Below are 72,089 nucleotides of genomic sequence, written 5' to 3' on the forward strand. Positions count from 1 at the left end.
AGTTCCATGTGAAAGTTTGTGAACACCTTGGAATTATTTGGTTTTCTGCAAAAATGAGTCACTAAATCTGATCTCATCTTCTAACTCACCAGTATGACCAAACACAATGTGCTGAACCTAATTGTGCAAAAGGAATTCTTGTCTGTCATGTCTTTGTTCAAAACATTCATTAAACATCCAAAGTGCCAGTGGCAAAAATAAGTGAACCCTTGGAATGAATTACTGTTTAAGCCTCATTTAACAGTAATAGTCTCAACCAAGTGCCTGTTAACTGTGAATCAGATAATGAACAATGCCCAAGTGGTATTTCTTTCTTTAATTCAGCCATATATTTAGGATGTCTGGTGTGAGTAGTCTTAAGGTTCATTCCATTCCATTCTCTATTGCTATTGAGGTCTGGGCTAGGACTGGGCCTCTCCAAAACGTTGATGTTCTTTATTTAAAGCAATTATGGATCCTCCCTGTCATTATTGTGTTGTCATATAAATAAACTTGGTGCAAAAAGTATCCTACCCTAAAAAAAGAGTCCTTTGAATAAATAAAATGAAAACGAATAAAACAAATTATTCAATGTGTTTCACAGGTCTTGCTGTTAGACCAGTGTTTGCCACATGCTGCAGGAGCATTATTGGGTGCCAGAGGTGTGTCCGTGTGTGGACACAAGAAAGACCTTCATGTCCAAAGTGCCGGGCAGATGCAGTGGAGAGCTGCAGCCATGAGGTAGCAGGGCTGTCAGAGGCGTTGGCCCCGTTTGAAAAACTGTTTCAATAAATTCAGTTAAATTAAAGTTATTGTCTAATTTGCTTTTTTTGTCTAATTTGCATTACATGTAATGTTTTCACAAAAGCATTCTGTTTCCCTTTGATTCAGTGAAAAATTAAGTGTAAGATAACAATCGGTGCTGGGACAGTTTCTCTTGAACGTAAAGAGACAAGAACAATTCCCTTCCGTGGTCCACTCTGATTTGGTCCCACATACCATTGCTGGCAACAGCTGCTCTGTAATATAATAAAAAGAACTTGTATTATACCAGTGTTGGGCAGTAGCTTCACTACGTGTAGCTTGGTGGTAGCTTCACTATTTCCAGAATCAAGTAACTTTTTAGTAGCTTAACTCCTTTATTGATCAAGTAGCTTGACCACACAAGCTACAATTTTCTGGAGTACTTCTGTGGCTAAACACAGCGCAGCCATTCATAGTATAGAAAATATCCCTGATATACTTTAATTAGTTGGCCTATATTTGGAATGGAAACTTCTTATTAATCACAGATTCAATCCAGAATTTAACACACACACAAACATGTGCATGACATTTGGTTCAACTTAAACGTGTGTCATGTAAAATTAGCGCAACTTAAAGTAGCTTCCTACAGTATGTACAGAACTACTTTTGCTGTGTTTGTGTAACTTGGCTTGCTACATTTGACTGGGTGGTAGCTTTTGTGTAGAGAAGCTTTATTTATGGCAGAGTAACTGATAGCATAGCTCACTACAATTTCCAAGTAGCTTGCCCAACACTGCATTTACCTGTACACTTCATTGTAAATGACCAGGTTGTTCTTCACTGGCATTGTAACATTGGCTACAATTTTGCTGCTGAAGCCATCAACAACCAAAACATGTGTGACACCAAACATCCCCAGCTTCTCGTTTTGGTCCATGTGAAGCTTATGTCCCATGTATTCCGCATGATATGGAATAGGGTTTAGATTGCGTGCTCCCTAAAACAAAGAACATACAAATTTAACTAAAATAGGCCTAATCATGAAAATACTTTGCAAGCACATGGCATGTCTGGTTCTGTGTAACTGGCATATACTTAGTATTGATCAAATATAGCACAGGATATACGACACAGCCGATGATGACCTTTTGTTAAAACTGTTTCGTCACTGACTTTTTGTCTATATCAATCTTACCTGACGACGCAAGATATTATATGGCTGATGCACCTCCCTTAGTATCCTCCCGACACGTCCTTCGCCTGCCTTGATGCCCAGAGTTGACAGGTATCCAGTCATAAATTTACGTCCATAAGACGGGCCCATCTGTGAGGGGTGGGGTAGGAGAGTGAGGTTATGTTAAGGATTCACAATGATAGTGTGTGATGATGCTGAAAAGGCTGATTTAAGTTTACATTGGGGCCAATGTGTGTAAGTTCAGATGGACTACTGTATGTACAGTAGGCTACCTATTTTCTCTATTTTTCTCTATTTCCTATTTTTTACCCCAGTACTGAAATCCCTGGTTCCTATTAAATTACAGGATTGACTTCAAAGCTAAATCACTTCATGGGATGAGGCCAAAGAAACATTTTACATGTTTTAGCAATTTTACTCAGATTTCTCAGATCACAGCAGAAACATCTGCACAACAACCTAGAGTTGGGAGTAGGCCTACTGATCTACTTGAGTCATGTCGCTTTGCATTGAGCGAACCAGCTGTGTCAACTAACATCGTAGAGTTTTGAGTAAAAAGACAAAGCCAACGTGTTTACAACATGACCAGAAGCCTTGGAGTTTGTCAAAGATCAGATGGGAGGGATCTAAGCTACAGCGATTGTAGATGACTAGTTGCTAGGTAACGTTAAACAAATCTGACAGGTAGATAGCTAGGTTATCGCTATCCTTGCTAGCCCCCACTGTCACTACTGTAGCTTGCAGCTTGCTCGCTTTACTCAGGGTTGATAGCGAAATAAATACATGTAGATAGATCCAAAGTCGCTGTATAACTTTGGACTTTAGCTACACAAAATAGTTAAAATACAAACATGGTTAATGGCAGACAACACCTCGCATCCCAAGCTCTCGTCTGAGACGAAGTTTCTCCTTCGGAGATTGTGCTCTGAACAAAACCTTCTCACTGTCATTAATGAGCAGCTTTGTGCACCGACTCGCTGTAGCTCAGTGGCAATTTCAGAATGGGTTTTCCCACTCTCAAACAGTTCTGTGATAAACTCTGTGTATTCCTGAAGAGCCATTTTACCGTTCTTTCAGTTTGTTGTCAGTCAGCACAGCTGGTGGTCTTCCTCACCTTGGCAACCAAGTTCCAAAAGAGACGTGCCCCCATGGCAAAACGAAAAAGAATGGGCAGATACCATAATCCAAAATTTAGAATTTTCATTTAGGTGGAGAATCGAAAAATGAAAAAACGACCTGTTATCCGTTTTTTCCATTTTGGTTTTTAAAACGGGAAACGAAAAAATAAGTGGTTTCCCGTTTTTTTGTCTTTGGTTTCACTACTAAAAACGAATGAACGGAAAGTACACGGATTGAGGCCGTTTTTTAAACGTTCTACTTTTGATCTGATCATGAAATCAAAAGTCTGAAAAACAAAGCATTATTTGTTGGTTTGTATCACATTCATAAACAAATAATGAAAAAACAAGTCCTTTTTTCGTTTTTTCATTTTGGATTCTCAATTGAATATCAAATGAACGAATGATACACGGACCCAGTTTAAATGTTCGCTCTGTTTTATTATTTTTCTGTTTATTTCATCTATTTATCTATTTGTTCTTGTATGATGACTGCTTTTTCCTGTTTTTTAACCTTTGATACATTTTAAAAAAATTTAAGATTGAGGATTCAAGATTCTCTTCATTACATCTTATTATATTAGTAGAGAGTAAATGTGTAATGTTTTGGCTCCTGGAAAGAAACATGTAAAAATTAGTAGCCTAGTGATAGATGTACTACGTGAGTAATGATGATTAAGTACTAAGTGAGTAATTTGTTCAAAATGGTCAGTATTATATTCTTTGAACTTGTTTGCTTCTTTAATTGGCTTGTATGTTTATAACCCACAAGCTAAAAAAAAGAGCATAACATAATTCAACAAAATTGATAGGTCAAATGAACCCAACTAAAGAGGTTAATGTAAACAATTATTGGGTCAAAAGGACATGCCCATTTTCTAGGTCACTGTAACCCAACATCCCTGTCAGAATAACCCAATATCTGGGTTGATTAAGCTACCCACAAGTTGGGTTAAATTACCAACCCATCTTGCTGGGTCATTCTAACCCAACATGTTTGCTGTCCCATAGAGACTCAGCACTTGGGTTAGAAACAACCCAATTTGGGTCGTTTCCAACCCAGTAGTTTTTAGAGTGTAAGCTACTGAAAATCCTACTCTTCCAAAAGCACCTTCTCTTAACACATCTAACACACCTAAAATGTACTTACCATCCTTCAACTTCTACCACTATTTCATTCAACATCACTTTGATTTTGTTGTTACATAAGGTCTCATTAGCAATGTAGCTTCAATTTTAATCCCCATTTTGTAAGTTGCTTTAGTTAAAAGTTCCAGCTAAATAAGTAAATGGAAATGTAAAGTAAATAATGCAGGCTCAAATATAACATGTCTGAACAAATGTAAACAGATGTTTATAAAATACACATATACTTTACTTCTCTACATCAAATGAGAGTAGCCTTTAAAAGGGTCATAGAATGCAAAACTGAGTTTACCTTGTCATAGATGAATAGCGATAGTTCAGTGGGTGAAATAGAGTGTCCCGGTGACGCCACTTCCATTTGCCTCCATGGGACCTATCTTTCAAAAAATTTTGAACGCCAGTCTATGGCGAAAAAGAAATTATTTTCTGGTCCCGGTTGACTTGTGCCTTGAATTACCCGTATGATGTTTGTCAATTTTAAAGACAAATTTTCATGTAAAGACATTTGCAGTTTGTTTCGTAACTATTGAATTACAACATTTTGAAAGATCGTAATTCCCACGACTACAAAACCATCAGTCGCGCTAGTGACGTTAGCTCATACACAGCCACACTAGATTGTACAAGCATATGTCGTGGAAAAACCGGTCCACTTCCGAATCCACTGAACAATTTATCACTTAACTACTTACTAATTAGCACTCTGGAACAAAGCGTCCGAAGGAGACAATGCAGACAGGAGATCTCTGAAGACTGTTGATCTTTATTCACCGTATTGCAGTGATAGTCCAGCCTAAACGATGTCCAGACCAGGTGTCAAGCAATAGGGTGATGTGAGATGTCATCAGCTGGCGCCCCCGATGAGATCTAAAATAAAAATGGCTGCGGCCTATCTTTTATACTCCTTAACCTTGAAGTTGGGCCTTCTCGCCACCCTCGAAAGACACCTGTTGGCCTATCAGCATCCACCAAGGTTACTGATATTGGTGGGACCCCTTGTCATATCATGCATAAAAATTATATGCAAAACTGTCTGATTCTGTTTTTTTCCAGTTACCATTACCTCATCCTCTCGCTCTTGACCGTCTAGGCCCAGTGTCACTGTGCACTCATTCACCCCACTCTTTGACACCTGGTCTGGTCTGCTTAAAATGTGTACAGGCCTTGAAGTCTCATAATAATTGCAGTAATATCAAAGTTTATAAAAAACATACATGCATCCTTTAAGTCATAGAAATCCACCACACATACCAGCAACAGGTCTTAATTGGGCTTTCCTTGCCGATGAAAATACCATGAGTCAGGGGATTAAACACATCAGGTAAGTTGTATTCGTCCATAGACTGTACATTAGATACTGTTAAGTGATATTGCAGGCAGCAAGATGCAACCGTTAACTAGCATAACAGGTAATCATATCGTTTTACGTTGGTGACGTACATCGTTCGAGACGAGAGATGTAGTCCACTGAGCGGATTCGCACTAAACCAACATAACTTTTGAAGTCTATCGAACAACAGTATTTTCTTGCCGTGAAAAATTATCTTTTAAATTCACACACATCATATGTGAAATTCGTGGCACAATTCAAACTGGACCAAAAAATAATTGTTATCTCTCCATTAACTCCCGTTCATATTTTTTTGAAAGATAGGTCCCTTGTAGCGGAAGTAAAACGGAAGTCACTGGGACACTCTATGGAGATACAGAGAACTTCAAAACCCCATCGACACCTCCTTCCTATGCAAATCTCACAATTCGAAACTCCCGCCATAAAACGGGCGAATCTCAACGAAGCTACAGTACGAGTTTACGCAAACTCGCAGGTGGTACCTTATTTGGCTCTGGCCTGTACATTTGTCACGCCTCAAAATTTACATACAGACCAGCCCACTGGTGCTCTGAGCCCAGGAACGTGAATGGTGAGCGAAGATGAGACAAACACTAGTTTAGCCAGAGAATGTCTAGCTGCCTGCTCGTTTACTTCCACAGGAATTATAAAGCAGACAGTTCTTCAAGGATATCGAAAATGAGCCACGGTCGTAAATGCAGTGTTCCAGGCTGAAACTTAGGCTACAAAGAAAGCTGAGACTTCCTATAGTCTTCCCAAGGATTCAAAAGTTCGAGGGGCATGGATAAAGTTTTTCTACCACAAGATCACTGCAAAGTTCGACACTCCGTTATTAATTTGCAAAACATTTCACCGAAGGCAGTTTTCAAAACCTTGTACAGTTAAAGGAGAATTCCGGTGTGATATTGACCTAAAGTGTATTGAAACATGATACTGAGTGTGAACGTATGTCTCATAGCCCATCTCGGCTTGTCCCCTGCACTCCAAAATCTGGCGCTAGTTAGCCGATGCTACCAACAGCTTTTTCAATAGTGGTGCTTCGGCATCGGGCTAGCCATGCAAATAAATCACTGTTTTACACCCATTTATGAGGCTCAATGTATCTCCACACTTCATTGGTAGACTTCCGAGGGCCCTGACATTTAAAACGAGACATTGAGAACTGTGTAATAGCAGTTGTGCATGGATTCCAGTTGCTGCTACTGGAAGAAACTGGAATCCATGCATTTCCACTGAATTATTTTTGGAATCTGATCCCTTATCATACCAGTTCATTCTTACTCGTTGCTCGACTTATCGTGACTAAATTCAAGATGGCTGCAAACACTAAACTTCGTGAAGATACTGTCTGTAAATCGTCTTGTAAGTAAACTACCAGTGCTTTTTCAAAGTTCTCAATGTCTCGTTTTAAATGTCAGGGCCCTCGGAAGTCTACCAATGAAGTGTGGAGATACATTGAGCCTCGTAAATGGGTGTAAAACAGTGATTTATTTGCATGGCTAGCCCGATGCCGAAGCACCACTATTGAAAAAGCTGTTGGTAGCATCGGCTAACTAGCGCCAGATTTTGGAGTGCAGGGGACAAGCCGAGATGGGCTATGAGACATACGTTCACACTCGGTATCATGTTTCAATACACTTTAGGTCAATATCACACCGGAATTCTCCTTTAAGCAGGATTTGCTAAGCTGCTGTTACTGAAACGAGGGGCTGTTCCGACCGTAAGGTCATCAAAACTGCATGCTGTAAGTATTATTTTGTCGCTAAGCAGTATGCTAACGTGTATCTAGCAAGTAGAATGACTGATTTAGTTCATTGGCAAGGCTATTTAATTTTCCTGTGTGTCATTCGGATAAAACCTTTGTTGTCATGTTAACCTACATTTTACTATGCATGTTTGTCGAGATCTCTGACAGGTTATGTTCTCAGCAAGATAGCTAACTGAAGCTGAGTAACAGATAGTTTGGTTGCTAAACTGTAATATAACCCACCCATAATATACGTTTTTGACGTCAAGTGGAAACAACTTCACGTTATCAATTCAAATGATATCTAGTCGATATGTTGAAAACTGTGTTGTCTAAATACAATGGATTTATTTGCACGTTCTTATTTTAGAACATTACAAGAACGACAACATGACAAACGCAGCATGCCAAACAGATGCTCCAAGTGTGGCATCTTGCGGGGCTTAGAATATTAGCAAATGCTTTTGCTGTGAGTTAACAGCTTGGTGTGTGCATGCAAAAGTGATTTTCAACATTTCTGTTGTTTGGTTTAGGTTTTATCTTGCAGCCATGCACTGCAATGAGAATGCTGAGTCCCCACAACAGAAGACAGCCAAGGAGAAACTATGTACAGACTTGCCAAACAATTTGTAAGTTTAATAAAATATACTTTTTTATTACAAACAACAAATCAAAATGTGTAACAGTATAGGCACTAAAATGAACTTATCGATTCACACACAACAGGCTGTCTTAGACCTGATGCTACTGGTGTCGAAATCATCATCAGTACTGTAAACAAAGCACAATGTTCTGGGCCATACAATATGTTTATTGTACAGTATACAGCCTACAATGCATGGTATTACAGTATCCAATATAAGTCCTCTTTCTTGTCCCCTTCGAGATCATCAAAGACCCTCTTCCTGATTGGGATGCCGTCCAGCGGATTCCTGTGTATGGAAGCATACGAGTAGCTTTATTCATATGAGAATGCAATCTGCAATATGCAATTCAAAAAGACATTACATTATGCAATTGACAATTCATTATGCAATTTAATATTGCAATTTGCAATAATATCCAACAAATTGTATTTTAATCTGCAAAGTGACAATGAAATCCTAAAATCAATTCCAATAATTTTGGTTAAAAAATAGAATAAACATGGATTGAATTGCATTCCATTTTGCCATGGTACTTCAGTCTCAAAATTCAAATGGCAATTTATTTTGCATTTCAATTTTCAATATTCAGTTTCATCATTGACAACTGTCAATTCGTTTTTCAATTTAATATTTAAAGTGCAATGTAGGATTGCATTTTAAAAACATATTTGACAAAACTGTCAATGCCAGCCTGAAAAGATTTTGGATTATTTTGGGCAAAACATTTTGCCATCGTTTTGAGGCATTTTATTCAAATGTAAAAGAAATAACGCCCCCCGTGATTGCATTGCACTTTGGTCACGCTTTTTGTGTTGCAAAATTCAAATGGCCATTCAATCTGCCAAACGCACTGCAATCTGTCAAGTCACTCGTCAAGGCGGGAACTAGGCTACGTCACTTCCGTGTTTCCGTCTTACCCAGTTACTACAGTGGATGTGGAATATTTATAAGTTTAAATGTTGTTTGTTCATGTTTTATCAATAATAAAAGGCATTCCTATACATTGTGATGAATTTCTCTTCAATTTTTAATAAAACAATTAAATTAATACAGTAGCCTAATCTTAAAATAAAAACAGTAGGCCTATCCAGAGCCATATAAAGGTACCTTTCTACAAAACTTAGTTCATATTTTAATTCGTTTTTTAACATGCATTTTAACCTAGTTATTTTATACAACTTCTGAAACAATAAGTTAAGTGAACTAAAGATTTTTAGTAAAGACTACTAATGTAAGCTACAGCATCAACATAAGGTTGTTAGTTGACACAACTAAACCTGTTTAGTTTTATGTTTTGTAAAAACTAGAATGGTTTTATGGCAATCGGTTTCCACGCAATTTTCTAGTAATGACAACTAGTTTGGGTTTAGAGTGTAGAAGAGTTCACTCCAAACAGTAGCGTGAGAGAGATAGAAGCAGACATTAGAGAGGGTGATGTTAGTGCCCCACCGGAGGTAAGTTACAGCGACTTAGGGACTGAGGAAGAGGGGCGACAGGAGTCAGGTCCATGGGACTCAGTAAGAGCTCCAACTCCCTACCTAAAATCGTACTGCATCCTACCTGCCATTTCTTGGCCCATCGCCACCCTCTACAAGTTACAGCCCAACAAGGCCCCAGTATAGCCCAAGCTATAGTTCAACTGTGCCTCAGCCAGAACAGGAGCCGGAGCAAGAGAGAGAGCAGGAAGAGGTTCACGGCCCGATTGAGCCCCAGCCAGTGCAGGACATAGAACAGGAGCTAAGAGAGGTAGTCAGCCGAGACAGAGGTAGGCTGGCCAGTTTTATGAGAGAGTCTTTGTCAGTGTCAGTGTTCTGGAATAAGGAAGGGAACAGTAGGGATAAATATTCAGTTCACATTGAGCATTTGGACAAGTACGGAGGAACCCACTCGAGACTAGGCACCCGCATAGCCCTTTGGCCCTGCAGGCAGTGATAGAGCAGGTTGGAAAGTGTGTAGGAGTGAACACAAGGCCAGTAGTTGACCAACTTTTCGCCCCACCTGAAGGCAGGAAGCGCAAGTTTGAGAGAGGTTCCCCAGCTGCAAGAAGGATAGATAGAGGAGCTGAGAGAGATTAGGGAAATTCAAAGGGGAGGTACTGCTGCAAAGCCTCTATAATAACTGCTTAGCTAAATAAAATACTGGTAATCTGCTAACTTTGCTTAAATGAAAGTTTTGTACTTGCTTCAATAACATAAAAGAGAAAATAAAGCCAATAAATGTACTTTGTTAAAACAAAATAAAAGGTTAAAAGGTAATTTCGAGTGAAGAGATATTATTGAAAAGGAAAGTAAGGACTCAAAGTCCCCACTGATAAAATAACGTTGATAAAATAAGGATAATCATAATAATAAAATAAAGTAAGAATCTAGAGAGAACAAACAAGACAACGCCCACCAGTAGTGAATTAACTTAGAAAATAAGTGGCATATATCTTTCACTAGACTGCAAGATAATAAGTGGTATATATTTACAAGGAACCGAGAGGGCCTTGTGAGTGGAGCATATACAGTGGGTCCCCGTTAAGTTTGGACGGGTTCCTTCATGAATCACGCACCCCATTTTCTCAGCAGAAATGGCACAAACTGCAGTTGACACAAACAACCACAAGGTGTCACTTGGGTGCCACTACTGTTTTTAATGCGACTGACTTACTGCTTCCATGACACAGCGGGGGCACGGGAACTTAAATTGATCACGGCAGTTTAAGCTTACACTTGACAAAACATTCTAATATGAAAATGTAGATGCAATTGTAAAATGGTGCAGCTCCTTTAAGAAAGCACCGTGTGCAGGGATGGAGAGAGAGAAAGCGAGAGGGGATAGGCCTACAGTATGTGTGTTAGAACTTAGCGTGTGGAAAAAGTACGTGCTGTTGAGACTGGAGCGAGTCATATTCAAAATAATGCAAAAAAAAGCAATTATCCTCATTCATTGCAACCAAAGCATGCCTGCTTGCCGACGTTCAAACGAAAAATATATTAAAACACCTTTTGCGTTTGAATGTAGCACGAAAAAATGTTTAAACAGCTGGACAAATGATTTAGCTAATTGATTATATAACCTGTACACCAGCAATTGTTGAACATTTACCTGTACAAGTACATTGACAGTAGCCCAGCCTAACAGCATGTTGTAGGCCTACTGTAGAAATTTCACTTAAATTGCAACCGCAACATGCCTGCTTGCCAACGTTCAAACGACAACGAAAAAGATAATAAAACAACAAGAGGGTTGAGTCTGAATGACACTGAGTTTTTAGACACTGAGTTTTTGTAGTTAAGAAATATTTTCGTATAAAAAAATGGTCATTCTTCAATCTCCTTCACTGACGCCTATGGAAAAGGCTTAACGTCCCAAAACAACGATCAATGATCATCAAATTTCTCTCTCACATTGCTCCTCATAACCATCTATAAAAAAGTGTTTTTTCTTTTCTTTTTGAGCACATCCGAATCCCAGGACATAACGCACTGGACCTTATAATAGGCTCGAGATATAATTCCAAAGGGGGCAGATAGGGGCCACTGCACTTAAAACTTAAAAAGATGAAGCTTTCCGAACTTTGAAATTGCGATCAGTGACTGGCATCGGGTGAACGAAGCTTTTCGAAGTTGAACAGGCTATTAAAAACTATTTGCGCACCTCCATGTCACAGGAGAGACTGGGCTCTCCCTTCTATGAAAAATACGTTAGGCTACCTGCAAACTGGCCTATGATTTCATTGCTGAGTTTTGCGGCAAAGCAAGAAAATGTTTTTTTTCCTGAGTCAGGATATGGCGAGTCAGTGTCATTTATTTGTCCAATGTTAGCTTATAGATACAGACCAGTACATCTTATCAATAGTTTGAATGTGTGTGTTTCTGCTCATTGACAAATACCGTTCAGCACAATGATTCATGCCCAATTAATTCCCCGTTAAAGTGTTCGCCTTTGTTACACTATTTGGTTTCGTGATGTAGCCTATGATAAACACCATATGGCCAAATGTGTGACTCAGCTAATGTTATAGGCTATACAATTGAATTTCCCCTCTTAAAGGCAAGCTGGTGTAGCTTATTAGACTAGGCTACTATTAAAATACACCGACGGTAGCCTTGGCTATGTGTAAAGTAAGCTATCGCATGATTTCATGCACGTAAGTGAAAAGGGCCTTGCATCTGTCAAGTTCGCACAGGGCCTCGCATCCCCTTGCGACGTCCCGCAGCTCCTCCTAAGACAGCGAGGAAAAAGTTAAAATACGCGATAAACCCGGGAAAAGTTGACAGGTTTGTTTCGGTCCCGGTGATTATTTGTGAAATTGTGCAAACGACAGCCTTTTCAAGGCATTTCAAGGAAGGAGTCGTAGAATGCAAGCTCTCAAATTGACCCAGTAGCCTAAGGCATCAATAAATTCTTGGGACTGGGGAGGGTCATGCGTTTTTTTCTCAATCACTTTGGAGGGTCATAGAAAAAATTCTTGCTGGAGAGGGAGGGTCACGTCTTTTTTGACTAACGCTCCCAAAACTCCTCGGTAGCCCCTTAATTAAATAATTAACGAACAGTCCCTAATTGATTAATAGCCTAGGCCTACACCAGCAATTGTTGAACATTGACCTGTACAGGACATTGAAGCCCAGCCTAACAAGCAAATGTTGCAAAATACATCAAAATACGCAATTAATCAGAAATAAATAATGTAATCTGCATCGCTTTATTTAACAAACTGCAAGCAACAAGAGCATTGAGTCCGCTGTAAGGCCAAACCCAAGAGCAAAGCCTATCTGTTAAGGCAGTCGATAGGCTATAACGAGCTGTGTGCCTGGAAAGACGATAGATGACGGCTCTGGTCATACCCTCCCCCCACTTCCTGTAGCCTACCATTATGAAGGCCTGTAGCCTAAAACGACTCGTTGCCGTTTTGTGACATTAAGCTTTTTCACGTTAAGCCCCCATCCCCTTCTTTCACAAGCAGTGGGGGAGCGCGGGGCACAAAGTAACACTTTTTGGTAGACAAAGGAGGGTTCTCCGCGCTTCTGTCGTTTGGCCACTATCCGTTGCAACCAGGCCAGGACAGATATTTTAGAGAGGAGAGACGCCGGTGCAGCTCAGATGTCTTCTTAATTTTCTTTATTCTTCAGTAAAAGGTGCAGAACATTATTAAACTTTGACTAACATTTCGATGTGTCGATGTTTTTGACTAACGAACATCGAAACGTTAGTCAAAGTTTAATAATGTTCTGCACCTTTTACTAAAGAATAAAGAAAATTTGAGTTTCACTAGTCACATGTTTTAACAAGCAACACTTGTTATTGAACTAATAACAGACGTGTGTCGAAAATTGACTTTATTTTCCATACGGAGAAATAACATATGCAGAGTCTAACCAAGGTCAATCTTGCCAAAAAAGCCCTCAAACCTGAAAACACATGAGGCAAAAGTGCAAAACATCACAAAACTAACTAAACTAACACACGCATATTTTTGTATTGCAATCATTGTAGCCTACAGTTGTAACAGCGCGTAACAGTCGTTTTACTCCCCGGATGCGGTCATTATAAAGAACTTTTAACGTGTCCCAAAAACAGCTATCAATTAATCACCAAACGTCTTATAAACAAGTATTGCCAGGAGCAACACCTTGCAAAAAATGATAACAATAGGCCTAGGCCTTTATATGGCTCTGCTCCTGCCTAGATTCGAACTCAGAACTACCTGAAAGTTGCAGACCTGTTCTGGAAATACGTGCATTAACCCACTCGACTGTCAGACAACGCTATCTGCTTCGAGTAGGCCTATTGGGTAGGACTGTAGCCTACACTGGTTGCTGTGGCACAGTCTTGAGTGACCGAATTCGTTTTTCTTTGTCATATGTATGCTGTCATTTTGTTAACATTACTGTTAAGGAGATGCTGTAGGCAAAGTCTATATTTCAACCTCGTTAGTGTAGTAAAAAATATCAGAACTATTCACAAGGTTTCTGGGCAGCATATTTATGTTCTGTTAGCAAGCGAACTTCTCATGACTACCGACAAAGTAGCCTACTGCCAGCTGACGAAGCTCTCATTTTAAAACATTACTGAGAGACAGACACTGTACAATCAAGAAATCTTGCCACTGAATCCAAAACTATGTTTAACATTATGTACAAGGCTTAGGCTACAGTGGACTAGCATGTTGCAGGGGCTGCTAAAAACACAGAGAAACGCACTGAAAACTCGGCCAATCACAGCCCTTGCTGTCGAATGCGCCGTCTGGTTCGACCGTGGAACTCCACAGCGGACTATGCTGCCCCAAGCGGCTGCAGTTGTACTTACATTTCACCATTCACCATGATCGTGAATGAAGTGTCAATTTTTAACTGGGACCCACTGTAGGTGCCACAGTTACACGGAACTGTTAGAGAGAGTAGAATACCTGATAGGGAAAGCTTACCCGTTAGAGTTAGGAACGCCTATGGACACAAGGAGTGACGATAGCGACGCATCAGATTAAGCAAAAGGCTCAGGAACCCATTAGGTAGGTCCAGAAAGGGCTTTGAGAGTATATGGAACATCAACAACAAAACGTGATCTGGACCATAGATATCCACGAACACGACTGGGAAATAAGCGTAAGGGACCGAGAAAATCAGGAGTACACAGGGTACTTGGGTAGACACAGGTTCCCCTACAGGTGCCAGAACCGAAGTGATATAGACCTCGCAGCAGTCCACTTGGTAGCCGAGTGGAATCCCCACACCTTACAGGAAGAGGCGTAGGAGGAACCACAGCCCCAAGCTGCGGGAAGCGGCGACACCAAACAATCCGGAAATAAAGGAGACGTAGACAATAAAGGTCGCTGAACACGAAAATAGTGGGTGGAGAGTAAGTGCTGCAAACGACAAACGGGAGGTATTTGAAGAAGGAAGAGGCGAGCTCCCTGCCGTCATTGAAGATTGGGGATACGTGAGAGACGCAGTGTTATATACGGTAAGCGACCTTCGCCAGGACTGGGAAGAAAAGGACCAGAACAGGCTCCAAAGGGAAAGAGAAAGGCGCTACGAGGAGGACTATCTTATGTTCTGCACTGACCGGGAGGACATAGGAGAAGAAGAAGAGAGAGACTACAGGCTCATATACGGTGATAAAAATTTCTATTTCACCGAAGACGACGACCTCTAAAAAGAATGGCGACCAGAGTAATGACACCCCTGGAGGAGGTAATAAAGGAAAATGCCATCGCTGAAAAGGACATAAAAAGCATCAACCACAAATGGTTCTTAAGATACAAAGGAGACCACACAGCGTGGCCGAAAGAGGGGTCACTCAACCCGACAATAATTGCTCAAATGAGGGAGAAAATTATGAATTACAAAGGCTATGACAAAAGCACGCGGAGGCAGGAAAAAATAGAGAAGGAATTGAACACTCTGGAGGCCTTCGCTAAAATATCTGAGAAGAAGAAAAAGCAAAGGGCTGACCAGAATGACACGCCACCCACGACGCCCATTACAGAAAAGTGCCCCCAATTACAGCCCACAAGAAGAGAGCTGGATACCCTGACCGAAACATCAGAGCCAGGAGCTCCACCCATGGAGGAGCTACGTCCTCCCCCATATAGGGAAAAGGACAAACTATAATCGGAAGTGCCACGAGGAGAAGACAACGTGCGGGAGATAATCCAACGCTTGGAAGAAAGAGACCCACGGGCACTGGCAATACAAGCACCAGTGTATGGACCACAGGCCCCAACGGTGCACCTGGCAGTGCAGGCCCCACTAGTGGTGAAGGGAATCACACTGGAAGGGACCTGCGCAGAGGTGCTGAAAGAAATAAAGAGAATTAGATGGGAACAGGCCAACCCCCAGCCAAGACTATCAACACCTCAGCCGGCGTCCGCACGACCATCGCCACCATCATCCCCCACCAGGACGACGCTCCCAGAATACCTTCTGGAAAATGCAGAGCCAAATGAAGAAAAAGGATGGGCTGGAGAGGGAGATGTTGTGAGGGGAACAGAGGAAGAGGTGGTGAGTGACTGGCATGTAGCCAGACAAGGGCATTGGCAAACGAGTGAATTTCCCACAAACGGCCCCCAGGGGCTGGAGGGAGAGAGCAACAGGGCGGATGCCGGCAGCCCAAGAATGGAAGAAGGCGAACCCCGACACTCCCCAGACCAGGAAAGAGAACGAGCCCGTGAAAAAGAGGAGAGACAGAGAGAGAGGTTTTGTGACAGTTATGAGTGAGCCGTGCACACAACCATGTTCAGCGCAACTAGCTGAATTGAAGGCGCTGACAGCAGCATGCTCTTTAGCGGAAGGACAGGACGCAACTGTACACACAGACAGCGCCAGGAGGTCAAGCGGCAGATACTTGACAAAGGGTTCTGGGCCCCATACTTTCAAGATCGCATTAATCACGTGCTAAGAAATTGCCACACCTGTGCCACACACAATTACAAAAACAACATAACAATAGGCATAGGACCACGGCCCCTGGGACACGTGCCGCTCCCGGAGGGACCGTTCAAACACCTGGTAATGGACTACATTGACATGGGTCGAACGGTGAACACGTACAAACACGTACTGGTGATAATATGTCGCTACTCACGATGGGTAGAAGCCTGTCCAAGCCCCCGTCCGAGGGCAGGACGAGAAAATAGTGATTCATTTCCTAGCAAGGGAAGTGATACCCAGGTTTGGAATTCCGGAAATAGTCAGCAGCGACAATGGCCGAGCGTTCACGGCCAACACGTGGAAAAAAATTGCACAGGCGCTGTGCATCAAGACTCGGTTCGGTTGTGTTTACCAACCTTCGTCCAAAGCGCGCACGACGATCCAAATTTACCAAACCTAAATTGTGTTGACGCGCTACCAATCGCGCTGATGAAAATGCGTTGTGAAAAGAATCAAACCACGCATCTGACCCCGCACGAAATGGTGACGGGGCGGGCAATGCCCACGCCACGGTTCAGAGGGGATCAGAGACCCGCGCTGGAAATTCTAGAGCAGGAAGTGAGCAGTTATATTAAACAGTTTTCTCAAGTTCACAGGGCAGTTTTCAAGGAGCAGAAGAGAAGAGAGAGAGCGCGGGAGCGGAGGACCGAGCCAGGACCGATCCAAGTGGGAGACTGGGTGTACCTGAGGGTGTTTAAAAGATTGTGTCTCGACCCCAGGGCAGAGGGGCCCTACAGAGTGACCAGGCTACCCCCAGGGCGGTAAGAGTGGAAGGATCAGATTTGTGGTATCACCTTAACTCTTGTTACAGGGCGGTGCCACCAGAAGGAGCGAGAGGTCCAGAGGAGTCGGAGGACTATGACAGGGACCAAAGCCCGCCAGGACCCCCACCAGACTCCCCCGAGGAGGATGATGGTGGTGGGGAACACAGGGGAGGACCAAGTACGCGTAGGAGTATGAGGCGGAGGATACTGCCGGCTCCTACTGTTGGCCCTGGGCGCAATGTACCTGGGGTGCCTGCTGTTCTCCCTCCCCTATCTGTGCCTACAGGTGCTGGTGATGCTGGGGCCGAACCAGGCTCGAGGAGGGGAAGGCGACGTCCACCCGAGGTGGAAGCCACTCCCGAATCCGAGTGGCCGGTTGCACAAAGCACCTTAAGTTAAGTTTTTCCATTAAAATCTGATTTAAGGGTCCCTTAAAATAAAAACGGTTGCACAAACACCCTTAAGTTTTCTCCTTAAGGTTTCCTTAACATTTTCCCTTAGTATTTAAGGGTTTGTCCTTATCTTGTAAGAAATCTCTTAAACTGTTGCACAAACGACCTTAGAAGTCAAACTAAGGGGGAAAACCTAAGGGACATCTGACTCTACCTTAACCATATTATTAACTGAATTGATGCTGATGAATGAAGTTTATTAACTACTTTTGACAATTCAAAATAAAACCTCTGTTAATACGCTTCCTCTGTCAAATAGGCCTATCAGAAACATGCCGTATTGTTATTGTGTGGTTTCTGTAGGCTAACGTTAACAATTCATGTGGATGTCTTGTTAGCCTATGAGCTTCGGTTCGGTTCGCTAGGCAAAACGTTGGTGCACTGATGACAGTCAGGATCATCTCCAACTTGCCAACTAGTATTGTTCAGTTCATGTATATAACATGCTTTACTTGCTACCTGGATAATTTCCGCGAATATTATTAAGGTAAGATCATTAAGCTCTACTGTGTTCAGTGGGTTAACTAACGGCATCGCGGCAAAGGCAGTTAGCTGTAGGCTACAGCTGTTGAACAATCTCTGTGGAAACTATAGAATTTTCGTGCCGGAAAATCCCTTTCAGTGCAGTAAATCCCTTGACGTTTAACTAAGGAAACATTTTAAGGTATTCTGTGACACCCTTAAGTAAATCCCTTACCTAAGGAGAAATTAAGTCTTAAGGGTCATACTTAAGGGAAAAAACTTAAGGTGCTTTGTGCAACCGGCCACAGGTATCCAGACCTGCCGCAGCCTCAACCAGCGGTGATCCACCAGCCGACCCTGCAGCCCACTCTCATGCCGCGGCCACACCCGACCTCACAGGAAGTGATGCCGAAGAAACGCCGAGGCCGGAAGAAGAAGCATCGCCATATATTCTGTACATAGGAGGATCAGGAGATGATATGTCCACACCAGAACCAGAAGCATCGGGAAGTAACGAGTACATCCCGGTACTGCACAATGCAATGACTCAAGAAAAAAATAAGAGCAAAAATGTAAATAGTACAAGTACGCTTCCCGAGACCCTGTCAAAGGGCCGGACTAATGGGACTCAAACCAAGAATAGGAAAAGGAGATCAACTGGTGCTCTGAGCGCCTGGGAGGACAATTCATGGATGCAATGGGCCAAATACACAGCAAAGACAGTAAACCCAGAAGGAGGCTGTTATGTGTGCTCAGCAGTAAGGCCAAAACTGACAATAGATCAAGGGATCAGATTCCAAAAATAATTCAGTGGAAATGCATGTATTCCAGTTGCTGCTACTGGAAGAAAAACTGGAATCCATGCATTTCCACTTAATTATTTTTCGAATATGATCCCTTATCATACCTGTTCATTCTTACTCATCGCTCGACTTATCGTGACTAAATTCAAGATGGCTGCAAACGCTAAACTTCGAGAAGATACTGTCTGTATAAATCGTCTTGTAAGTAAACTACCAGTGCTTTTTCAAAGTTCTCAATGTCTCGTTTTAAATGCCAGGGCCCTCGGAAGTCTACCAATGAAGTGTGGAGATACATTGAGCCTCGTAAATGGTGTAAAACTGCTACTAGAAGTGCTCACCACGCCCCAACTTACCGTGCGTCGGACCTGGCCCGCCCAGTGGTGTGGTAGGTGTGTGGCGCGGTCAGTGCTCAAGGACGGGTACGACCCTATTGGCCAGCAGGGGCAACCTAAGGCAGAGCATAGCGGCCCGTCCCCTCGGTGAAGCGCCCTTGCGGCCAGCGCGCCCACCCGTTCTCACGCTAGTGTGAATGCCCGGAGGAATCCGGAGGAGAAGGGGGGTGACGGTGCGAGTAACAAAGGGGAGTGATGCACAAAGGCCAGAAGGGGCCATATATACAACATTTATACTTAAGACAGAGTGTGATTGTAGTACAGGGTTTGCTAAGAGAGCCATATCTGGAAGGTGGATGGGTAAGTGACGAAAAGGATCATGACATTGTTACGTAACTCCAATTTGGCACCAATGGCCGTTGCATGAAATTTCATTTTATGTTCAAAGTGACTAGCGCATTAGTCCGCTTTGGGGACAAATCCGTCTCGGGTCCTAGCCATTTGTTCATAACAAGGAATTGGTCTCTCTCACTTGATCTGGGCGTCCAGGGTTTTTTGATTATTAGTGTTATTATTTACTCACATGAGGGCAGTTATGCCGACGTATATCTTGTTAGTTTAAGGTTCATAAGGTTTAAGGTTTTAAGTAATAGGCACTATTCCTCTGTAACTTGCTCATGTGCGTACAGCCCGAGTTGTCATGACGATATATGAGATTACGACACGCTCCTATGTTTAAATAATGCTTTCGCTACATAGTGAGGCTAATTTAGCCTCAAAGGGGGGGAATATGTGGTGATTTTATTAAGGCATCATGCTTGTATGTATTGGTTTATTAGAAATTATTCCATTTATCAGAAGAAGGTTGTTTGTGCAACTGTTATGCAACATTTACTGGAAGTCATGGGACTGAACTGTCAGAGACTAAGAGTGAAAGTAAACAAGACAGGGCCTGGGAGAGAAAGGTACTTACCAGAAGGGCATAAATAGAAGGGGCTAGCAGAAGAGGAGATGCAGGGACTTTCCAGAGAGAGGAAGTGAAACCAAAGTTGAAGTGACACATAGAACCAAACGAAACATACCCTGCCTGGCAACAGCTTACACATAGAACCTGGCTATATGTATTCTGCCTAGCAACACACATTTTTTAATGTGCAAATGAGAAGGGTTTTCCACCAATATCTCAGGTCCCAAAACGTTCTGATTGGCTAGAAGGGGCCTGATGACGTTCCTGGTGATAGGAACGCCTCCCAGGCCCCCAGGAGCATATAAGACAGAGCTCAGACGCACTCAGATTAGATCTCATCGGGGTAGCAGCTGCAACTCATCACTCTATTGCCTGACGGTCCAGTCCTGACGCTGTTTGGATTGTATTCTCACTGCAATACGATGAATAAAGGGTCAACATTCTTCAACATCTCTCGTCTTGGTGTTCTCCTGCGGGTCTTTGACATCAGAGTGCTAATTGGCTTGGAGGTTCGGGAAGTGGTCGATTTTCCACGACACTATCCTGCTGACATCTGATTGAGATGACCTTCTTTCCATGTAGTAGACTAATATGTAATCTTACAACTCTGGTAACTAAAACTGGAGACATTGGCTACTTTGTGCTACCTGCTCATTCAAAATTACGAAAAAATAAATGTTTTTACAGGTTATTAAAAGAATGACCAAGGTTCCTGAGGAGCTGACCTGAATGACCATCATGGCCTCGATCCGTTGTGCCTCTATATTCTTTGCAAAATGCAATGAATATTTACAGAGTTGACCATGGCCGTTTGAGAATCAGAGGGATGGAAAGGTAAGGACAATCTGATACAAGGGTTAGCAGTTACAGTATATAAATAAAATATTTTTAACCAATACACATTAATTATTGGTTCAGCATATTGCAAAAACACAGTTTGATCAACACCACAAAATGATATTTTTTTTTTCTTCCAACAATCATCTAGTGATACTCTGATGTAAAATATTAAAACATAAATAGTAAAAAAAAATTTGCTTTTCCACCCTGTTCTAGTTGCAGGCAATGAAGTGACTTGGCCTACAGGTCTTTTGTGAGCAGGAGCTGGGGTTTCCTTAGAAGAAGCGTCCGTGTCATGATCCCCTCGTGTGTGGTGCTACGCATATGGAGGGAGCTTCCGGATACTTCAGGGCGGTACGTTGGATTCAGACCCCTTTTTGACTGAACCATGACACATGTTCAGCAACAGCATCCTCCATGGAAGGTCTGTCAAGCTGAGCGCACAAGTCCTGGGGCACAGGAATCCGCTGGACGGCATCCCAATAAGGAAGAGGGTCTTTGATGATCTCGAAGAGGACAAGAAAGAGGACTTATATTGGATACTGTAATACAGTGCATTGTAGGCTGTATACTGTACAATAAACAAATTGTATGGCCCTGAACATTATGCTTTGTTTACAGTACTGATGATGATTTCAACACCAGTAGCATCAGGTCTAAGACAGCCTGTTGTGTGTGAATCGATAAGTTCTTTTTAGTGCCTATACTGTTGCACATTTTGATTTGTTGTTTGTAATAAAAATATATATTTTATTAAACTTACAAATTGTTTGGCAAGTCTATACATAGTTTCTCCTTGGCTGTCTTCCGTTGTGGGGACTCGGCATTCTCATTGAAGTGCATTGCTGCAAACCAAACAACAGAAATGTTGTCACACAAGTGAAAGTCACTTTTGCATGCACACACCAAGCTGTTAAAGGGACACCAGGCAAGCCTGATGCTTTTTCTCTACAAAACTCCCCCTCACTCAGTCTGAAGCTCTTTTCCTTTTCTTTGCGTCTTCCGTCAAGGGTTTTCGCTGCTTCTTCGCCGGCTCGTTAGCCTGCCTCTGTGCTGTAAACTGATCCTGCTTCGGTCGGCGGGTAGGATACACAGAACTTGCAAGTGGGATATTCTTTCTACAGGCAGTAGAGGCGGGCGAGAGAGCCTTCATTCGCCCCCTAATGAGTCATTTAACCATATACCGACTTACGAAGATGATTAATTAACACGAAAACGTTGCCTGGTGTCCCTTTAACTCACAGCAAAAGCATTTGCTAATATTCTAAGCTATTCTATTCTCGTTTGTCATGTTGCCGTTCTTGTAATGTTCTAAAGTAAGAACGTGGAAATAAATCCATTGTATCTAGACAACACAGTTTTCAACATATCGAATAGATATAATTTGAATTGATAACGTAAAGTTGTTTCCACTTCTGACGTCAAAAACGTATGTGTTATATGGGTATGGGTTATATTACAGCTTAGCAACCAAACTATCGTGTTACTCCGCTTCAGTTAGCTATCTTGCTGAGAACATAACCTGTCAGAGATCTCGACAAACATGCATAGTAAAATGTAGGTTAACATGACAACACAGGTTTTATCCGAATGACACACAGGAAAAGTAAATAGCATTGCCAATGAACTAAATCACACATTCTACTTGCTAGATACACGTTAGCATGGCTAATAACTGCGTAGCGACAAAATAATACTTACAGCATGCGGTTGTGATGACTTTGGTCGGAGCCCCTCGTTTCAGTAACAGCAGCTTAGCAAATCCTGCTTAACTGTCCAAGGTTTTGAAAACTGCCTTCGGTGAAATGTTTTGCAAATTAATAACTGAGTGTCGAACTTTGCAGGGATCTTCTGGTAGAAAAACATTATCCATGCCCCTCGAACTTTTGAATCCTTGGGAAGACTATGGGAAGTCTCAGCTTTCTTTGTAGCCTAAGTTTCAGCCTGGAACACTGCATTTACGACCGTGGCTCATTTTCAATATCTTTGAAGAACTGTCTGCTTTATAATTCCTGTGGAAGTAAACGAGCAGGCAGCTAGACATTCTCTGGCTAAACTAGTGTTTGGCTCATCTTCGCTCTCCATTCACGTTCCTGGGCTCAGAGCACCAGTGGGCTGGTCTGTATGTAAATTTTGAGGTGTGACAAATGTACAGGCCAGAGCCAAATAAGGTACCACCTGCAAGTTTGTGTAAACTCGCAGCTTCGTTGGGATTCGCCCGTTTTATGGCGGGAGTTTTGAATTGTGAGATTTGCATAGGAAGGAGGTGTCGGTGGGGTTTTGAAGTTCTCTGTATGTCCATTTCACCCACTGAACTATCGCTATTCATCTATGACAAAGTAAACTCGAGTTTGCATTCTATGACCCCTTTAAAGGCTACTCTCATTTGATGTAGACATACTAGGGCTGAACTGAAAAATTGGCATGGACTTCGTTTAAAAAATAGTTGTAGCAGTGCATGGGGTGAATAAGGCAGTGAACATGAGGGACTGTGTCTGTGTGTACTGTATGCAGGGGCGGGGCCACAGGGGCCCGGGCCCCATCTGAAATCTCATTGGCCCCTGTACCGTCAATCATCAATAAGTGTCAAACTTGTTGAGAACGACGATCAGAGATGCAATTCCATTCCCAAACAACTGGTGGCAGTAATGCACCTATGAAGCTTGAAAGCTAAAGCAAACAGTAAACTGTAAAATAAACAATACATTTGGCTAACCAGAAATGTCTCTGCTAATGTGAAGAAACGATACATTTGGCTCACAGAAGTATCAGCTAACGTGAAGAACCGATACATTTGGCTAACGAAAGTATCAGCTAGAATTCTAACGTGAAGAACCGATGGCAGCGTTTCATCCTCCACAGAAGTTTCTTGGTGAGTCACAAATCTCTATGTTGGTTATCATCATTATGTGAAAGGGACGTTTATTTGTTGCGGTCACAATATGTTAAGTTTGTCAATTAAATTACGAAGCAGCAGCAAGCTTGCAGTGAACTGTAAACATTAAATTAACGTTAGGTTACTTGAGTTGAGGTTTGATTGTTTGTTAGCATGCTGATCGATTTCATGTATGGAAAGGTAATGTATGAAGTGTTTGAAATGGTGTTATATGAAATGCAGAGAAATGGACATCCTGTTTGTTTAGGGTCCGAAATTAATAACATTACATGCGCTAGTGCGCCTTACCAAATGTAAATAACGTTCGATTTGCTTGAGGAAAAAGTTTGGCAGCTGCTAACATGAACATGAGAATACATGCCTAATAGCTAACGCTACGTTTTTGTAGTTAATGTGAGCTATCATTGCAAAGTTATTAACCACTATTCTGAGTTTATTTGATTCATGGGCTTTGCATGAATTCTGTCAAGGAGTGAATGAAGTGTTAGGACAAGGAGAGTTTCATTGAGATAAATTGGTTAAATGTTCTACTCACTCAAGCTTTATATGATTTAAATAAATAACTGGTTTTGCAGTTGCCAGACGACATGCTGAATACAAGCATGGATTTTGTGAAACACGCATTTGTGTTACACCTACAGACTGGGATGGCGCAGGAGCTGGTGACTTCAACCCACAGTTTTCAGAACCACCAGTCACCAAGCATAGCTGCTCCTAATGGTATGATGCTATTTCCTATTGCCACTACAGTGAGCATATTTTGTCATTCATTTTAGAAACGCCAGGTTGACAGTGGGTTACGAAAGTTAATAACAATTAAGTTACTCAAACTTGTTTCATTTTCTTCTCTCCAGACATTTCCAATTCTAGAGTAGATGGTTCTGTGCAACCTCTCCTAAATTGGTATTCCGCAAGATGCAGCACGGAAATAGGAAGAGGCCACTCAATGACTTCTGATACAAAGACTTCAAATGGTAGGAATATTCCATCTTTAGTGTTTTGCTACCCCTTCCGTAATTTTCACTTTCAAATGACCCATCGCCAGTCTTCAAATCAGAATCAGGCTTTTCTAACTGGAAGCAAGACGGTGGCTTCAAAGACCATTGTAAAAATAGTTGTTGAAAAAATTGTGTAAATATGATGTAGTTGTTGCTCACATGCTGTGTGTTTGTTTTAATGTACGCAAACTGGCAGTGAAAGTGGTTTCTCTTATCAACAAAAGGGGAAACAGTTAAAGTAAAACTTGTTTAATTGAACGAAAAATGTGTGTATGATGATGTATGATTTCTGTTTAAAATATCAATGTATTTCCACTGAAGTGTCTATTATATTTTAGTTTTATATTGTGTTTTCAATGCACATTATACATAAATGGGAAAATTGTTAAGAATTGTTTTGGCTTTTTTGTTTTTTAGCATTTAGCATTCAAGTATTTGAACAAGGTAAGACTGGTGAAATGTATGCACCTTACTGCTGTGGTGTAGTTTAGTTAGCTGTAGTGGGTATACTGTGATCAACCCCAAATATTAATACCTATCCTTGTCTGTTTTAAGTTGGTATACTGAGATGGTGATGCTTTTTAAGTGGGTATACCAGAGACTTTCTAATGAGGAGACACAGCACTCAAAAAATCCTCTATAGAAATGCATGGGGCTAGTTTGTAACGCGTTGTCTACACATATCCCACCCCTTCCTCGGCAAAACGTCAACATGTGAATACATTGAGCCAATCATATGGTGTGTTGTGAAGACATCGTGCCAATCATGTGAACTCGCCGCTGGAGCAAGATTGGTGTCGTGAATCCTTGCGCACGCATATTTCTGCCGAATAGGATGCCCGATGAGTGACCAAAAAGCGTTGCAATATGGCCGTCGAGTGGAGGGACTTGCCTAAAAGGACTTTGGGTATACCGCGTATAGTCCTGCATATCACGTAGGCAACGTGTCTCTGCCTTACTGAACAAGGGATTTTCTGTGTATGGATGTTGACCGGTTCTTGGCCCCTCAGTGTATGATGTGGCCCCTTTATGGCCCCTGTCTCAGAAAAACCCTAGAACCGCCACTGACTGTATGTGTGTGTGTGTGTCTGTCTGTCTCCGTGGTCCAGGGCTCTACAGTGTGCCCATTTCACTCGCACATGCGAGTAAAAATGATGCCGTGCGAGTGCAAAAAAATATTTAGGCGCACTGGTGCGAATGACTTCTAACCATGTCAATGTTTGTCTACAAAATACACCGCAACATCGAGAAACATTACTGGTGCAAACAATAGAATCACGTCGCGAATGCAGCATAAAAACTACACCTCCCATCAACGTTAGCAGTTTCGCGTTATGACTCGCTAGTAGTCGCTTCTATCAAATCCAAGAGCGCGCAGGAAAAAGCGGAAACTTGATGTCAGAGTTCAGCTTGATAGACTACGAAACACTTGAAAAAACGGTACAGAATCTCAGCCCTTCCACATGTGTCTTAGACACTCTGCCTACCAATTTCTTCAAAACTGTTTTTCACCTCATAGCGGCGGATGTCCTTCAAATTGTAAATGTATCATTGCTGTCTGGCACTTTTCCTAAGTCACTGAAAACAGCTGTTGTAAAGCCACTTCTCAAGAAGAATAACCTGGATGCCTCCATGCTAAACAATTACAGGCCCATATCCAATCTACCTTTTATTGGCAAAATTATTGAAAAAGTAGTCTTTAATCAATTAACCACCTTCCTAACATCAAATGGGTATTTTGATTACTTTCAGTCTGGTTTTCGGGCAAATCACAGCACTGAAACAGCTCTCATTAAAGTTTCCAATGACATACGCCTCAACACAGATTCAGGTAAAACATCAGTCCTAGTGCTACTGGACCTTAGTGCAGCATTTGACACTGTTGATCACAATATTTTACTACACAGACTAGAACACTGGGTTGGATTTACAGGCATAGTTATCAGCTGGCTAAAATCATATCTACAAGAAAGGAGCTTCTTTGTTGCCATCGGAAACTGTACCTCAACACCAACGTCCTTGACCTGTGGTGTTCCCCAGGGGTCGATCTTGGGGCCACTATTATTCAACCTCTATATGCTCCCACTTGGACAAATCATTCAAAATAATTTGATTTCATATCATAGCTATGCAGATGACACACAAATTTACTTAGCTCTATCACCAAACAACTATGGTCCTCTTGAATCTATGTGTCAGTGTATAGAACAAATCAACACCTGGATGTCTCAAAATTTTCTTCAGCTGAACAAAGAAAAAACTGAAGTAATTATATTTGGTAAAAATGAGGAAAGACTTAGGGTTGCCACTCTCCTTGACACAAAAGGGTTGAAGGCAAAGGATACTGTTAAAAACCTTGGTGTATTAATTGACAGTGATCTAAATTTCAACAGCCACATGAAAGCGATAACTAAATCAGCTTTTTACCACCTCAAAAATATTGTCAAACTCAGAGGGCTGATGTCAAAACATGACTTAGAAAAACTCATTCATGCATTTATCTCCAGCAGGGTTGATTACTGCAATGGACTGTTCACAGGCCTTCCTAAAAAGACTATTAAACAGCTTCAGGTGATACAAAATGCAGCAGCTAGGACTCTAACAAAAACTAAAAGAACTGACCACATTACTCCAATTCTTAAGTCCTTGCACTGGCTTCCAGTAAGTCACAGAATTGACTTTAAAGCACTATTGCTTGTTTATAAATCAGTAAATGGAGCAGGACCTAAATACTTGTCAGACATGCTTCAGCAGTACACACCTTCTCGTCCTCTCAGGTCCCAGGTGAAAAACCTGCAAGTAAAACCTACATTTAGAACTAAACATGGTGAAGCAGCTTTTAGCTGCTATGCGGCTCAGCTGTGGAACCAACTTTCGGATGACATTAAAAAGGCCCCAACTGTAGCCAGTTTTAAATCTAGACTTAAGACCAAACTTGTTCTCAGACGCTTTCTGCTAACTGTGCCGAGTTACAAATTCTGAATCTGCCTCGATAATTATTCTACTTTGTCTTTTATTACTTTTTTTACTACTTTTGCCTTTGTTTTTGCTTACTAATTATTCTTTATTTTTAAATGATTTTACCTTGTGTTTTATGTTTTCTTTTTATTATGATCTTTACCTTTTAACTATTCTTTGACTATATTGCCCTTCTATGCTTTTATTTGTTATTATCGTTTGGTTTTGTTTATGTAAAGCACATTGAATGACCTCTGTGTATGAAATGTGCTATATAAATAAACTTGACTTGACTTGACTTGACTGTTTTAGTTTGGCAGTATGCAGTCAGATACTGTAGGTCACCATGGGCATATTTGGATTAGCTATAGATGGATTCACAAATAAATAAATTAGCCTACATTTGGCAGGATACTTGATATACAGGCTAAATGCAAATATGGCAATGTATTATATTATTTTACATTAACAAAATGTAGGAAAATAGAACAGACTGAAAATAAAGTAGGCACTGATCTTTAAAATCCTGTTTCCTGTAGCCTAAATGTTGTCAGTCATTCTTAATATTCGCAATTGGTGCACTGGCATGTTTAACTGTTTAAGCTGCAGTATAATGTTAGATTATGTGAAAGTTAAGTACAGAACTGACTGCGCCCAAATCTTTGTCTGTGCTCCTAAATTTTTTAACTTCACTGTAAAAAGTTTAACGTAAAATTTACAGCAACTTGCTGGCAGCAAATAACCAGCAAGTTGCTGTATTTCACTCTACAGTACACCTACTGTATATGAAATCACAGTACCTATGCCTGATACTGTAACTACAGTAGTACTACCAGTGCTGTAATGTATACAGTATTGAATTGTCTACCGTATTTTTAATCACAGTACTTATGGATCATACTGTAACTTAGTACAGTAGTAATACCAGTGCTGTAATATTATATACAGTAATTTTGGGAAATTCATATCCTGCTTTATCTACAGCCAGGATAAATTTGACTAGGCCTAGGTATGGTTTAGGCTACACAAACTTGCATAAATAACCATTGACAACTTGTTATCAGTTTGAAAAGCAAGTACATTTATTCACTTTTTTCCGTTTAGAAATTTTCGTGTGCTGCATCCTAACGTTAGACCAACGGTTGCAGTCAGCCTGATCCACCACCAGTAGCAGAGTGAAGCAGCACCTAGCAGAAATAGAAGAAAAAAAGATAAACAGTGTTAGATAACAATTTCAACTGAAACTGAAGGCTACTTACAAGTGAAACTTTAGAATAATCATTTATATATATACTGTATGTTTTTTGAGTTTACTGTCAAAATGCCAGGCTGAAGATGGTGTTAGCATAACTCAGTTTCGCAAGGTATATTTAGCTGCTAACGTTAGCCAGCTGGGTGAGCTCATTGATGATGTTTGCTTGCAGCAACACAGATATATGTACTGATTACGATGAGTTAACGTTACATAAGTTAGCTGGTAGCAGCTAAACCTCCACGTTAACGTTAACCAGCAGCACATCATCTTCAGCCTAACATTGTGACAGTAACATACTAGGCCTAGCACTACTAGCGAATGTTTTATATAAATTATATGAATATAATAAACTGTAACTTACTGAGAACTAAGGTAGGCCTAATATAAATGAGACTGCCAAAACGTTAACGTAACATAAAACATTAATGCCACCTTCACAGCAACAGCAACTATGATAGCTAGCCTAACGTTACTTACTTAGTTGATCCAACAAGCATGGATGAGTTTGTAAGTTAGACAGTACAACGTACATAGACTGTACACATGCCCGAATTTAATGTAGTACAATTTCACAATGAAACATTAACGTTACATAAATAAATGCTTGCTTACCATTAAGGTGGAGCTGCGAACTTGACAGAGTGCTGAACACCGTTGGTCTGACTGACTGAACTGTTGCTCAAAAATGATCTCCCGCCGCTGGACAGTTCAAACGTCGTCGCGCGGTGCACGTTTCAATCACCACGTCAAAATTTCCCAGTAAACCATAAATCCATGACTTTTCAATATCTTTTCAAAATGATGATTTGGATGGAAAATCAACATAATATCAATGTCACCTTGCTATCTGGGAGCTTAACTTTGTATTTATGTGCAAAAAGAAAACAGAAAACGCCAACTGATTTTCCGCCATGTTTTTTCAAAATTTTCAAAAAGCTGACAAGTGAGGGAGGAGTCAGATTTATTACTGTGTTATGATTCGCAGCAAATTTTTATTACTGTAGTTTGACCATTTTTGACCATAATTCATAGCGAAACTACAGCAACATACTGTATTCACAAATACAGTACACATTTTTCTCAAAAACAGCAGTGATGCTGTGAAAATCACAGAATCTTGTTACAGTGTTGGGCGCACAAGTGCTCCTGAAAAAAAATGTTAGTGTAGAGCCCTACCGTGGTCTGTGTGAAAGAGAGAGAGAGAGATAAATCCCCAGATATCCCGACTTTGCTGACACTCCAAGTCCAAATCTGTCGTGTGTGTGTGTGTGTTTGTATGTGTGTGAGAGAGAGAGACTGAGAGAAAGATTGATGTCAAGTCTCCTTAACATGATGTCAGAATGAAAAAAAGAGACTGCACAGAAGAGGTTGAACATAGACACCATGCATACTGCACTACACACACACACACACACACTTCACAGACCCCCAGTTTCAGCCTTCTCCTTGTTTCAGGCTCAGATCCTCTGACATGAATTCCAAATTTTTGGAGTAGAGTGAGACAGAGATACAGAGAGAGAGGTAGAGGCAGAGAGTGAATGAAGAGATAATATGAGGGCGCTGGATAGAGAAATACTGCTAGGAAAAAATACACATATACTTTACTTTTATTTGGTCAACATAACTCGATGCTATACTACAATAAAGGACGTCATGCATAAAACATAAAGTTTAAAAATTTAGAGCATGATCGAAATAGAGAGGAGAGTACCAGGCGGGAGAGTGATGGAGGGAAGGAGGGAATGGTGATGGTGTCCACGAGAAAGAGAGAAAGGGAGCTAGAGGAGAAGAGAGTGGAGAGATGGTGGAATGCACGACTGGATGCTGGATGATAAAGTGTAGTTTATATTCTCTGTGAGTGCGACTTAAAACAGTAAAAGCATTTCTTAGGTCCCATGGCGCTATGTGTTCGTGTGTGTGGGTGCATGTTTCTGTGTGTGTGTGTGTGTGTGTGTGTGCATGTCTGGATGTGCGTCTTTGATAAAACGCCAGGGAGCTCATTCCAACTGTTTGAGTGACAGAAACATAGTTCCTTGTGGCACAAGTTACAGAGCGAATGAAAGGGACAGCAAGAGAGGCTGAGAGAGCAAGGGAGAATGAAAAGAAAAGAAAGAAAGAGAGGATGAGAGATGGACAGTGCCAGAGGGAAGAGAAGAGGAGGCTGGAGTCCAGTTTAGTTGCCCTTCTGCCAAAGTGATGATCCTCTCTGAAGACTGACCGCCTGAATCTCCTTATATGACCAGAACCCTTCTCTGGTCTCTCTCTCTTTCCCTTTATGTCTCCCCTTCTCTCTGTCTCTCATGACACCAGAGCTCCTCACGCACATGGCCACAGTCTTGTGGCATCACTATCTTAGTATTGCACTCACTCCAAAAGAGTTGTTTGGGTTTTTGTTTGTTGGTGAATATTTTGTGTTTTGCCATTGGGAGGGTGTGTGTGTGTGTGTGTGTGTGTGTGTGTGTGTGTGTGCAGAAGAGAATACAGAATGGTCTTGGGATTTTTATCTTATTTTATGTATGTATGTATGTATTTATTTATTTATTTATATATTGTGCAGTCTGCCATGAGACTTAGAATGTGAGAAGAAGACACAGAAGTGTTTTTTTTTTTTTTTTTTTGTGGTTGTGGGGTGGGTGGAGGGAGGTACATTGTTATCTTTGAAAATGCTGTAGAAGTTGATGGTAATAATATGAAAATTTGCCCCAGTATTGCAGAGCTTACGAGTGCCTACTCGGTGGAGAAAAATCTTACATTTTATGCCTAAGACTTCTACCCACACATTTTCCCTTAAAAAAAAAAAGAAACTGACAAGACAAGCTGACAGCCTAGGCATCATAGCCACTGAGTTCTATTGTACTGCTCTGCACACTGGAGCTTAGATGTTTCAGCTGTAATGGCTAATGGATAAATACAAGTTCAGCAAGCACAGCAATTCAAAACTAGAAAGTCATAAAAATAATTAGAAAGATGCAAAGGGCACTTATTTTCATTAAATCACAGGAAGGATAATTTAATCCTTCTGAAGTGGGTGATGGATTTCCACTGGTTAGTCCCATTGAGATAAAAAGCAAAAAAATAAAAATATAGAATTTCATAGGAGTGACCTATCAGCGGTCTGCAGAAACAGCCACGGCTGGCCGAGGGGTGCTTAGTGGGTAAAACGCCTATTAATAGCCGCAGACCAGTCTAGGATGAGCATCTTTGGCTAGGGTGGGCTCCACCAGGCAGGGACTGGGCAGTGGGGATGGGGAATGGGATGGCGATTGAGGGTGTAGGGTGTAAGGGGTCGTACGGGTGCTTTCCAAAGCAAAACGCTGAGCCCAGAAGAATTGGAGCCATAGGCGGGACTCCCAGGGTTTGGTGAGTCTGGGACAGATGTGGTCCAGATGCGGCCCAGATGACATGCATGCAGACGTGCAAATATCAGTATTTACTAGTCATTCTTAACTCATTGAATGCCAAGCTGTTTTTGGAAGCTTTGTCCTAGAGTGCCAGCAATCTAGACCATTGTTGATGATTTTTGTACAGCCACAGCATATTCTGTGTTATAGCTATGAACACATACAATGGCTCGTTTGAAAGGTGAGACTTTAAGCTCTCAGTGGGTGCAAACCGTGTATTTCTACATGCCTCTGTTCCTGAGAAATCCCAAGCTAAACAGCGGCTGGTTTTCATCAAAATCCCTGGGTTTTTTTTTTCTAGAAATGGAGATATTGCGTCTTTTATGACCTGAGAAGTGTTGCCTGCAAAGTTTCTGGGAAGAGATCTAACGAGACCTGCCACCTAGTGAACCCACGAAAATAAATGACCTGATTTTGACCTGGCGTGCATGTCACTGATAGGCTAATCAGTGACTGATTCGAAACAAAGCGGCAACTATCAAAAGCCGAGTTAAGATCAAACGTCCAGATAAAATGTCCAGATCTTGCGTTTTCATGAGTTTTCGATCGTCATATATTTCATTTCCATTCATCACAGAGTTCCCAAAATCACATATAAGGTGTGTTAGAGTGTCTAGCTACCATTATTTGCCAAGGTATGCTCATGCGTTTTGTAAAATGCCCTTTGGAAACTCCCCATAGGACTTTTGGTTATCCAAAATGCATACTGACAATCAAATGCTTACTGCACATGAACCCCTTTGTGTAGAAGCATAATCCTGGTCTCAAATGAAAGGTAACACTTTGAGGTTTCTTGTGGACTATTTAGATTGTATGTCAGGTGTTCTGATATATTTAGTACTTGCAAACTTACCTTCTTGGCTGTAGATGGGGTAGCAGGAATGACATCAGTTGATAGTATTTCCACTCTCTTTGGGATCCTCCTGCTGATCCACTTTTAGGTGTTTTTTTTCTCTCTCTTACGAATCGGTCTCTTAAGTATTTCCAGCGTTTTTGGCAGTCCTCAGCTGTTGAGACAAGTTGTTTTTATTACTTAAAATAATTAATAGTTGTATGTATGGATACACCAGTAAAATATTTATCACTTTTCCTACAGATTCCTAGCTACTGGAGAGTCCTTCAATAGCCTAGCTTTTGCCTTCCGGCTTGGACGAAAAACTGTGGCAGACTCAATCTACATGACGTGAAGAGCAATCATCAGCGTAATGATGGAGACCTACATTCCAAAGCCAACGGAGGAAGCATGCAGCAATAGCAGCAGGTTTTTGTGAAAAATGGCATTTTCCAAACTGTATTGGGGCTATAGATGGCAAGCACATCACTATTCAAGCTCCAATTAATTCGGGTAGCCAGTTTTTTAATTATAAAAAAAACTTTTCAATTGTCTTATTAGCACTTGTTGATGCAGATTCGCTCTTCAGGGTGATTCAAGTTGGGGATTTTGGCCGAACCAGTGATGGTGGTGTTTTTGCAAATTCGGCACTGGGGAGGGGAATGGAGGCCCAAACACTGCAAGTGCCAAAGGACGGTCCCCTGCCTGGTACTGATCATTATGGCGATGTGACATTTATGATGGTGGGGGATGCTGCCTTTCCTCTAAAACGATACATGATGAGACCCTATCCTGGACACAATCTCTCCAAGCCCAAGCGAAAATTTAATTACAGACTTTCACAAGTGCAAGAATGACTGTTGAGTGCGCTTTTGGGATTCTTGCTGCACAATGGAGGGTGTTCTACTCCAGGATTTGCATGTTACCCTGTCATGTAGACATTGTGGTGATGGCAGCATGTATTCTCCACAATTACCTCCTAAAACCAACTGACCGGCGGTGGTACGCAAAAGAAAGACAGCAGACAGAGAGACAGAGAAACAGGGAGTTTAGAAAGTGTGAGGAACATGGGAGGAAATAGAAGACCCAGGAAAGCAGGTCATATAAGGAGCTGCTCTGTCAATTCATCAACTCCCTTGAGGGAAATACGGTGTAAGCCTATATAGTTAATTAATAAAATGTAAAGTTTCACATCGTCTCCAGGTAGTGAATATCTCCAAATAGATAGTCTCCAAATAAATGCGTCACATAAGTTTGCATGGAATAAAAACACCCTGTTAACCAAAAACGTTGTGTCTCGTGTATGTATAGGCTCCTGGGGAGGCGCTATGACGTTTCAGGTATTAGTTTGTAATGTTCCCCTGTGCACAAAGAAATGGCTTTTGTTGTGGAGGACTAACAACAAGCAAAAACTATCTCCAAAGAGCTATATCTACTGACGAGGTAGGCTAACTTAATGTTTATCCTGGCTTAGATAACTGACTAGTGTTAATTTCGTCAGACGAGACGAGAGGAAATATGTTCGTCAACGACCTTTTTTTTCATGACTAAGACGAGACGATGACGAGACGGCAGTAATGTCCTGAAACACTGACTAAGACTATCTTAAGATGCATTATTGTTGACGAAAAAAGACGAGACTAAAATGTTTTGCATGAAATAAAAACTAAGATAAAATCTACCTTCATGTTCGTCTACAAAATGAGAAGACAGAATATCTAGCTGTTATGTTTTCAAAATATTCCGAATGAGTTTATACGCAACAGCTTTCCTGGAGGCTAGTCTACGTGCTGCTGCTGCAACCCTGTGGCTGCAACACGAAACTACATGGAACAAGAACACTGGAGATTTCTGCCAGAGTTAGCAAGCTAACTACCTAAGCTTTATGCCACAATGCTACATACCCAGAAGTTGAAGCTTCTCTCATACAAATTAACATCCCCCAGAATGTCCATACGAAAATGTTCAGCATGTAATGTCAACTATTCATCTAGTTAGACTGATGATGCAAAGTTTGCTAGCAAGTAAGCTAATATGGAAAGTTTGCTAGCAAGTTAGCTCTGGCTAAGATGGAGAGTCTGTTTGGGGAATGTGTTGTGTTTGGGCGCATATCGCCATCTAGCGAGGCGGAGTAAAACATTAATAGTTTGGCCTACAACAGTGTTTCTCAAACTTTTTCAGTTTCAGGACCACTTAACTAACCCTAGCTAAAAAAAAAAGAAAAAAAGATTAGACCTACTTCAACAGTAGCCTATAATTAGTCTACACAATAGGCCTACTCACTGAACCACCTTGCTTATTGTCTTTGCACTTTGTCAGAGGATTCATACTGGCTTAAATTGGCATATCTCTATAACTGTTTGGATTTACATACAAGTTATATTGCAAACAATTCATCTATATTATATTTTACCACGTCTGCTCGCGGACCACTTGGGATAGCTTGCAGACCACTAGTGATCCCCGGACCACACTTTGAGAAACACTGGTCTACGAATATGACAGTGGTCCAGTCAAATCTTTTACTGTCTATGGTCAAATCCCAACCAAGCTATAACTGTAGCTCGACTTACCTGTGCATGTAAACATACTGACTGACAAAAAATCAGAATGAGTAATTATAACAGACGAGTAGCCCTGTGGACACACAATGTTGTTGGAAAATTGAGATGTGTGAAACACTATTTGACTCAAATGGTAATCAGAAATAATTTGTTATAAAAAAAGACTAAAATGTGTTGACTAAAACTGACTAAGACTAAGATACCTTTAGTTTTCTTTTGACTAAAACTAGACTAAAATGACGAGACTTTTAGTCGACTAAAACTTGACTAACAAAAATGATATTTGAATGACTAAATATGACAAAGACTAAAAAGGACATTTCGTCACAAGACTAAGACTAAGACTAAATTAAAAATAGGTGATAAAATTAACACTATAACTGACAGCTAGCTTCTATGCTAACATTAGCCTACATAACGTTAATTAAAGCCGTTTTGAAATGGTCACTCACCTGAAGCTCCGACTGCCAGTAAAATCTTCCTCCATACTGATACTGCATCTTTTTTGAAGTTGTCCTTGTAGTTAGAGTCACTTGGGTCATACAGTAATGGGTTTAGTTCCACTAAACAAATTAATGCATCATCCACCCTTATAATGTAGGCTAGCTTCTAACGTTACCTCGATAACTGAATAACCAAAACATGTTTCTCCATGGTAACGTTAACAAGCCTTGAGGGCGTTCAAACCAAATATTACAGATCTTTGGTTTAAACTAATCTGGTTCTTGCTAATATATATATATTTATGTAGTAGCCTACTCTGTAAAAGGGCCGCGCATACCTCGCGTAAAAAAAATAGAAGACTAGTCTATTTTTGCGTTTTCAGCGCGTATTAGGGGTTTGCTACCCTGGAAATCCAGAGTTCTCGCGAGAGCACAATTTGAATTGTGCCCGCAAGATACTCTGGCCACGAGCAATGATCCAAATTTCTTCTATCTCTCGAGCGAGAGGGACCAATCAAATCGGTGTAGGCGGGACAAATGCGAGCTACACTGATGACTGACACTGATGAATTGTTGTGATTGGTCGTAGCGTTATCCAACTGCGTGCAGTGAGAGTTTCAAATGCATGCTTGGTGCCGCCCCTCGAATAAGGCCCAGTGTTTCCCCTACAGTGTATTTAACAGCGGCGCAGCGCCGCCGCTGGATTTTCAGCGCCGCTGCAACATAATATCACGAGATTCACTTAACACACTGTAAAAGCACAATGGCCAACGTCATCTCGAAATTGTTTTCTGAAAGTCTTGAGTAAGTTAAGTGCATCAAATCCGCACTTAGCCTCTCATTATTCAGGACATATATGCGGCATGATGTGTCAGGTGATTACAAGCCCAAAGACAAGTCTGCAGCCCATATGGCTAGCCTACGTTCTGAACACGGTTACATTGTTTAGCTATCCGACTGATGGGGTCTTGCTCCGCCACAGTGTAGCCTATGGTGTCATCGTTCACTTGTAGGTTACACAATAAATAGCCTACTTATAGGCCTGGTGACAATAAAAAATGATATTAGTTATATTTCATCACGAAGCTGTTTGTATGCCGTGAATTCACTTGTAGCCTATGCCATATGTTAAGCTTGAGCAATTCCTCTGATCCAAAGCCTGCTTTGACACATTGACACTAATGTGAAACATGCATCCTCCTCTCCTAGCCTACATCAAATAAAAGAAACCAATTCATGATTACCGAAATGAATTTAACATGGGGGGGGAGTTTGTTGCGATTTAGCCTACTGTTGTGATGCGGTTCTTTCTGCTGATTGGATTTACGTCCGGTGTCGTCAACTCTGAGAACTCTCCGGCTGACAATTTTATCCAGAGAGCTGATTTCCCAAAGATGAGCCTCCATCAACATTCAACGACAAATTATTAAAACGTAAGTAATGCAATAGAGTAAACCAATGTGCTACAAGGTGTATGGTATTAACGTTAATTGTAGCCTAGACTTGTAACGTTAGCGTAGGGCTACATGTAATGTTTGCATGGGAAAGATAGGCGAACACAGTCTAGGCCTGTTTAAACTTTCTGATAGTTAAAGGAAATATGAGCATATGTTGGCATATACGTATAGCCTAAATTCTGTCCACTTAGCTATAATAGGCTATCACAAACAGACCTTTTCTACGTTTGCGGCATTAGACATAGGAGCCTACATTCTCTTATCAGAAAGACGTGTTCTCATAACTTCAGCGTTCTCTTGACGGTGAGACGAACGGTCGCACTTCAATCAAGTAGCCTAGGTCCTTTTCGAGTTAATTGTGAGTGAGTTGTATGGTAACTGTGGGAGTGATGTAGAAGAAAAGTGAGTATTTACTTTTTTATACGTGGGTTTGTTGTTTTGGGACTGAGAAATAGACTACAAGGAGAGCATCTGGCTACGTGCATGCGTGTCAGCATTAATGCCCCCCCAACAATTCAATTCAATTACCAAAGAGCCTTAGAGATGTTCTTTGAAAAGCCCAGAAAAATTAAGTGCTCGCAGATTGGGTGTGGCCTTTGCCATTAAGACAAATTTAAATAAATTGTAAATAATCTTTTTCTGGGTTGTGCCATTTCATTTTTCTTCTATCATTTTTAACCAATAATGTAAAAGAAAGCTGAAAATGTCCACAAAAGAAACACGAAGGTATGATATAAAAAAAAAAAAAAAATGCGCAACAACCCCCCCCCCCCCCCCCCCCCCCCCCCCCAAGTAATAGCACCGCTGCTGGAAAAATTTCTAGGGGAAACACTGAGGCCATTTTCATTACTCGTGGCCAGACCCTTAATCTGAAAGATTCCAGGGTCTGGTTTACCAGGCTAGGGGTTTGCACGGCGTGTCATCAGATTTGGACGTTGCCATATTGGAGATACTCGCCTCATTAGAAAGCATTAGGCACTGAAGTAAATCCCTAACATCGTCAAGGAAAATGGTTAGTTATTGCCGTGTTTTAGGTTGTACCAATAGGTCAGAATGAGAAAAACATCTGGTGAAGGTATTGACTTCCATAAGTTATTAAAAAACCAGGGAGAAAGGAGAATAATGCCAGAAGTTATCAGAGGAAGGGGGGGCGCTTGTGGTTGAACTTGGTACTTCGTCTCCCTCACCCAACTCATATGGATCTGCGCTGCCAATAAAATGTAATTTCTCGAAACATCGCACATTTTCTTGTGGTCCAAGTCCTGCCCTATATGCCTTTGCATCTTAGACACATTTTGATGAGCTTTTCTGTTGTTTAGACACGGCTACAGTCACGTAAGATATCCAAAGTGCATAATACTCCATTGTACTTCATTCACCGAGTATCGGCAATATGGCCGCGCGTGCTGGGTTACCATGGTTACCGGCCAGAACGTGACGTCCGTGCAAACCCCTAACCAGAGAGGGTTAAAGCGGAGCGAGAGGCGCAAACGTTCGACAATTTCCGCGTTCGATTATTGCAAGGGGGAGGGGGGGAAAATCCCCCTTTATGCAGACCAGAATAACCAATAAATTGGTCATTATGTCTTTCTGGATTTGTTGAGGGTTTTTTGGAAAATGTTGTCATAATCTGTAAGTGTTTGGGATCATTTCAAGCCTAAAAGTGTAATTTTTTAGCGTTTGGATTTGTAATAAAATAACTTAATATCAGACCATGCTGCTGCCATTTACTGTCCGGTTGTTAGCATGCTAGCTAGACTCTTAGCTAAGGTAACATTTTAAACGGAGAAGTGTAATTTCTTTGAAATGACAACTAGCTGAATAACATTACTGACATTAGTTAAAGTGGATAGTTTATACTCACGTGAATTTGCAACAGTATATTAAGTTTAAGCGAAGTCCTTCAACTACTAGTCACTTGTTGGCGCATAGCTGTATTGCCATAGCTACTCCCATCCACTTGTATAGCATTTTAAGCTAGCTCAGTTCACATGACTAATTAAATTATTCATATCATGTCCTTAAGAATGATTCATTGGTATCATACATGATTATGGACAATAATACTGTGAACACAATTATGTTTATCTGTTCTCATTGCTTATTATGAGAGAAAGTTTATTTAGTGACGTAGAGTGACACTCCCACTTATGCAGACCGGAACTGTCCCGTTTTGCTCCCATAGTAACGAATTACGTTGCTCTATCTTGCTAGTAATCAAGGATCTTTGCCCTAACATACACAGCGCTTACGCCCCACTGTCACGTCTGGTGTAGCTACTTCCATTGATTACAATGTATTCTAATTGTTGCAGCAGACGCAACACGAACGGAACGCTTCAGTTACGCGCCTGGTGTAGCTTAGCCCTTAGAGTGTCTAGTTTCGTAATTTAAAAAAAGCTAAAAACGTAATATTACGTTTTTGGCACTCAACGCATGGGAAGGAAAAACGTAATACTACGTTTTTGGCACTCAATGAGTTAATGGACAGGTAATGTTTGGACATTTTTGAAGAACTTTGAGAGAAATGATCTTGTTACTCAGGGAAATTGTAACTTTCTTTGATATGATTCAAAATAAGTGCAAGCTGGCTTTGATGCCAACTGAGGAAGGAATTGAAGTGGGTATTTAAGATCTCCCAAACAAGTCTCAGAAGACAGGTACTTGGATGTCCCCAAACTAATGTAAATGGTTTCATGAATCATATTTTCAAATCATCTTCAGATGTTCGGCACGGCTTCCTCTTGACTTATTAAGGACCAAATACAATAACGTGAAAAAAATAAATAAAAAGTAGAATTGTTCGCAACTTTACTTTTTGGACCATCAGCCCCAGAGTACTTTGCCAAACATTTTAGCACAAGGGGCAAAAAAGCTGCTCAAAAATCTGTCTCGGGCCTCTTAATTCACAGAGATAAAATCCTAATCAGACACGAGAGGTTGCTGCCGCAGTTGCTGCTGCTGGCAATCATCTTCATCCCCCTAATTGAGTAAACGTTTCTGAAAGATGCAATGATATCAGGCTCCTGAATAGATATTGGCTTTGCTGCGAGAGTAATTCGATTGTGGCAGTGTTGGCTGGTGAGGCATGCACCTCATCAACAAAAGCATCTCTCCATATCAGCAAACCTGGCCACTGGGACCGCAGAGCTGGGAGGAGGAAGACATCCTCATCATCTGTCAGTAGAATCACATGCCTCCCCAAACCACTCTGGACCTAAAGCACACACACACACCACAAGATAGTCTCTGTTTTACAGTACAGTCAAGATGACATGTTTGATGAGTTTGTAGATGTTTGTGAGGGATAGGTGAGTCATTTATAGTCTAGAAATCATTATGGAACAAACATGTGGTGATATGATTAGAGTGTGATGTTATTACCCAATTTTACTTATATTGTGGTATGGTAATAGACCACTTAAACTAAATGTAATAAGACTGACATAATCATGTTATAAACATATCAAATAGCAATGTCACGTTAAAGGCAGCCGTGGCCTACTGGTTAGCGCTTCGGACTTGTAACCGGAGGGTTGCTGGTTCGAACACTGACCAGTAGGAAGCGGCTAAAGTGCCCTTGAGCAAGGCACCTAACCCCTCACTGCTCCCCGAGCGCCGCTGTTGTTGCAGGCAGCTCACTGCGTCGGGATTAGTTTGTGCTTCACCTCTCTGTGTGACACTGTGTGCTGAGTGTGTTTCACTAATTCACGGGCAGAGACCAAATTTCCCTCACGGGATCAAAGAAGTATATACTTATACTTACTTATACGTGACCATTATTTTTAATCATCAGAGCAGCTTTCAAATGATCTGATGGCATGGCAACATATGAGAATTTTACATAGGCTTTATGACATGCAAAATTGTCAAGATAATTTTAAATAATCATAGTAATGACACTGAGAATTAAGCACTGTCCTGTCATAGCATATCAACCATCATAATGACAGCTAACATCCATTTGTATACTATAACGATCACTTCCGCAGCCAGGAATCACCTTTAGCCAGAATGGCCAATTATTGGAAAAGGCATGAAGGCATACACAGACACAGATAGGGCAACACACAATAAGGGTTTACCACACACATAAACACGCTAACAAATACACAACATGGTAAACGCAAATACAGCTACAATTACCGGCATAATGCAACATTACACATTATAGCATTCACTTGCATTGCATTCTGGGATACACTCGTACAACATTAGATAGTGTCTGATACATATTACTTTAATGAAATCTAGGTTTAAGTACAGTGTTACTATTTTAGAAATATGTTTGATAAAAATTCTCAGTATACTCCAGCAGGCATGAGTGGTAATAATAGTGTCCATTATGAACAGTCAGCAGAAGCAAAAAGGTCAGCCACACCCTCTCCAGATGCCCCCCCACTCCATCCTCAAACACACACCATGTCTGAGTAAACGTTGCTCTTGGCTGCACACTGAAACATATTTTAAGAGGCCAGAAAGATTTAGTGGCATTTAGGAGAATTATTAATGGAAAGTTTAAGTGCTTGAGGACGTCGGGCCCCAGATGTATTGCTTAAAGCAGTGTATATCACAGGTACTGTGGTTGTTGTAGGGAATATAGTTGATTCTGAAGTAGCACTTATAAGCAATATGACCCTTTGAGAGTTTTGCCATACAGTACCTGCTGCCTTTCTGGAGAATAAAGACTTTCTCACAGTGGTTAGGGCTGCGCTTCTCCAGTACAAGATGGTGTTAAAACAAGATGGTATTTAGTGTGTTTGCATAACTCTTTGTGTAAGTGTATGTGTGTGTGTGTGTTCTCTGCTCTTTTGAGAGCAAGAGTGTGGGTGGGTTTGTGATGGCCCTGCTTACGTGGAAAAGTGCTCTCATCAAGAAAAATCTAGTGTGTGTGGTGTGTGTAGGAGAGAGAGATGAAGATAGATAGATAGTGAAATAAAGCAAAGAGGAAAAATGGGAATGAACTAGTAGAAAAGAGCAAGAGTAGTCAGAAAGTCAGAAGAAAGAGAGAGGAGAGAGAAAGAGAGCTAGAGAGAGAGAGGGAGGCTGAAGGCCGTCTCTGTAGGTCTGTTTTACCCTGTTCACCTAAATATTTCATCCTCGTACAACTCAAGAGCTGTGAGACCCCAGCTGCGAGCACATGAGGCCAAAGGGAGTATAAGATGTCACCGCAGGTTTGGGTAGAGGTGAACAAAGACATTATTATCTATCTATCTAAATTTCTATGTAATAGAGCAAGGAACGTCTGTCTGTGTCTTTATGTTTGTACCCACCTGTCTGTCTTTCTGTTCTATAGATATCTCTTCCCATTAATTTGACCGACTTCACACTTGACATGATGTTGTTTGGATATGAAATGTGAATGATATCATAAATAAAACAAACAGACACTATCTAACCTCAACGATACAACAGTCACCTGTAGATGTGATGTGCCTGCCTACTGCAGACATTTCCTTACAATCCTGTTGCAGGGAAACAAGCAGGGCTCCCACTGATTATATTCGTAATGCACGTTTAGTTCCCATGTTTTGTTCCCATATTTTGTTAAGCATGTTCGCACTTATAGATGTACTGTAGCTTCAAGTTGTTCAATATTCATAGTTCATATTGTTCAATTTTCACTTTTTCAAGTTCACGTTTTTCACAAGAGATCGTTACCTTCACTGTTCATACATAACTGGAGCTATAGTTCTTTTCAAGTAATGCATGCACAACACATATGGAACATGGAACCCCCGAACCCCCCCCCCCCCCGTCCGTGAAAAAAAAATAGGAATCAAACCGGTCCATGGTACATAAAAGGTTGGGGACCCCTGGCCTACAGTATAAGTGACATCACACTGTCTACCACTCGTTGCTTGTCGCTGGCAGTGATGCCAGTAACGCATTACTTAGTAACGCGTTAGTCTATTTTGACCACTTTTTTCGGTAACGAGTAATCTAACGCGCTACTATTTACAAACCAGTAGCCTAATCAGATTAAAGTTACTTTTTTTCTTCTTGTCTCGGGGATTAACGTCATGTAGGCTATGCCAACCTTTTCAGCATGAGGACAACTCACGTGTAAAACCACGCAGTGACACAAACGTAAACAACAATGGAGGGAGGAGAGAGATGCACGTTTTATCTATACAGTCATTATTTTGAGTTTGTGTCAGCTAAACACGACAACATTAAGGTACGTTGTACATTCTGTGCTGGCGACTACGTGCTGTCTAGTTAGACATCCCAAGTCTCCCGAAGTTTTGGGAGTCTCCCACATATTGATATCCTGGCGCCCGCAAATGACATAAAATCTCCCGGAACCTAGAGCGAACAAGAGCACGCAAGCCAGACCGGACTGCGCGTGTGCATCTACAGTACTGTAAGTTTAACACGCACACAACGGAGAGGGAGAGAGAGAGGAGTGGTGCGTGTGTGCCTGCAAGCGCATCCAAGACAGAGAGCATCCTGGTCTGTTTTGCTAAATCAACCAATCAGTTTTCAGTGTAGGTGGGCTTATATCTCTTTTCTCCCGAACTTAATTAATCAGTTCAGTTAGTGTATCTAGGAACAGGAGCGTCATGGCAGAGTCAGTGCCCCTCAAAAAGGAACATTTAAGACCCATTTCACATCAGACTACACAAAAGTGTACCCAATTGTCTCATAAGAGTAAAACATAATGATAGCATTGCACACTGCACTGTTTGTAACAGTGACTTTAGCATTGCTCACGGCGGGTTAAATGATTGCAAAAGACTTGTTGAGGTGAGTTTAACAAGTGTAATTTCATTTGCATATTACTCAGGCCTATACTAGATGGCTAGTTGCCAAGGGTACATGAAAAGGCCAAACTACCAAAATCTACATATTTTACTATCACAATTTATATCAATAGGCCTTCCTTATTTGGTGTACTGACTAGACATTATTGAACAAACATCTGCATTTCAGTATCTAAGTAGGTTAGGTTGGGATGTCTGCTATACATTGTTAAAATGCACTTCCAGTATAGTGAGTATTGGCAAAACCGGTTATCATTTTTATGTTGAGACGGTGGGGGGTGTTGTCGGCAGCTGCTGAAAGTAACTAATAAAGTAACTTGAAATCTAACTTAGTTACTTTACTGATTACTTGATTTTAAAAGTAACTAAGTTACTTTTTAAAGGAGTAATCAGTAATCAGATTACTTTTTCAAGGTAACTGTGGCAACACTGCCCCCTATGCAATCCCACGGGCTTGTCTCACTGCCATTGCCCCCCATTTGCAATCCCAAGGGGGCAATGGCAGTCAGTAATTCCATTAAAAAAGTGAAACTTGTATATTATATTGATTCATTACACACAGACTGATATATTTCAAATGTTTATTTCTTTTCATTTTGATTATTATAACTGACAACTAATGAAATTCCCAAATTTTGCCTGAATTACTGCAGCAATGCGGTGTGGCATGGAGTTGATCATTCTGTGGCACTGCTCTGGTGTTATGAGAGCCCAGGTTGCTCTGATAGTGACCTTCAGCTCTTCTGCATTGTTGGGTCTGGCATATCGCATCTTCCTCTTCACAATAACCCATAGATGTTCTATGGGGTTAAGGTCAGGCCAATTAAGAACAGGGATACCATGGTCCTTAAACCAGGTACTGGTAGCTTTGACACTGTGTGCAGGTGCCAGGTCCTGTTGGAAAAAGAAATCTGCATCTCCATAAAGTTGGTCAGCAGCAGGAAGCATGAAGTGCTCTAAAACTTCCTGGTAGACAGCTGCGTTGACCCTGGACCTCAGAAAACACAATGGACCAACACCAGCAGATGACATGGCACCCCAAACCATCACTGACTGTGGAAACTGCACTGGACTTCAAGCAACGTGGATTCTGTGCCTATCCTCTCTTCCTCTAGACTCTGGGACCTTGATTTCCAAAGGAAATGCAACATTTACTTTCATCAGAGAACATAACTTTGGACCACTCAGCAGCAGTCCAGTCCTTTTTGTCTTTAGCCAGGCGAGACACTTCTGATGCTGTTTCTTGTTCAAGAGTGGCTTGACAAGTAATGCGACAGCTGAAACCCATGTCTTGCATACGTCTGTGCGTGGTGGTTCTTGAAGCACTGACTCCAGCTGCAGTCCACTCTTTGTGAATCTCCCCCACATTTTTGAATGGGTTTTGTTTCACAATCCTCTACAGGGTGCGGTTATCCCTATTGCTTGTACACTTTTTTCTACCACATCTTTTCCTTCTCTTCACCTCTCTAATGTGCTTGGACACAGAGCTCTGTGAACAGCCAGCCTCTTTAGCAATGACCTTTTGTGTCTTGCCCTCTTTGTGCAAGGTGTCAATGGCTGTCTTTTGGACAACTGTCAAGTCAGCAGTCTTCCCCATGATTGTGTAGCCTACAGAACTAGACTGAGAGACCATTTAAAGGCCTTTGCAGGTGTTTTGAGTTAATTAGCTGATTAGAGTGTGGCACCAGGTGTCTTCAATATTGAAACTTTTCACAGTATTCTAATTTTCCGATACTGAATTTGGTGTTTTCATTAGTTGTCAGTTATAATCATCAAAATTAAAAGAAATAAACACTTGAAATATATCAGTCTGTGGAATGAATGTATACATTATACAGGTTTAACTTTTTGAATGGAATTACTGAAATAAATCAACTTTTTCCATGATATTCTTATTATATAACCAGCACCTGTAATCTTTCTGTCTCCAAAAATCATCAATTGCCTCCTGTGAAATGTCTCCTACTGCGACAGCTGCCATAGCACCTGTCACAGAATCTTGACTGTTTGTCCAAGTGAGTGGAGGGGGCGGGGCTTAGCCATAGGTCAATTGGACTTATTATCTTGTTTGGTAATGATGAAAGTAAGGGTTCTGTTTTGCCCAAGAAAATTCAAGTAGAAAACAAAGCCTGTTTCCATCATATTGTGTGTGCTCGCCCCATCAACGTATTCGGATTCGGGTTCCTCTCTAGTATAAGCGCAGGGCTAATCAGACGGAGGGCAAATGAATGAAATGAGAGAAGAAAACGGCAGGGCATGGAGAATACAGACGGCATGTTTGACTGATGGAGCTGTCTGAGATGAGTTAGGCTGGTTTTTGAAGGACACTTTTGCATGCGTGTGTGTGTGTGTGTGAGTATGTGTGTTTATTAGCTAGTGTCATCCAAGTTTGTTTATTTTTTTCTGAGGATAATAGATTAATGTGTGCATAATTAAGTGGAACGGCAGCTCAAGATTAGTGTCATTTGAGGGGCGTTTAATATGTCTACCCTGTCAAAGTCACTCTTCCTTTTATGTTCCACATGTATGAGTGCGTGCGTGTGCGAGTGTGTAAATAACACAAAAAATAAATAAGATATTTATTCACTAGACACAACTTCCCAAACATATACTGTAGCCCGCACAGTCCAATAATCCATGCTTCTCACCACAGTGGCAGTAGGCTTTGCGGCCTGTTGTGATAAGCAACCCTGATAAGTGACCGTGGACGTGTACTTGACCACTGTGACAGGTCCCCAATGACCGGGGACTGGGGTAACTAAGAGCCACACAGAGAGCAGACACCACAGCCTGGACAATGAGATCACAAGATAGAGGATATCTGGCCTCCTCCAGGAAGAACAAACTGCCAGCAGTGTGTGGAGAGAGAGAGAGAGACTCACAGATGCTCCTCCAGATACTGCATATGTTGAGGGAAGGAAGTGGTGCACTGGATCCAGAATCGGGAGAATGAGATGGTGCTCCAGCTATGTATGCATGCTCAAACACACACACACACACACACACAGAGAGAGAGATGCACAGAAACAAACAGATATATTCAAACAGACATATAGGCGCGCACACACACATACACATATACCTCCTCAAAGGATTGGACTCTAGATCCTGCCTTGTAGGTGAAATGTTGCCATCTAGTGGTACTGTTTGAGTTGCACAGGAGGCAAGAGTATATTTGAAGAGTTCAGATGCAAAACCCTCTAAATCCGTCTGAGCACTTTTCTTTTAAATGAGCATTTAAATTCAGGCTCCTATAGGTTTTTGCCTATAAATCGATATTTCAGACCAGGAAGAGAGTGGTATTTAGTGGGTTTAGAAGTTAAATTATTTGATTAGCGTATACTATGTGTGGAGAGCATCCCCTCACCATCTTTATCTCATTTTTGACATAGGTGGCATTTAGAGGCTTTTGCATCTGAACCCTTCATTTCCAGTGTCATAGGTCAGTTGGACCAGAGGGTCTGCAGATCCAAATTTGGCCTAAAATGTAAACATCTGATTTAAGATAGTTTAAGTATAAGTATAGTTTAAACATCTCTACATAAACAGTCTGTTTTACTGTAAGATAGACAAATTGATGCACAGGCACCATGCATGCACACACATGCAGACACACACACACACACACAGAGAGACACAATCACACAGACGTCCAAGCAAGAATGTGCGAAAGTAAATGAGAAATTGCTTTTTTAAAAGTGTAATTAGTGACATTTAATGAACAACAGCATGTTATCTCTCTCCACTACCCTCTGTGTGTGTGTCTGTGTGTGTTTGTGTGTGCGTCAGGCTCGTAAATGCAGGACTGATTCCTCGCAGTTGTCTGTTTATTCCTAACAGGTTTTTAAGACCTCACACAGTGATAAAATCACTCAGCTGAGAATGGACCTGATGAAAATAAATGTCTGTCAAGATGTTCTGCCATCAGTACACAGCACGTCATCATAATGCACAGAGAGAGAGCGAGACACACACACACACACACACAAATGCAAACTCACCAAGACTAATTTCAGTTTAGCAATAAAGATAACATTAAGTTGTAGATTGCCAACCCCAGGCGCCAATATATGCATGCATGAACACACATATACACCCACACACACAGAGAGAGACACACACACACAAGTCTGTGCACACACTATTTCTGAGGCAATAAAGTCTGGTAATGAACAGGTTTAATAAGACCGAGTCAATAGAGAGTAAGATACTTCTGGAAGAAGCCAAGAAACTCATCAAGTACATGATTGTGTCTGTGTGTGTGTGTGTGCGCGCGTGTGTTTGTTGCTGTGTGGGTCTGTATCTTTGTGTGTGAGTGTGTGTGAGAGAGAGTGTTATCTAATCAGGGTTTTCCTCGAATTTGGGTGGATAAGTGCTCAGCTAGTGCAGCGAGTCTGATCTAGCTATTTCTCTTGGCAAGCAAGAGGTGGGTAGGTGTCAGAGACCAGGTCAGAGGGGGAGAGCAGAGCACACGTCTGTTCTGTGGCGATAACAGTGTTTGTGCATTAATGTCTGGGCATGTGGGTGTGTTTACGTTTGTGGCTTTCAGTTCCATATCCTACGCTATTAGCATTGCCTTCTGGTTGAAGTGCAGCCTTGGATTGCAGCAATGAATGTTTGTGATTCAACCAGAGGTCATCTTCCTGCGCACGCAGAAAATCAATGCACAGAACGAAGATCTTGACAGTATATAAGTATATATACTCTTTTGATCCCGTGAGGGAAATTTGGTCTCTGCATTTATCCCAATCCAAGAATTAGTGAAACACACTCAGCACACAGTGAACACACAGTGAGGTGAAGCACACACTAATCCCGGCGCAGTGAGCTGCCTGCAACAACAGCGTCGCCTGGGGAGCAGTGAGGGGTTAGGTGCCTTGCTCAAGGGCACTTCAGCCGTGCCTACTGGCTGGGGTTCGAACCGACAACCCTCCGGTTACAAGTCCGAAGCGCTAACCAATAGGCCACGGCTGCCCCAGTACAGTAGTCTCTTGACAGCATCGCTTCTTGGAATCACCACTCTGCATCATCTCTCTCTCTCTCTCTCTGTCTGAACAGGTCATTTAGTAAGTGTGATATATATATATTTTTAAAACATTTCTTTTTGAAGAGAGACATTTTTCTCTTTTACTTTTTGAAGAGTGTTCTCAGCAGACTCTTTAAGGGAAGTTGAGGAGTGTTTGAGTGTGTTTGGTGAATATTGAAGATGATAATCTCGGTCTGTAATGAGTCCCACAGGGAACGGGCAACATGAAGGCTCATTTGAAAAATCTCAGGCCAAATAATTGCGAATGCAGAAAAAGGAGATTCGTTCAAATAAAGAGTGGAGTTCAGGCGCTTCAAAATGGTCGAAAATGTGTGTTGTTGACAGCAGGGATATTTGTATATTTCATCAAAACAGAATAATAGACTTAGCAGAGTTAAATTACTTACAATAATACAAAATTCATGTTTTGCAGAGATGAGATGTAAATTTCCACGATATGCAGGGGAAAAGTGCACTTATATCAATTAATTTGGTGATAAATATTGCATTGCTTATTAAATTTCTTACATATATTCATGTAGCAATTAAATATAATGTGGACTCATGAAAGGAATGTATTGAAAATGTACATATTCATCGCATAAGATAAATAACCATGTCATAAAAATGGCTTCTTTATTGCCACACCCTGTTACACACTGACTGACATTCAGTTTCCAGTGATGTCCTGTTCTGACTATCAATAACTGTCCTGGAAGGTCTCAAAATCTTTGATGCTTCTACAGCATAATAACATCCGATGCAAGGACCTATATGAATGAAGAGAATGATTAGAGGCCAAGTGTAGGGTCACACACACTGGATATCTAGGTGGAGTGGACAATTCTAGCCATTATAATAATGACTCAACAATGTGAACCTTTTATGGACACAAACACACACATATATGCTAGAGTCAGTAGAGATAGAACTGAAAGAAGTAAAGAATGTATTTAGGTCATCTTCAAGAACATGTACCAGCAAGTTGTTCAAGATGTTCATCTCAACTGAGGTCATATGGAGATGTACACATTGTTGTTATTTTGTTTTATCTGTTATATTTTATAGTGAATACAGACAATCCAACCAAAATATCATTATATTATTTTTTATTGATTTTTTTGGATTATTAATAATAAAGAGTGATAATGATTGTGATTTTGATTTAATGTGATAAAAGGGAGATTTTGTAGCACAGTAGAAGTCTACAAGACTCCAGCAGCAGCAGCAACCTTATCAGGCAGGCTAATCATGACTGTGCTTCCTCTGCTTGTGGTCTTCTATTGCAGGTCTCCTCCTCAGTCTCTCCTGTCCACTGCAGGTCCCCTCCTCGGGCCAGCCCAGTACCAGTACCCATCTCTACCATACCAGCCATGCTCAGCCTGACTCTCCTGCTCCCAGGCCCTGTTCCACCAAGCTCTGGTTCCTCTCTCCATCCTTCCATTCCAATCTGTGTTATCTCTCTCTCTCTCAATCGGTTCCTTCCCATGTCCTGGGGCTGTTTGTTCCCGTGCCTCTGTGCTGGGGTGGTCACCTCCTGTCCGCGCCTCTGTCCTCTCTCAGTTGGTGGTTTTCTTTGCCTCTCCACCCTCTCTCCCTTCTTGTCCTCTCGGACAGGCTGATGGCTGGATTGTTTTCTGTGTCCACTGGGCCCAAACCTCTGTCCCCTCCACTGCCTGTCCACAGCAGCGGGTCTCCATTGGTCTTTCCCCAGCACGTTGTTTCCTGCTTGGTCGCCCTGCCTCTCGGGCTCCTTCCTTTTCTCGTTGTCTACGTCTTGACCGCCTGGGTGGTCACTCTCCCTGGTCTCTTTAGCTTTCGCTCCTCTCTTGGCTCCCCTGCCTCGCTTTCCTCTCCTCGTCTTGTGTTTGTGTTTGTGTTCAGCTGGTAAAACACTCTCCTTATCTATATATTATGTACATTGAAAGGAGCAGAGGTTCAGGGTTGAAAACAGTAATGTTTTGCATGTCATGGAAACTGCTTATCTGCTATTAAGACTGCTGTGTACCTTCCTGTGCTTCTTTGTCCTCCATCTTGTCTTTGGCGGCAGCTTCTCCTACACTCAGGTGCCCAGCTTGAGCCAGTGGCAGACCTACAAGCAAATGAATACGCGTAAAGAATCTTAGCTGACATGTATCTATCCTCCTTTCAGTTTGCAACCAGATCAGTACACTAGTGGCAGTGACATCAGCTCTTTTTTTCACCCTCAAGAAGTTGCATGTCCGGCTTGATGTTATGTGCTGCTTCACCTCCATCCAAGTGCATAGCCTCAGTTTTCTCCTTTTCCTCCTTTCTAACCACGTCCAGTTCTTTGATCAGATCTAATGCAGACATGGAAGGCATTATAGGGAATGTTGGGATATTCGCTTATAGGGAAAGCTGGGATCCATTTTGTCATTTTACTTACTCAGGTCAGTGTCCACCATATCCAGAATACCCTTAGGCTCTATGTGGGCCATCTCAGTGGCAGCTTTGTCCCGCTCTGCTGACAGAAGTGAAGTAAAATGCATGTAAATTTGATTAAAATCAATGTTAGACAGCATGTGTTTAAATGTTGATCTGTTTGCTATTCCACTCTTACTCCAGACTTACTCAGAGCAGAGTCTACGTTGTCCAAGAGATCAGTAAGCACAGCTTTCGCCACAGACGTGCCCTCCTTCTCTTCTCCTTTCAGTGTTGTGGTCAAATCTAAAGCATCAGTGAGCAAGATACATCAGTACCAATCCTGGGAGAATTGAACCAAATTCTGGGATGTCTGCTCTTTGTCGTATAGGCTACTCACTCAGATTAGAGTCCACGTCTTCAAGAATGTTGTTCAGGACAGTCTTTATTTCGGATATCACTTCCTGCTTTTCTTCTTTTAGCTCTGTTGTCAAATACAAAGCAATCATATTAAAGTTACCTAACCATTAGAAGTATTTGATGATTAATCATCCAGGGATTTCCGTGTTGATAAACTCACTCAAAGCAGAGGCTACGCCATCCAGGAGGTCATCAAGAACAGAAATCGCTTCAGCTGTTCCCTCCTCTCTTGCTCTTTGTTGCTCTATTTTCAAATATACAAAAATCCAAAAAACACACAGAAGTCCATTACTATCAGAACTAGGCAATATACCTCAATCCTGGAAAGTTCATCAGTAGCCCTACTACACTCACTTGAGACACAATCAACTTTGACTAAAACATCAGAGAGGACGGCCTCCACCTCACGGTCCCTCTCTGCTTTCTGCTCAGCTTCCAGATCTGAAAAAGGAAATTATAAAACATGGGTTATTGCAAGTAATGCTGGAAATCTTGTTCAAGTATTGAGTAGTTCTGTAGTTCCTTGAACTTACTCATAGCATTATCCACCCCATCTGGAATGTCATTTAGCATGGCAGAGACGTCAGTGGCGTCCTCCACATTCCTGTGAATCTTGGTAGCAGCTTGATCTAGTTCATTAAACCAATTAAAATCAATCAATGCCAAGACCTTCATTAACTGCACAGTAGCTCATTACTAGATAGTAGTGTACATAAATGCTGGAATCTTCATTGTGTACTATACTCACTTGAGATGGAGTCAACCTTGGCTACCATATCAGAATGGACTGCCACTACTTCACTGTCCTTCTCTCCCTGCTGCTCTCCTGTCAGAGCTGAAATAGGGAATAAAAAAAAGTGAAATCAGTCCTGCCCAGCAACTGGAGAACTGAAATGGTGGCGTGTACTGTATCTATACAGTAGTGAACAAAGGTTCATTAAAATCAATACCAAGCACTTTGATCAAAAGCTGGAGAATGTGTTTGGTAAGTTATAGTCTACTCACTCATATTAGAGTCAACCTTGTCCAACAGGTCATCCAGGACAGCCACCATACAGGATATGTCCTTTTCCTTTTCCTCTGGATTGGTCACCCCAGCTGCTTTAACTAGCCCTACAGCAAGTCATTTGCAGATAAGTTAGCTCAACTCCACCCTCAAGTGTTTAGATTTGCATTTGGAAGGATCTGTGCTGTGTCACTGTACTCACTCAGAACACATCCGGCCTCGCTTAGGATACCATTGACCTTGTCCACGCTGTCAGTCATGTCAGCCAGTAGGTCGATAAGCAGGGCAACTTTCTCCTTTTGACCCTTCTCCTTCATTGGACCATTTGCAGCCGAGTCTCCATCCTGCTGCTCAGCGTTGTCCAGACCAGCTGCTGCCCTTCCTCCATCTGCAGACTTCTCCGCTCCTTTCTCTGCCTCTGGGTCCACCCTCTCCGGGGCCCCATTCAGAGCCTCAGCGGCCTCATCCTTGCCGCCCGCCTCGCCTCCGTTCCCGGCTCTCTCCAGCTCCGTTCTCTTCAGTTCCCTCAGGAGAACCTTCCTCAGCTTCTTCTCATTCTTACGGTCCTCATCGGGCTGAATGCCCAAAGCCTCCAGCTCTCTCTTCAAGTCCTCAAGTTTGTACTTCTTGAGTTTCTTCCTAATCTCCTGGGTGCTCTCCACCACCCCGCCATGAACTCCATCCACTGGCACTGCAGTGCAGCAGTTAAGGAAGCGGAAAAATCCCATTCACTCACCAAAAAGGTGTCCAGCTATATAAAAATATATATAGATGTGACTATTTTCCAAGCTATATAAACGCTATTTAAATAAATCTGAACTTGAATTTTGAGCAAACCAACTATCCTCTGCAGTGTCTCAGCAAAGAGTGAGGTAGAATTTAGATTTACCTTCAGGTATGTTCTATGTTCTATCATGATGTGGTTTGGTTACTTTTATGACATAAACAGAACCTTTGTTATGTAATGGCTAGTTACGGTTACTAGGTTAATTCTACAGTAGGCCTAAAAAGAATGTTGGCAATGCACCAGGCATTTGCCTTGAATAAAATGTTAATATAATAATTTATGCACAACATAGCCCTTCTGAATCAAATGGACATCAAATATGGTGTTTGTAGACATATAGAAATGTTTTTGAAAGTATTTTTTACTAAGTGCCATTTTTATGTTCAGCAATGCTGGTCATGTCTCCTCCTGGCCACAAGAGGGCATGCCGTACACAAACTACATCATCATTCTGACAGTCCCCACAGCCAGGCCTACCAGGAGGCCCCAGAAGGCATCCTGGAGGACATTTACACACACACACACACACACACACACACACACACACACCGTTTTTGAGTTCACTACCGCTCATTACTGACAAATGTAATGTGATTACAGTAACATGTTACTTTGTACGTTACACCCCACTCTGGTGCCAGCCCAGCAAGGGAACTCTATTTTCAGCCTCTAGCCTGCACAGCTGTACAGCCTGCCTGACCAACTCATAGTTAAGGGGCTGGAGAAAAAATGAGGAGTTAGAGGGTGAGGAGAGAGAGAGTGTTTTAGATAAAAAAAAAGAGTGGAGGAGTAGGACAGAGAGAGAGAGAGAGAGAGAGAGAGAGAGAGAGAGAGAGAGAGAGATGGGTGTTTTAGGCAGAACAAGAGAGTGAAGGAGTAGGAGAGAGAGAGAGAGAAAATGGTATTTTAGTAACAAAGAGAAAGCAGGAGAAAGACAGAGAGAAAGAGAGAATGGAAGTGTGTGTGTGTGTGTGTGTGTTGAGAGCAAATTCCCACCTCCTTTGTCAAAACTTCGATAAGCACAATGAATGGTTCTGCTGATTCTCCTTTTCCATTCTGTGGCCCTGCAGCAGCACAAAAATAATGACATACAGTATTCTTTGCAGACACAGAGCTGTGTTTTCCCTCACATTTTTCTTCTGCCTTCAATTCCTACAATTTTGTAGATGTGCATGTAGTGAAGGTGTGCATAGGTACATGTGTGAGAAATAAACATATAGATAGATAGATAGATAGATAGATAGATAGATAGATAGATAGATACAGTAGATAGATAGATAGACAGACATTTATTGGGAAATGCAGGCATCCAGTGCCTTGTATGGTTATGGGATTTGGCAGATGCTTTTGTTCAAAACGATATACAAAATAACAATACAATAGGCACATTTAACAGTAAGCAATTTAAAAAGTTGGTTAGACTACATTAAGGACAATAGCAACAATAAACAACAATGTCAATTATATAACACTTACAGAACAAGAGAGTGTATACGATAGGCCTCATGTCTTAACCTTCACCATATACCCAACCCTGATAGGAATGAGGGTCTGATTCCACCATACAATGTTCATTCTCATTTCCTCACAGGATGGTACAGTATTCCAGTGGGGGGGTCTCTCTCTGATCCGCATCATCCACAGATTAGTGCACCTGCTTGGTTCTCCAACTACGGCCTTGAGCTCTGTCAGAGAGACACAAACAAGAGAAGCTCCCATCACAGCTCCATGATTCCTGACTTAATTCCTGCACACTGCCTCCTCCTCCTCCTGTCAGGGCTGCCCTGGGGTGCTTAACATCCTGCTTCTCTTCTCATATTGATCGTCAGTGATGCCCTTGGTGAGATGGGTATTAGTTGTGTATGAAATTGTATGAGCATGAGATAACCCCCTCACTTGCACATGCAAGCACACACACACACACACACACACACACACACATACTCACACACAAGCAAAATGAAAACAATACTATTATGCTTTTGCAGAACCAAGGCCACCTGAGTGCAGTTGAGTGGAAGTGGCTTCTTCTGCTCTTCAGGAAGAGCACTAAGACAACAATCAATCCAAACCGCAACAGGCACCTCCTAATGAAAAAGAGGAAAACAACTGAAGAGTGAAAAAGAGAAAAAAAACTAAATTCTTCTTCCAAATGCTTACAGCAGAGAGGAACGGACAAACAAATCAAATACACATTACCTGAAAGTAAACATTTCTGTTATGTCATTACATAGAATAGAGAAGTCTCTGTACTTGTACTTACTGCACAATGACAATAAAGTTGAATCTAATCTAATCTAATAATCAGTGCGGTTGAATGAAAGAAAGGCAGAGAGATAGCAAGACGAGGAGAAGGATGGAGACACACAAACAATAGCCACGTTTACATGGACAGTTTTTTTTGTCTTTCTGATGAAACTATTGTGATTGAAAAATCTGTGCCGTCTGTTTACATGGGGTACGTTCTATTCTGATCAGGTGCTCTCTCTCAAACGGAATAGCCGTTGTTGCCTACTTCACTGGTACTTGTGACTGACAATAAAGAGCACTACTACTACTACTACTTTTCCTTGAGAAGATACAGCAGGCAATCCCATTCGCCTTATTCATCCGGCGGCCATTGTAAACCAGAACGAGGCTACTGGGTACACTTCAGTCACTTCAGCCATCACACATCAGTCCAGCAGATGTCAGTAAAGCACTCTGTTTGCAAACTGCCAAGAAAAAACTGGCCTGCTGTGAGTTTTTTTGTTGGCAGTTTGCAAACAGAGTCAAAGGTGAAATTGAGCTATACAAGGCTGTTAAATTACCCTGGAAATCCATAGTTCTCGCAAGAGCACAATGGAATTGTCTCTGCGAGACACTCTGGCAATGAGCAATAGACCTGTCCGGAATAAGTCCCACCTCCGAAACAGCCGTGTCCACCCAACTTACGGATGTCGAATTTCTATGCGAAATAACATGGCGTTTCGAAATATTATACCTGTCAAACATCTGTAGCAGAGGGGGTTACAGCGGAGCGAGAGGCGCAAACGTTCAACAATTTCCGCGTTCGATTATTGCAGGGGGGGGGGGGGGGGATCCCCCTTTATGCGGACCAGAGTAAACCCTCGCTGCACTAATGTCAATGGAGACTTGTGGAATTTTACCAATATATTGGTCATTATGTCTTTCTGGATTTGTTGAGGGTTTTTTGGAGAATTTTGTCATAATCTGTAAGTGTTTGGGTTAGGTAAGGTAACATTTTAAACTGAGAAGTGTGATTTCTTTGAAATGACAACTAGCTGAATAACATTACTGACATTAGTTAAAGTGGATAGTTTATACTCAAGTGAATTTGCAACAGTATATTAAGTTTAAGCGAAGTCCTTCAACTACCAGTCACTTGTTAGCGCATAGCTGTATTGCCATAGCTACTCCCATCCACTTGTATAGCATTTTAAGCTAGCGTTAGCTAGCTAGCTCAGTTCACATGACTAATTAAATTATCATGTCCTAAAGAATGATTCATTGGTATCATACATGATTATAGACAACAATACTGTGAACACAATTATGTTTATCTGTTCTTATTGCTTATTAAGAGAGAAAGTTTTTTTTAGTGACGTAAGGTGACACTCCCACTTATGCAGACCGGAACTGTCCCGTTTTGCTCCCATAGTAATGAATTAAGTATAAGTATAAGTATATATACTTTTTTGATAATTTGGTCTCTGCATTTAACCCAATCGGTGAATTAGTGAAACACAAACAGCACACAGTGAACACACAGTGAGGTGAAGCACACACTAATCCCGGCGCAGTGAGCTGCCTGCTACAACGGCGGCGCTCGGGGAGCAGTGAGGGGTTAGGTGCCTTGCTCAAGGGCACTTCAGCCGCAGCCCACTGGTCGGGGCTCGAACCGGCAACCCTCCGGTTACAAGTCCAGAGTGGTAACCAGTGGGCCACGGCTGCCCAATTACGTTGCTCTATCTTGCTAGTAATCAAGGATCTTTGTCTGTAGGTGGTGAAGTAGAAAAAAATGGCGGGCCGATTGGCCTACACACTTCTGGCATCTAGTTTCCACTAGATTTTTTGATTGTCGGTGCCGTTAAAGTAGAAATATATCAGTAAGAAGCACTAAGCTAACGCACACTTTGGACGCCGCGACTCCCCGAGTCAAGGTTGCATAGCAACGGCAATGTTTCATAGTTTGTTTTCACCGAAATGGAGCTTGTGGCACCAGAGCCTGTCTACGGAGGTGGCACTAACCCTGCATGAAATCGTCACGTTTGATTGGTTGTTAATACATTCTGAAAATGTTACTGTTCTGATCAAGGTCATGCAATAAAGCTATCGACTCAATACGACTCTGCCTCCAATTCCTAGTCTGCTTATCATTATCTGTTCTTTGTGAGAAAAAAAAATGTTTTACTGTTTTTACTTTAATGTTTTTACAATTTACTTTTATAGACCACTGAAATCACGCGTGAAAATGACCATTACGTTAGGTTGTGACTGGTTGTGAGAGAGATCTAACGCCCTCCTCTGCCCGCGTACATCGGAACTAGCTCCTGGTTAGCATTAATAATCGTTTACTACTTTAACGGCACCGACAATCAAAAAATCTAGTGGAAACTAGATGGCAGAAGTATGTAGGGCAATCGGCCCACCAGCTTTTTCTACTTTGCCACCTACAGAGTTTGACAGGTACGATATTTCGAAACACCATGTTATTTCCCATAGACATTTGACGACTGGAAGTTGGGTGGACACGGATGTTTCGGAGGCGGGACTTATTCCGGACAGGTCTATGGTGCACATTACTTTTCCCCCTTGCATCCCGTGGAACCAATCAAATCGTATCTGATATAGGCGGGCCAGAGGCGAGCTAAACTGATGACAGCGCTGCAACGTTGGAAACATTGACCGTAGGGTTATCCAATTGCGTCAAAGTCCGGAATCATTCAGCGTAAACATTGGTCTAGTGTGATCCAATTGTGTGCAGTGAGATTTTCAAATGCATGCTTGGTGACGCCCCTCGAGTTGGGCCATTACATTATTCGTGGCCAGACCCTTAATCTTTCTAGATTACCAGGGTCTGGATTTTCCAGGCTACTGTTGAATCAGAATAGGAACGGACTGCATCACCTCTTTCATTCCGATTAAAATTCTGATTGGATCAGGCATTTTTATTCCAATCAAGCTGTTATTCTGTTTAATCAGATTAAAAGTGTCCAAGTAAGCGTGGCTAATGAGAAATATCTGGTGGGGGGGCTGCTGAGCAATACTGTAGGTGATGTGAGACGTGTTTTACAGTGGCTCCTGAAAATGTGGCATTTTATATGACATAATTCATCAACTTTCACGTTTATTTGACATATTTTGTGTACTGAGTAAAGATTATTTCAACCTACACAGATTGGACAGTTTACAATATCAAAGATGGCTGGTAAACCACCGAAAGACTCATCCAAAACGGGCCGCAATACCAAACCACGAGCGTCTCCAGAGGAGGAGACCTCAACCTTTTAGTCAACATCAGGGAAATGATGGAAGAAATGCGTTCTGACATTATTAGTAAATTTGACACCGTCGTGTCTCAGTCTGTGAAAAGGGAGATAACAGCGGTTCTGGAGCCATTTGAGAGTAAACTTCGCTCAGTGGGTGAAACTGTTGGCGAGCTAGAACGCGCTGCTAATGATCACAGTGACAGGCTAACGGAGCTTGAAGCTAAAGTTGCTACGTTGACCACTTTGGCTGATTCCCTTACTAAGAAATGCGATGACCTGGAGGGGCGTTCGAGATGGAATAATGCTGCTTTCGAGATGTCTCGTAAATCATCGTACACTCACCCGTACAACATGTACCAATGAGTGGCTTTAGGAACGCCTTTCTCTCGAGCCACGAGGGGCATTAGCAGGAGGCTAGTCATTGTTATTGTTTTGTGCTACATGTAGCCTCTAGCTAAACGGCTGGAAAACAAATTGTTACATTGTATTGCAGGCACAGCAAGACCGTGCAATGCATGAATTGGTGACCGGATTGAAGCAGCAATGTAATCTAGTGTGTAAGAGCATTACATCAACTTTAACATGACCAACACAGTACATATGCAAAAAAATACATGTCATCTCATCTCAACTATGGGCGCAGCCATGTTTGTTGTAAGGTCGTACGTCCACCTCGGGGTACCCTCAACAAAGATTGTTAAGGCGGAGCAAGATACTTCGTCGTAGTTCATGTCTATGGGCGCGAAATGGGGATCGAATCCTGTCTGCATAAAGAGGCGTGTCGATGACGTATTGACGAGCGTACGTTGCAACCGGCCAACAGCAGCTGCATAAATAACCGGCGCACACCTGATATAAGGTCGATTTTCTCCAGACTGGAATGCTCAAAAATGCTAAAAATGTACCTGAAATGTTCAGAAGGGTTTGAGGATCATGAAAACGTGCCCGAAATTCACATTCCTAACTCTATAGAACCAAGACCTTAGCATATGTGGTGAAATTCTGAGCTATGCCCATAGACTTCAATGGAGCAGTCGCTGCCTCTGCTCTGCATAAAGGGGGATTTTGACCCCCCCTCGTGCGATCCGGGTTCCCGGAAGTGGCTCCTGATGAAATATCTTGCTCCGCCTTAACAATCTTTGCCCTCAAGTACTCCGAGGTAAAGTGGGCGTGCCTGCCCAAAATGCCGCAAGAAAGCTGGGTAATTTACACTTTCCAACTCGGGCGGCAGATTTACGAGACATTTACAAGACATCTCGAAAGCAGCATAACATACGCTTGTTGGGTCTGCCTGAAGGCTCAGAGGGGAGGCAACCCACTGACTTCACAGCCCAGCTACTTCAAGATCTACTTGGTCTCCAAGACAAGCCAGCCCTTGACCGGGCGTACAGATCTCTTCGCATTAAACCCAAGGAGGGGGAACCTCCACGACTTCCACTTATCGCCAGGGTGAGCCAATTTCAAGTCCGCAACGACATCCTACGGCGCGCGTCGCAAGCGAACTCTCTGGTTTATCAAGGGAAAAGAATTTCCATCTTCCCCGACTTCGCCCCGGCGGTGGCTAAGAGACATTTGCTCCAGTGAAAAAAGTGTTCCATGTCTGTCCAAATGTCAAGTTTGGTCTGCGCTTCCCGGCTACTCTACAGATCACTCTACCAAGCGGCGGTGTTGAAAGGTTTGAGGATCCTGACATGGCATTAGAGTTTGTTAAGAAAAACATTCAGAACTTTGCTGCTCCGGAGACTGGTGAATAAGTCTAGGTTGATTCTTTTTTTTTTTTTTTTTTTTTTTCAAACTTTGTTTATTAAGCAAAGTGATCTCAAACAATGTTTCACATTCATGTACAGTTTTCTTTTTTTTGAAGAACAATCAACCCCCAAACATACAAAAGAACAAACATACATACATGTAGACAAACAAAAACCTACACATCCGACAGAAAATGCTAAATACAAGATATAACTAATAGCTAAACAACTTCATATACATAGCCACAGACAAATATAGCATATTAAACACGCTCAGTATGTCTCCTTCAGGTGTTGGAGTCTGGAATAAGTGAGACATCAGACTTGTTGACATACTCAAAGAATGGTCCCCAAAGATTCATAAACATATCACTTCTACCTGTAATTGACATTCTGATTTTTTCTAGTTTGAGAAAGTAAAGGATGTCCCTAATCCAACGGGTGTGTGAAGGTGGTATAGATGATTTCCAGTTCAAAACAATCAGTCGTCTCGCCAGTAGGGTGGCAAAAGCAAGAACATCTTTCTTAGATTTTGCAAAAGAAGCCAAAGAATATGTGTCTTCAAGGAAGGGGCGGGTGCCAAATAGCGCAGTACAGTAAGTGCATTGGGTTCAAGATTTTCACCCAGTACTTCTGACAAAGTGGCAAAAATGTCTGACCAGTAACTGTATAAAGAGGGGCAGTTCCAAAACATATGTACAAGGTTCGCCGTAGACCGCTGGCATCTATCACAAGTTGCAGTTACTCCATCATACATTCTGGCCAATCTAACTTTAGTGTAATAGACACGATGTACCACTTTACATTGGATGAGAGCGTGTCTAGCACAGATAGAGGATTTATGTATTCGCTGCAATATCTCTGTCCAAATTTCTTGTGAAAATGCCATCCCCAAGTCCTCCTCCCACCTCCCTTTTATAGAGTACAGTGTACAGGTGTTCAGGATTGAGAAGATTAATGTGATCATAAATATAAGATACGGAACCTTTAAGAGTTTGTAGTGGTCTAAAGAACACATCAAGGGCTGTGTCCTCTGGTAGGGTGGGAAACCCAGGAAAAGTAGACTGAACAAAACAACGGACCTGCAAATATCTAAAGAAGTGCTGCTGAGGAAGTGAATATCTTTCTACAAGCTCCTGAAATGAAGCAAACACCCCATCAATGTACAAGTCCCTAAAATTGTTAATACCAAGACTTGCCCAATTTGTAAAGGCACTATCAACTAAGGAGGGAGGGAAAGCGTGGTTGGCTGCAAGTGGTGCATGAGTAGATAAGGTCTGTAGGCCAAAGTAGCGTTTAAACTGGATCCAAATTTTCAGGGAAATTCTTACAATAACATTTTTAGTGTAGGGAGACGTGGAGGACTGAATCGGAGTGTGCACTAAGGCATCCAGAGAAGCTGGATAAGTAGAGTTTGCCTCCATAGCCAACCACAGAGGGCAGGGGTCAAAAGTTCTCAGTTGAAGCCAATATTTAAGAATCCTAATATTCGAAGCCCAGTAGTAAAATCTAAGGTTTGGTAACGCTAGCCCTCCAAGAGGTTTAGGTCTTTGTAAGTATTGTTTATGCATCCTATGGGTCTTTTTATTCCAAACAAATTCTAAAATCAGACTATCTAGCTTGTGAAAGAAAGACTGTGGAAGAAAAAGAGGTATGCACTGAAAGAGATAAACAAATCTCGGGAGTATATTCATTTTGACAGAGTTGACACGGCCCATTACAGATAAACTAAGCAGTGACCAACGCTCAAAATCTTGCTGAATACGAGTCAGTAAGGGGACAAAGTTAGCCTTATATAGATCTTCAAATTTACGTGTGACTTGAACTCCAAGGTATGAAAAACTATTATGAGAAACTTTGAAGGGCAAACTGTGTAGGGGATACGTTTTGGCAGCAGTATTTATGGGAAATATCTCACTCTTATCCAGGTTCAGTGTGTAATGGTCACCCATTAAAATGATGTGTTTTATTTTGAGCATGTACTCATATGGTTTTGAATGTTACTGCTGGTATAATAGTAATTATGTGAGTCATGAACATTAGATAGGCTACCAGAAATTAAGTAAACACACGGGTATAGGACTGATTTTCACTCTGATAATGAGGAACTCCCATCAATTGGCCTGTCAATCAATGGGAGGCGTTCGTGGGACAGGCTCAAAGTTTTCTTAGGTTCTGGTATCACGTTAGGTAGGGGCAGCGCGAACAGGCCTATGTGTTTGACATGTTGGACTACGTGAGTGTGGAGTATCGTCGCACGGTCTCGGATTACCCTTTTTTGTTCTAAAGGACATTGTTGGATGCTTTGCCTTTTTTTCTATATGGGGATTACTCATCTGGACGGACGTTTGCCAACAAGGACAGGCTGGTGAGACGCGGGGTTTTTAAAACCGGACCGCCGTGTCCTTCCTTATTTTTTTGCGTTCGCGGAGAGGCTGCCACTTCGTAAAAGGACATTGTTTTGTTTTCTCGGACATTTAGTTATTCCACGGTCTTGACCTATTGAACAATATACTTGACAAATTGTTTTGTGGGTTGTTTTGTGGGTATTTTGGGGTTGCTGGCGCGATGCGCGCACTTTGTTTTGTTTATGAGTGAATGAATGGAGCTGGCCTATACTGTAGATTCCCGCCGGTACAATAATTCTATAAAGCACGGAGGTTTAACATTTGTGTCCTTGTGTTATTCAACCGTGTTTGGTAAAACATCCTGGGGTTATTGCTAGGACGATCCATGTTTGTATTTTTTGGTTATTTAACGCATGTCCACTACTTTGATTGCCAGCAAGTGTAATGGAATAGTCGCCCGCACCTTTTGATGCGTATTGTAGCCCTCGCTTTCGAAAGCATTAGAGAGCGTTTGTTACAAGTGTGTATCCAGATATCTTGCCAAAGTTTTTAAGTGTGTCAAGAGCAGCAGGGACAGACACCAGAAGATCAGAAACATATAACAAAAGATCATCGGCATATAGAGAGACCTTTGACTGAACACCATTTCGTAATATTCCTGTAATGAGCGAGTTAGACCTGAGAGCTATTGCAAGAGGTTCAATGGCAACTGCAAATAACAAAGGGCTTAAAGGACAGCCTTGTCTGGTAGAGCGATAGAGGCGAAAATACTCTGACTGAATGTTATTCGTCCTTACTGAGGCTTGAGGAGAAGAATATAATAGCCTGATCCATGAAATAAAGTTATCCCCAAAACCAAATCTCCTTAATGTATAGAAAAGGTAGTCCCAGGACACCGTGTCAAATGCCTTATGAGCGTCCAAGGATATGACCACTTCTTGAGTATTCGAAGTAGGTGCATTGTAGAGGGTGTTGAAAAGACGTCGGAGATTAGAAAATGAGTGTCTGTTTTTAAATAATTTAAAATAAGAGAGATAAATGCTTGAGAGAGTGTTTGTGGGAGGTCACCAGACTTAAATGATTCGTTGAACATGTCCAGTAACAACGGGGCCAGTTTAATCCAAAACTTTTTGAAAAATTCAATTGGATAGCCATCTGGCCCTGGACATTTACCATTTTGCATTGAGATCGTAGCTACATTGAGTTCAGCAAGAGTAATGGGTTTTTCTAAAGATTCCGCAGATGTCTCATCAACCAAGGGAATCTCCAGGTTGGTAAAAAACGTGTCAAAGTCAGGTAAGGCACTCTGATCATATGAATAAAGAGACATGTAAAAGTTCATGTAAAAGGCATTGTTTATCTCCACTGGATCAGTAGAGATACCATGGTCTGTTTTAATTTGTGGAATGCAATGGGATGCTGATGTCTGACGTAGTTGGTGTGCTGACAATTTGCTGGCCTTATCTCCATGCTCATAAAATTGAGACCTAGACTGAAGCAAGAGTTCAACTGTGCGATCAGTCATAATCAAATCAAATTCGGCCTGCAAAGAAAGGCGTTCTTTATAAACCTCTGGTGATTTTGATGTGGCATACAAGCCGTCAAGTTCAGATATTCGTTTAGTTAAGTTTCCTCTCAAACCCTGCATAGGAAATTATCTGTCCCCTAATATATGCCTTCAGGGCCCCTCCCACAGTACTGTAGCAGACACATCTGGGGTTCTGTTAATGCTCACAAAAAGGTCAATTTGTTCAGACACAAAATTCACAAATCCTTCATTTAGAAGCAGCCGTGCGTTAAGCCGCCAAGGCACATGTTTAGGGGTGGGCATTTTAAATTGAATATTCATAGAGATGGGAGCGTGATCAGAGATGGCTATAGCATCATACTGACAAGAAGATACAGATGAAAGCATCCTGCTATCAAGTAGAAAATAATCAATACAAGTAAAAGTGTGATGAACAGGGGAAAAGAATGAGTAAACTCTTTTAGAAGGGTTAAAAAAAACGTCAGATATCCAGAACTGAAAACTCTGCCATGAAGGATTGAATCACCTTAGCAGCCTTAGACAACGGACGGACCTTTGGCGATGACCTGTCCAGATAAGGGTCCAGCCAGCAATTAAAATCACCTCACAGTATTAAACAGTGCACTGACAGGTCAGGTAAAGTTGAGAAAAAATGTCTAAAAAAGCCATCATCATCATAGTTGGGGGCGTACACATTCGCCAGGACAACTGGTGTATTATAGATCTGACCAGAGACTACAATAAACCTACCATTAAGATCAGAGATGGTACTTGAATGAATGAAGGGGATAGATTTATGAAACAAGATAGCAGCACCCCTTGATTTACCTGAAAAAGAAGAATGATATATCTGTCCTATCCATCCTTTTTTCAGTTTTAGGTGATCTGAGCTTTTCAGGTGAGTCTCTTGTAAGAAAATGATGTGGGCACCCAAGTGTTTAAGATGATGAAATATCTTACTTCGCTTGATAGGATTATTGAGACCCTTACAGTTGAGACTGGTGAATCTAATTTCACACCCATTAGTTGTGGTGTGGTAGAGACATAACTAGAAAATGAAAGTAAACATAAATTCAACAATAAATGTCTGTGGGATGACACAATGCAGAAGTTAGCCTGAAGTGTAGGAACAAAAAACAAACACATACATACAACTAAACCCTGACCCCCCCACCCCCATCCACCCACGAAGGCTGAAGCATCCCCCCAAACCGGATGCGCGCCACATAATCCCTCTTAAGCAAACTAACTATCACGCCTTATACTCCACCGCCACCAACTGCTAAAGCAATAGAAGAGAGAAAGATAAAAAAAAACACCTTGGCGATGGAGATGTGACAAGAAGCAAATCAAACTGCAATGGAATTGCACATAAAGATGCTTAAGTAAACCGTAGGCCCTATAGGGTTAATTTTAGTGAACCATAGGTAAACGTGAGACAAAACAAGATACCTTGGGATTTAGAAAAAATAAATTAAAAAAAGATTATCCAACCAATGAGTCAGTCCTCCGGAATGGCCATCCACTTATGTAGATCGGCAGCATAGCGTTCATTCGGTGGAGTTGGTGTAGCCACCCCTTTTAATGTGTTTCTCGACAAATTCCGCTGCACGAGCCGCATCTGCGAAGGAGTGAGTATCTCCGCCCGGTAGAGATATATGAAGAGTTGCTGGGTAACGGAGCCCAAACTTCACCTCGGGGTAGGAGTGCAGAACCTTTTTCACCAGTGTGAATTCAGCACGCTTTTTGGCCACCGTTGGGGTGAAGTCGGGGAAAATCGAGATCCTCTTCTCCATGTAAGAGAGAGGAGATGATTCTGCTGCACGTCTCAAAATTTCGTTCTGTACTTGAAACAGATGGACTCGTACAACAAGTGGTCGCGGGGGTTTGTCATCCATGGGTCTTTCACGTAGAGTGCGGTGTGCCCGATCCACAGTGGGTTTCTCGTCGCGATAAAGTATTTCTTGTAAAAACTGGGACGTGAATGCAGTGGGCCGAGAGCCCTCGGACCCCTCAGGCAGACCGAGAATACGGATTTTGTTCCATCTCGAGCGTGATTCCAAGTCCTCGCATTTTTTGGTTAAGTCATCCACGGTGGCTGTCAGCTCGCTAACGGTAGCTTGCAGATTAGCTATTACCTCATCCTGAGAGTTAGCTGAACGTTCGAGGTCCCTGATTGTCTCACCATGCGAGGCCAGTTGAGTTTCAAGCGGTTCTAAAGCCGCAGTCACCTCCGTCTTGACCCTCTCCGACACGATAGACTCAAACTTGCCAATAACGTCAGTACGCATTTCGTCCATCATCTCCCTCATGCTAGTTAGCAGACTCGATTTGTTGGTGTCAGGGCTAGCCTTGCTGCTCTTAGCAGATTTAGCTTCGGATTTCCCTCGACCAGCCATTGGAGAATGTCCATAAATATAAACAAGGTATCAGGTTTGAGTATGAAATAAAACCCTATTGGCAAAGATGGTTGAAAAAGTGCAATAAAATATGTATAAAGTCACATTCCTGAGGAGCCAAAGCAGAACACGTCTACATCCTACTTGCTCCCCCTGGAGGCCCCAGTCTAGGTTGATTCTTAAATAATTTTTGTAGCTAGGCTATACGTTCTAATTTTGCTTATTTATAATGCTAGCCTATTTGTTTCACAGCTTCTGTAGTGACTTTTTGTGAAGGCTAGCCCTGGGACATTCTATTATTAGCCTAGGCTACTGTTGTTTTATTTTCTCTACATCAGCACTCGGTATAAGACTTAATTGTTAACAGTGCAGTTTGCACTTTACACTTTCCTTTGTGTCGCATTTCCTCACGCCTCTGTAGTTTAGTGTGTTTAAAACTAGAGGGCGATTGTGTTTATTAATAGGAGGGGTATGCACGCATCTCCACTAGGGAGAGGCTTATGTCGCAGATGGGGGGTGGGGGGCTATATAACTGTACTGTTGTATCCCTGGTATTGTCTCATGATTAAGCGGGTGGGGGGGTTATCCATGGATGTTTTTGTGTGGGAGGGGTGTGCGTGGTTTTTGTTTTTGTTTTTTGTTTGTTTGCTGTGTTATTCTGTTCTGTCTCCCTCCATCTTACAGTCAGGTGCTTTTGTTTTCCACAGCCACATGTCACTTATACTGCTTTACAGGGTAGATACTCTATGACTGAAGTCATGCTCCAACTTATGTCTTTATGGTGCAATGGTGAAAATGTAAAATTTGTCAGTTTTAACTGTAAGGGGCTCAATAATCCTTCAAAACGCAGTAAGGTACTTCACCATCTCCAACACTTAGATGCCCACATTGTGTACTTACAAGAGACACATCTCAGAGATAGGGACCAGACAAGGCTGAGGAGTGGATTGGTGGGGCAAGTTTATCATTCTTCATTCCTGAGCAAATCAAGGGGGGCAGCTATCCTACTTCATAAATCTATTCCATTTGAACACTCCAAGGTGATTTCTGACCCAAATGGGAGATTCATCATTGTTACTGGTCAGATGTATAACACCAATATAGTTTTGGCCAATGTTTATACACCTAATTGGGATGATGATAGTTTTTTCAAACGTCTGTTTTCAAAACTTCCTGATCTTTCAACGCATTATTTAATTCTAGGAGGAGACTTTAATACCTGGCTCAATCCGCAACTAGATCGTTCCTCCTCTAATAGATGTTCGCCATCTAAATCCTCCAAAATAATTCAAGCCTTTATGAACAAATTTTCTTTTTCCTTATTGATAACAAACTCCTTCCATCTGTGTCATCTTGTAAATACGAAGCAATCGTTCTTTCTGATCATTCTCCGGTGTCCATGGCGGTTTATTTTAAAGGCCATGTTGGATCGCGTGTTCCATGGAGACTCAATACAAGCCTCCTCATTGATCAGGATTTTGTTAATTTGATCATTTGTCAAATAGAACTGTTTGTTAGTCTAAACAAAACTCCTGGTGTCTCAGCCTCTGTTGTATGGGAAAGTCTGAAAGCTTATATTAGGGGGGAAATAATATCTTATGCAGCATATCAGAAAAAAGTCAGGACTGACCAACTCTCTATGCTAACTCAGCGTATATCTCAGCTTGATAGTGTATATGCAACTAATCCATCCCCAGATGTGTATAAGGAACGTTTATCTGTTCAAGCCGAATTTGATATCCTTATGACACAACGCTCCGCTGAACTCCTACTTTGAACCAGATCAACCTATTTTGAACATGGTGATAAAGCTAGTAAATTACTTGCACACCAACTGCGTCAGGCAGCCTCTTCCCATCAAATTCCTCAGATACAAACAGACCTGGGCAAGACATCTGACCCATTAGAGATTAATAATGCTTTCAGAGACTTCTACATGTCACTTTATGAAACCGAACAAACTTCCGCCTCTCCTGATTTCAATAATCTTTTTTTTAATGGTTTGGATATCCCTTCTATTGGGGAATTTGCTGCAGTTAAATTAGATCAGCCTATTACCGCAGAGAAGCTCAAGTCAGCACTCCTGACACTGCAAAGTGGTAAATGCCCAGGACCGGATGGGTATCCCACTGAGTTCTACAAGGTGTTTTGGGTCCAGCTCCCCCCTTTGCTATTGGAAATGTATAATGAATCATTTGAAAATGGCCTTCTTCCTCAGACTCTCAATCAGGCATCCATTTCTCTCATTCTGAAAAAAGACAAGGACCCCTTGGCCTGTGCCTCTTTTCGCCCTATAAGTTTACTAAATGTTGATTTTAAAATACTGTCCAAACTTCTGGCTCTTCGTCTAGACTCTATTCTTCCAACGATCATCTCACCAGACCAAACAGGGTTTATATGCAATAGACACTCTTTCTCCAACCTTAGGCAGGTATTTAATACCATTTACAATCCCTCCATCTCTCACATGGCTTTGATATCCATGGATGCTGAGAAAGCTTTTGATAGAGTGGAGCAGGCGCGTTGTTAGACCTGGGCATTCGGGGCTATAGCCCCGGATCTATGGGCCGTCAACAACAACAACAAAAACTCTAATCGTGAATGAAATAAATAGCCCCGTAGAAGAGACTTTTGTGTTTTGTGTCCATTGTGTGCATTAACAGCAGCGCAAGAAAATCTGACGTGATCTGGGCAGATTTAGAATCATTTGTTGCAAAATGTTACAATTTCAAGTACCTTCTCCTCTAAGCTATTACACATTGCTGTTTCGTGCTTCTACTAACTAGCCTTAGCGAAATAAGTGTACAGAAGGACAAATGGATATTAGAAGTTTCTTTAGAAAAAAAAGGGCAGAGCAGGGACAAGAAGTGGAAACTCACAGTGCATCATCTCCCGCAACCCAGGAGGACATTTCGATCAGCTCAGGTTCGTGAAACGCAGCCCTCAAAGACAACGTTGATCAATGCTGGTCTGATGTTACTAGCTAGCAGGCTACCACTGCACCTCACTAACTTGAAGGACACTTTGTTTGAATAACTAGAAAGAGACACTAACTTACGTTCTGTAGAATGGAATCACATTCTTCACCACCAACAAAAATTTTTTTCCATGACAGTATAGTAGTTGCGCCAGTCTTTTTTACCACAGGTTAGCAGTGCAGACTTAAGTCATTCACTGACGTTGGTATGATTCCAAGAAACGGTCGAATGTGACCTAGCAGCGAGTTGAGCGGAGCAAGCGGCAAAAGTTGAGCAGAGTTGAATGAATGAGGAGCGAGCGGTTTTCACAGACGGACTTTGGCTATAATACCTAACATCAAGGTATTCCCCTTCACCAATCCAGTAATTGTGTCCAATATTATACTTTCAGTGATCATTTGAAATACATAGTATTTCATAATAAACAAGACAGCAGTTTATATTGTGATTTACTATTGAATCATGGTCACATGTGCAGTAAATATGGTAAACCTGACCTCGTTTGAGGGGGCTTCCAAGCAATGCATGCTGGGCTTGATTTTGACAGAATGGAACTTTTTCTTTGGGCAAAAGTTTGTGATACACAACCCAAATGCATTGCTTTCAAGGCACCCATAGCCCATTTATTGAAGGTGATGACGTCCAAATGTTTATCCCGAGACGAACGCTCACACCTGTGCACTTGACAGAGGTGCGTGACGATGTTTATTCTACAGGCTATTTTAATGTCATATTTTGGGTGTTGTATGTGGTGCACTTTGGCAGAAGAGACGTTCTCCACACGGTCTTTAAACATCAAAATATTCGGAATGCCGTGACGTGAGTCATTACAATTGGCCTTCCTTTTCATTCTCAAAGTAGGAACTTCCGGTTACTACTTCCGGTACGATTGTCCTTCCTTTTCATTCTCAAAGTAGGAACTTCCGGTTGAGTGGCGCATGTAGATGCAGCGACTCCTTGCTTCTCCTGAACGTGCAGTGTTTTTTTTGTTGTTAAAATGTGTTTTTCGGAATGTTTATCGCATGAAACTACGTCGGAACGCATGTACAGCCGACAGCAACTGTTGCAGATACGGGAGGAAAACAACAGTATCGATGTTTTGGACATAAAAACAGAGATGCTGGCTGAACTGGGAATACTTCGCCTGCCTACCACAACAACGGACCCGTCTGCTTCACCTGGCCGGCGTCACCGCAAGCGGTGTGCCAGGACAAGGAAGAGAGGCAAGCGAGCTGGCGTCGGAACAAGGCTAGCAGCCAACCCAACTCGCCCAGCAATACCATCCATATTCCTGGCAAACGTAAGATCACTGGACAATAAGATGGACGACATTCGGTTGCTAAGATCAGCAAACAAGACAGTGAGTAACTGCTGCGTGACTTATCACTGAATCATGGCTCAACGATAACATCCCCGACTCTGCTATACACCTGGAGCA

The 72,089-nt window shown here is 41.8% G+C and overlaps 2 protein-coding genes and 2 long non-coding RNA genes across 6 annotated transcripts in view; 3 read left to right on the forward strand and 1 right to left on the reverse strand.

The window, feature by feature from the left end:
* The window catches only part of LOC121677896, a 1,593-nt gene extending 822 nt beyond the window's left edge, over positions 1–771 (forward strand). The window contains exon 4 of the mRNA XM_042057025.1: positions 584–771. Coding sequence (XP_041912959.1) covers positions 584–771 — 188 coding nt within the window. The remainder of the gene's footprint in view (positions 1–583) is intronic.
* A 6,446-nt stretch (positions 772–7,217) lies between these two features.
* On the forward strand, positions 7,218–8,221 carry LOC121678248. Its single transcript, XR_006021196.1, has 3 exons — positions 7,218–7,280; positions 7,817–7,912; positions 8,170–8,221. It is a non-coding gene; the product is annotated as an uncharacterized LOC121678248 (long non-coding RNA).
* A 12,619-nt stretch (positions 8,222–20,840) lies between these two features.
* Positions 20,841–21,569, forward strand: LOC121677678. Its single transcript, XR_006021066.1, has 2 exons — positions 20,841–20,961; positions 21,190–21,569. It is a non-coding gene; the product is annotated as an uncharacterized LOC121677678 (long non-coding RNA).
* Positions 21,570–50,657: 29,088 nt separating this feature from the next.
* Positions 50,658–54,343, reverse strand: LOC121677665. Of its 3 annotated transcripts, none has more exons than XM_042056560.1 (12): positions 53,574–54,343; positions 53,371–53,478; positions 53,114–53,200; positions 52,899–52,994; positions 52,720–52,806; positions 52,526–52,609; positions 52,346–52,429; positions 52,156–52,251; positions 51,971–52,045; positions 51,768–51,884; positions 51,572–51,655; positions 50,658–51,468 (listed from the first exon to the last, which is right to left on the reverse strand). In XM_042056560.1, the coding sequence occupies exons 1-12, from the start codon at positions 54,097–54,099 to the stop codon at positions 50,813–50,815; spliced, it is 2,100 nt and encodes a 699-aa protein (XP_041912494.1). In that variant the 5' UTR covers positions 54,100–54,343; the 3' UTR covers positions 50,658–50,812. The 3 variants fall into 3 exon arrangements, with proteins under 3 accessions (XP_041912494.1, XP_041912495.1, XP_041912493.1); XM_042056561.1 differs by having other exon boundaries at positions 51,813–51,884; positions 51,971–52,048; XM_042056559.1 differs by having other exon boundaries at positions 51,971–52,048.
* Positions 54,344–72,089: the final 17,746 nt, after the last annotated feature.

Source organism: Alosa sapidissima, chromosome 12, assembly GCF_018492685.1.
Source record: "Alosa sapidissima isolate fAloSap1 chromosome 12, fAloSap1.pri, whole genome shotgun sequence".
In the NCBI taxonomy this organism is placed as follows: Eukaryota; Metazoa; Chordata; class Actinopteri; order Clupeiformes; family Clupeidae; genus Alosa; species Alosa sapidissima.

Excerpts from the sequence above, each read along its gene's own strand:
- LOC121677665 (XM_042056559.1), bottom strand. The coding sequence starts at position 54,099 with ATGGGATTTTTCCGCTTCCTTAACTGCTGCACTGCAGTGCCAGTGGAT. Across the intron at positions 53,479-53,573 it reads CGAGGCCGGATGTGTTCTGA|GGCTAGTTAAAGCAGCTGGG; the intron begins GTGAGTACAGTG and ends GACTTGCTGTAG. Across the intron at positions 51,885-51,970 it reads TATGGTGGACACTGACCTGA|ATCTGATCAAAGAACTGGAC; the intron begins GTAAGTAAAATG and ends TGTCTGCATTAG.